A 71,883-nucleotide genomic window follows, 5' to 3' on the forward strand; every position below is an offset into this window, starting at 1 on the left:
GGTGACAGTCTGGCCCCCCAACTTTTCCAGCTGCCCTTGTGTTTGCGTGACACTGCCTTGTCCCTGGCTGGAACCTGCACGGAAGGAAAGAGAAAAAGTTCACTCTAATTAAGCATGTAAAACTATTGCACATCTTCAGCCAGTCTCGTGTGAGGAGAACAGAAGCCTTTTAGGACTCAGGGCCTCCCAGAAATGGAAAGATTGTTTTTACGCATCTTGTACAAAGAGAATGATGCCGGCACAGAATGCGGGATGGGGTTTGCCCCACGCACTAGGTAAGGCAGCAGTGAAGTTAGGAATGGAACCTCGGAATCCTGAGTCCTAATCGTCCATGCTCTACCCACTACAGCATGATCCCCACTCAGGGCTGGATATAGGACCCAGGAGTCCTGATGCTCAGTCTAACTGCTCTCAACCACTAGACTCTCCTCCTCTCCCAGAAGTGGGACGAAAAGCTCAGACCCTTTCTTTTAACCTGCTAAACCGCTGCTCTCCTCCCTGGGCTATGAACAGAACCCAGGAATCCTGGCTTCCAGTTTCCCCCTTTTCAAACCCATTAGGTAACAGAAGTTCTAACTTTCGTTTCCCTTTTTAGCGGACACTTACTCAAAGATAGAAATGCTGTTGCTGTCCAAAGCAGGATTTCTGGAGCCTTCGTGGTTAAATATATTGTTTCTAGATCTTCAGGGGGCGAAAGTCACCACGATGATGGGTGAATACAGGAACCTGGATAGAATAGAATCTTATGGTGAAGTTTCTCACAGAATCAAACCAGAGAAATTAAATCTGTGGCAAGACCATTTCGTCCTCCCCTATAGACCCCAGTTGAAGGCTGTTTCCCTCACCATGTAACAGCTAATACCCTCCGGTAGCGTTTACGCTGCTCATGGTGGATTTGGCTTGTTCCTGTCACGTGGCACCTTTCTGGCCTCCAGATCGCTTCAGTAACTCAGTAGAAGCAATTTAGTTCTGTCTCATCTTCGAAGACAAGAGCTCAGCAAGAATCACAAGGTCCACCAGGGTTTTACTTTTTAAAAAAGCTAACACTAAAAAAAAAAATTCTAGTCAGGACCCTCACTGCTCACAGCCCAGCGAAATATTGTGTGCGGGGATCTTTCTCCAGAGTGAAGCAAAATTAAGCTAATTGACTCAAGACCTGGGGATTTGGGCCATTGACTCCAATGGCGAGACAGCTGATTTATGCCAGTTGGGGTCTGGCCCATTGAATCCAATGGAGCAACCTTGATTTGCACCAGCTGATACTTTGCCCCATTTACGCTACTGGAGCGAGATCTGATTCCTACCTGCTGGGGTCTGGCCCCAAAAGCAGACGGAGCTATTCATGGGAATTGCGGTGTGACAGGTACTGACATCGGGCTCATGAGATTCTGGGTGTTTTGGGAGAAGTAGGGGGATGGTTCCTGGGAAAGTGTAACATTTCCACACAGTTAGTGCCCGTGTGGTTTCAGTCACACCCTGCACCGTTTGATTCAAACCCCTGCTTGTGGCTTGCGGTGTCTCTTTACACTGATTTCTATCTGCGCAGGTTTTGTCTCCGAGTCAAGAGAAAACTGAGCACTGGATTTTGTAAAAGCCCCTCTATTAACCCACCCGCCGTGGTAATCTAAGGCCCTCTCAGAAACACATCGACTAATTTGTCAGTTCTAACACCGCAATTCTCAGACCCACGTATTTTTCGACTCGCCTGAAATCCCGTAACAACCGACTCCCAGCTCCGTTGTGTTCGGTTCCAGCAGACCTTGGGAAGAGGTACTTCGTCTGCCCGCTGCTGTCCTGTTTATACCAGTATATGTCATAACCTGCATCTTCAGTCGAGAAAGTACAGCCCGGTGTGACAGAGTCACTTTGTACCCCGGTCAGCTGTCCTTGTCTCTGGGTGACACTGTTCTTCTCGGTACTTGATCCTGCAAAAAACAGTAGATGCAAATTCACTATAAAATTAGCACAGTTGCGTCTGCTGTCAACTGAGAATCTCAAAGGGTTTTCCAATAGATGTGATCTATCTGTCTATCTATCTATCCTTCCCCGTTCTGGAATATATAATTATTTGTCTATCTCTGTATTTTTTCTCCATCATTTTTAGAAAGGCTCAAGCGGAGATTTTCAAAGCTGCCCAAGAGATGCAGATGTTTTAAAATTAATGGGATCTGGCTGTCCAAATCCGATAGACAGCTTTGTAAATCCCAGCCCTAATACAGAATGGCATTTTTTCTTCATATTAAACGGCGTGTCTCTTTGTAAAAGGAGGATAAATTTCTTCCCTAAATACCACGATATTCAATTTCATAGTTCAGGGATTTTCGTTTTCACCCTAAATATGTTGAGAGCTGAAGCTGCGTGGCCTTTAAAAACACATTTCGACTTTCATACTTGTATTCATTCATAAAGAAAAACACAAACATTGACCTCACCTGATAACAAAAGTAGAATATAGAGCTGTACAACTAAACACAGCATGCTGCAACTTCAAATTAACCTCGTGGTTACTCTGTGTCTGTAGCAAGCAAGAGAAGATTTCTTCCGCTTGTGTTAGTTTGTTTGTTTTTTCTATTTTTAATTATTCTGCTTGAGGTAAAGAGGAGCCCTGCTTTTCCTGTAAGCCCATCTTCTATTTCTTTCCTGCCCTGGGATAGGGGAGAAGGATGGTTTGGTGGTTTGCGCATTGACTTATTAAACCTAGCGTTGTGAGTTCAATCCTTGAGGGTTCCATTTAGGGAACTGCAATTAAAAAGAAAAACAGTGCGTGGTCCTGCTAGTGAAGGCAGGGGGCTGGACTCAATGACCTTTCAAAGTCCTTTCCAGTTCTAGGAGATTGGAATATTTTCATTTATAAATAAAAAAAGTATCAGAGAAATCAACAAAATACAAAGTCAAATATAATTAATGGAGTAGGTCTGGAAAGCCCTCTAGTAGATAGCCATAGCAATCTATATAACTACCAGAGATCAGTCAGGAAGGGGAAATGCACATGGAATTTCAGGTGTGATGTTTCTCCAGCAGAGACTTTTTGGAAACCTGTGATTATTCATACTCGTTTTTTTTCGGAGCTGTGGAAAGCGATAGCTTAGCTCATTTTAAAAAACTTCTTTTCACTATCTTTGTCCAGTCATTATTCAATATCCTTCTGGTGTACACATTTCAGGCTTGTTTGAATACTCTGTGTTTGTTATGTTTCTTGGTTGGTGATTAGGGCTGGGATATTCAAAAGGGCCTAAGGGAGCTGAATTTCACTGGAATTTTCCAAGGAAACTGAGTGCTTAACTCATTTGAAAATCCTAGCCCTAATTACAAGTGGCTCATTAAAGGACACAGTATTAGGAGAAATACTGATGTGAGGAGTAGGTATTTTTTAACCTACAGCCAGGTATTGCTACTCTAGCAGCAGCTGCTCCTGCCCTCCCCTCTCCCACCTCTCAGCTGGGCTTTGGAGGGTGGGGGAAAAGTTGCTCCTCTGCACATATTGTAACTCAAAGATAAGTTCGATAAGAAGTTTTGAGAGGAAAGATGGGCCAGTGGTTAGGCCAGGAGCCTAGAATCTGGGAGATCTAGTTCCTGCTCTACCCAACACTGTCTGTGTCACCTTGAGTGGGTGACTTGTTAGCCTCTCTGTGCTTCAGGTCCTCATCCCTAAAATGGAGATAGTGGCCCTGCCCTATATCACATAAGTGATGTGAAAATAAATACATTAAAGGTTGTGAGGTGCTAAAATGATGGGGCCCATATAAGTAACTTAGAAATTGTGGCCAATTTTTCAAAAGCACCGAAGTGACTAAGTCCCATTTTTAAAAGGCATTTTTGAAAATGTTATCCTTAAAGTTGGAATTATGGAATTACATTATCTGACCTATGCTATGCAGGAGTCAGCCTAGATAATCAGACAGGTGCCTTCTGGTTTAAAAATCTGTTATATCAGTCTGTGCTCATTTTAATGGGAATCTGGTGTCCAAACCCCGAAATCATCTTAAAACTCTGAGACCAAGTATTTCTTATATAGCACACAGTTGGGACTTGATGATGATGATGACACTGGCACCCAGAAGATAAAAACTGAGATCTAGTCAGCCTGTGGAACTCCTTGCCAGAGGATGTTTTTGAAGGCCAAGATTATAACAGGGTTCAAAAAAAGAACTAGATAAGTTCATGGAGGATAGGTCCAACAATGGCTATTAGCCAGGATGGGCAGGGATGGTGTCCCTAGCCTCTGCCAGTATCTGGGAATGGGGACAAGGAATGGATCATGTGATGATCACCTGTTCTGTTCATTCCCTCTGCAGCACATGGCATGGGCATTTTCAGAAGACAAGACACTGATCTAAATGGACCTTTGATGTAACCAGATATGGCAGTTTTTATTTTCTTCTTGCACTTTAGGGCTTCAGTAATTCAAACGTATTTTTATTTAAATCAAAAGAGCAAAAAAAATTCCAGTGCAACTAGACAAGATCCACCTATAGGCGAACCACCAGAATGGAATCAAATTTAGACCCAAAAAAATTGTCAAGTGGAAAAACAGAATGCCTTCCACTCTATGTTGCCCTGAGCAATCTTCACTTTTTGTACAGGTACAGCTATTACCCTACTCCACAGTGGGTCTGATAACACGGTAGTTCAGGGAGGACTCCTGGAGAGACACCTCTTCAATTTTCAAGGTCAGACGCATCTTATTAATAAAATAATCATTATCCTCCCAAGTACAAAACTGCTGAGAATTTCCCAAGAGCAAACTTGTTCCCATCAGCAGACATGAAAGCAGTCAGTCCGGGGGGGTGGGGGTGGAAGATAGTTAAAGGCAAAGGTTTCTGTGTTAGAGAGAGACCAGAAGGTTTATTTAGCAATGACACAAGCTGCTTGAACACAATCACAATCACCTGGGCACAGAGTCACTATAGAAAAGCTTAGAATCAAACAGGGGCCCATGATTTCAGCAAAGCGGTCCCCATTTTGAGATTCACAAGGCGGCAGTGCAGGGCCGTCGGGGGGCGGGCGGGGGAGGCAAGTCGGGCAATTTGCCCCTGGCCCCGCAGGGGCCCCACCCTTGAGAATTTCGGAGGCTCCCCCCCTCCGCCTTCCCCCATCCCCCTGGCGCCTCAACGCGCCGCATGCAGGAGTGGCCCTGGACAGAGCTAAAGCGGCGCGGCTCCTCTGGGGCCTGAGCGCCTCCCTCTCGGAGCCAGGTGGAAAGGGGGCAGGGCTGCGAGCTGCGGGCTGAGGGGCTGGAGCTCAAGTCCGGTGGAGCCAGGCAGCTGCCGCTCTGTCCAGGGCTGCTTCTAGATGCGCTGCGCTGAGCCTCCGGGAGACGGGGGAGGTGGGAGTAAGCAGCATGGTCAGCCCCTCTGAGCCGGGCACCCCCCTGATTCCCCACTCCGAGCCCAGCCCCTCTGAGCCGGGCACCCCCCTGATTCCCCACTCCAAGCCCAGCCCCTCTGAGCCGGGCACCCCCCTGATTCCCCACTCCGAGCCCAGCCCCTCTGAGCCGGGCACCCCCCTGACCCTCCCCCACAGCCCTGACCCCCAGCTCTGAGCCCAGCCCCTCTGAGCCGGGCACCCCCCTGACCCTCCCCCACAGCCCTGAGCCCCAGCTCTGAGCCCAGCCCCTCTGAGCCGGGCACCCCCCTGACCCTCCCCCACAGCCCTGACCCCCAGCTCCAAGCCCAGCCCCTCTGAGCCTGACACTCCCCTGATTCCCCACTCGGAGCCCAGCCCCTCTGAGCCGGGGACCCCCTGACCCTCTCCCCCAGCCCTGACCCCCAGCTCTGAGCCCAGCCCCTCTGAGCCGGGAACCCCCCTGACCCTCCCCCTCAGCCCTGACCCCCAGCTCCGAGCCCAGCCCCTCTGAGCCGGGCTCCCCCCTGACCCCCAGCTCTGAGCCCAGCCCCTCTGAGATGGGAACCCCCCTGACCCTCCCCCACAGCCCTGACCCCCATCTCCGAGACCAGCCCCTCTGAGCCGGGCACCCTGTGACGGAGCGATTCTGGCGGGACCCAACTGAGAGTGCCAAATCAGGACCAATTGCTTAAACAGGGCAGTCACAGCCCTAGGCTGGGGTTTTTCCACCTCTAAGGCAAACCAAACCAGCCAGACAAAAAGGACTTTGGTCTCACCCCACTGGCTAACCACAAGTCACACAAGCAATTTCCTTAGACACTCCAGTCTCCCAGCATCACCACCATTGCACTCGTCCTGGGGATGAATGGTTATGAAAACCAACACCCCGATAAAAGAAAAAGGTTCCCTCGATCCCAAAGGACCAAGCCTCAGACCCAGGCCAATATACACATCAGATCTTACCCACAAATCACGCTGTTGCCAATCCTTTAGAATCTAAAATCTAAAGGTTTATTCATAAAGGGAAAAAGGTAGAGATGAGAGGTAGAATTGGTTAAATGGAATCAATTACATACAGTAATGGCAAAGTTCTTAGTTCAGGCTTGCAGCAGAGATGGAGTAAACTGCAGGTTCAAATTGAGTCTCTGGAATACACCCCCGCTGGGATGGGTCAGTCAGTCCTTTGTGCCGAGCTTCAGCTTGTAGCAAAATCCCTCCAGAGGTCAGAAGCAGGATTGAAGACAAGATGGAGATGAGGCATTAGCCTTATATAGACTTTTCCAGGTGTAAGAATCCCTTTGTCTTCACTGTGGAAATTTACAGCAAAATGGAGCCTGGAGTCACATGGGCCAGTCCCTGCATACTTTGCTGAGTCACAAGGCGTGTCTGCCTTCTCTCCATGGGTCAATTGTGTAGCCGATGGCCCTTTAATGGGCCATCAAGCCAGCTATGCCGGGCTAACATCAGCTTTGTCTGGGACACTTCCCAGAGGCAGAGCATAATACAGAATACAGACATTACAGAGCCAATACTTATAACTTCAACTACAAAATGATACGCAGACATACAGACAGCATAATCATAACCAGCAACCCAGAACCTGGTCTTAGACACCTTAGATGACCCCCTTTACCCAAGGTTTGGTGCCACTACAGGACCTTGGTTGCAACCCATGTTCTATATGGTCCCCATTTATATCAATAACGTCACACACCCCCTGACCCTCCCCCACAGCCCTGACCCCCAGCTCTGAGACCAGCCCCTCTGAGCCAGGAACCCCCCTGACCCTCCCCCACAGCCCTGACCCCCAGCTCTGAGACCAGCCCCTCTGAGCCGGGAACCCCCCTGATTCCCCACTCGGAGCCCAGCCCCTCTGAGCCGGGAACCCCCCTGACCCTCCCCCACAGCCCTGACCCCCAGCTCTGAGCACAGCCCCTCTGAGCCGGGCCCTCCCCTGACCCCATCCCCCACAGCCCTGACCCCCAGCTCCAAGCCCAGCCCCTCTGAGCCAAGCACCCCCGACCCCATCCCCCACAGCCCTGATCCCCAGCTCCGAGCCCAGCCCCTCTGAGCCGGGCACCCCTGACCCAAAGCCCAGATCCCCACCCAGCCCTGGGCAACAGCAGCATGACCCTCAGACAGCAACAGCCCATTGGCACCAACCATCACCATCACCCAGTGAAAGCCCATTATGTAATTGAAAATGTATTAAAACATTTAATGTTTTTAAATAATGTATTTTGTGTATTTTCAAATTATTAAAAAATAATTGTTGAATGTATTTCACTGGTTATTTTTTACATTTCCAAATACATGTTACTATAGTATTGCAACTTTTTTTATGGAAGGGGCCCCCGAAATTGCTTTGCCCCAGGAATCCTCTGGGCGGCCCTGCTGCTAGAAACACCATAATGTGGTCTCATTTCTGGAGTGTTCCTGTCGGTGCCACAGCGCCCTCTGTCGGGCTCTTGTCTGAGCTGCACAGGGGTACGGGGGAGCAGAAGTTCTGGCTTCCATAGAGGAGTTGCGGTTTCTAAAGGAAGGAGAGTGGGGGAGGGGCTAGGTTAGTTTTGTTTGTTTATTGTTGCTATTGAAACACGGGTGATCTTACACCTGAAGACAGAGATATTTTGCATTCGGCTCCCCTAAGGGAAGATGGTTTCCCACTGGAAATGTTTGGTGTCACGGACTCACAGATCGTGCCCACTCATGGCCCAGTGCGGTTCGTGGGGGGTGCCCCTTTCAGTGCGACAGCCCTTCTCGGGGGTCCACTCTCTCTCTGGGTCAGGCCCCTCCACCTCCTGGAGCCGCACCTCTCTGAGCCTCAGCACATCTGTTTCTCACCGTGGGCCCCCTCAGGGAGTCCACTAGCTCTGGAACCCCTGGGCCTCCTCACCCCCGAAGGGGTTGATGCCCCCTGTTCTCTAGCCCGGAGTGACTCTCAGCCAGCGTAACACAGGAGGGTTTATTGAGAGTTGAACACAACACAGGAAACTCTCAGGGCCTCAGGCCTGGCCTCCCTCAGCACAGCACATCCCAGTCCCCCTGCATCCAGGTGGGCTCTGCCTGCTTCCCCTCTCCAGCCCCCAAGCCCCCCTGCCTCCCAGCTGGGCCTCCGATATCCCCAGTCCCAAGCCCCCTCTGTCCATTGGCTTCTCTCCAGGTAAACTGGGTCATAAACAGGAAGGCCTGGGTCTCCTGTCCTCTCAGCTCTCCTCTGGCTGGAACCGGCTGGTCAGGTCACCGGGGTCCTCTCTCTGCATCCCATTGTCCTCCCACTGGCCAGAACCGGCTGTGTCTCCTGAGCTGGGTCTCCAGGTCACCAGTCACCAGGGTCTCCATCCTCCAGGCCATCTGCTGGGTCCCGAGTCCCTCTCCGGTCCTCTGTAACAACAAACTCCCTCTCCCCTCACCTTGTTAAACCAGTAACACCCAGGGGCATTGAGTCCCACCCGCTGTGCATGCAAACCACTGGAAAACACAGAAACCCCCCCCCCCATTTAGTCACATTTGGTAATGAACTTTCCTTTAGAAGAAAGAACAGGAGTACTTGTGGCACCTTAGAGACTAACAAATTTATTTGAGCATAAACTTTCGTGGGCTCAAAGACACCATAATAGAGGCACAACTTAAATGTATAACCCAAATTAAAGAAAAACAGTAAAAGAACTAAAAAAGAGCCATCATGGCTTAACAACCATGTAAAAGAAGCAATGAAAGATAAAAAGACATCTTTTAAAAAGTGGAAGTCATTTCCTAGTGAGGTAAATAGAAAGGAGCATAAACATTGCCTAATTAAGAGTAAAAATGTAATACGAAAAGCCAAAAAGGAGTTTGAAGAAATGCTAGCCAAAAACTCCAAAGGTAATCACAAAATGTTTTTTCAGCACATCAGAAGCAGGCAGCCTGCTAAACAACCAGTGGGGCACCTGGACTATTGAGATACAAAAGGAGTGCTTAAAGACCATAAAGTCATTGTGGAGAAACTAAATGGATTCTTTGCTTCAGTCTTCACGGCTGAAGATGTTAGGGAGATTCCCAAACCTGAGCCAGCTTTTGTAGGTGACAAATCTGAGGAATTGTCACAGACTGAAGTGTCACTAGAGAAGATTTTGGAATGAATTCATAAACTTAACAGTAACAAGTCACTGGGACCAGATGGCATTCACCTAAGAGTTTTGAAAGAACTCAAATGTGAAGTTGCAGAACTATTAACTATGGTTTGTGACCTATCCTTTAAATTGGCTTATGTACCCAATGACTGGAAGTTAGCTAATGTTAAGCCAATATTTAAAAAGGGCTCTAGAGGTGATCCCGGCAATTACAGACCGGTAAGTCTAACTTTAGTACCAGGCAAATTAGTTGAAACAATTGTAAAGAATAAAATTGTCAGACACATAGAAGAACATAAATTGTTGGGCAAAAGTCAACATGATTTCTCTAAAGGGAAATCATGTTTTACTAATCTATTAGAGTTCTTTGAAGGGGTCAACAAACATGCGGATAAGGGGAATCCAGTGGACACAGTGTACTTAGATTTCCAGAAAGCCTTTGACAAGGTCCCTCACCAAAGGCTGTTATGTAAATTAAGTTGTCATGGGATAAGAGGGAAGATCTTTTCACGGGTTGAGAACTGGTTAAAGGACAGGCAACAAAGGGTAGGAATAAATGGTAAATTCTCAGAACGGAGAGGGGTAACTAGTGGTGTTCCCCAAGGGTCAGTCCTAGGACCAATCCTATTCAATTTATTCATACATGATCTGGAGAAAGGGGTAAACAGTGAGGTGGCAAAGTTTGCAGATGATACTAAACTGCTCAAGATAGTTAAGACCAAAGCAGAACATGAAGAACTTCAAAAAGATCTCACAAAACTAAGTAATTGGGCAACTGTAGCGATGCGAGGACTCACCCATGCAGTACATCCTGCTGGTCATCCGGGGAATTAGCTCAATTTCCAGCCCAGAGCGCCTTCTGCAGGCCAGTGTCTCACCTGCCCTTGTCCCTTCTGTCCCTCCTGGATCCCAGTGTGCCTCTATGCAGGGCTGGCTCCAGACCCCAGCGGGCCAAGCGCGCGCGTGGGGCGGCATTTTAACGGGAGGGTGGCAGGCGGGTCCGGCGGACCCGCCACAGCCATGCCTGCAGGAGGTCCAACGGAGCCGCGGGACGACCGGACCTCCCGCAGGCATGACTGCGGCGGGTGCGCTGGTCCGGCGGCTCGTGTGGACCTCCCACAGGCATGCCTGTGGAAGCTCCACCGTAGGCGCAGGACCAGCGGCACATCTGCGGAAGGTCCCGCGGAGGCGCGGGACCGGTGCCCGGCAGCGCGAATGGTGCTATGCGCCGCCCTGCTTGGGGCGGCGGAATTCGTAGAGCCGCCCCTGCCTCTATGTCAGAGTTCTGCCCCCACCAGTAACCCACAATCTGGGTCTCCCCACCCAAGGGAACCCCCAACCCTCTATACCCACCTTGCCTCAGTGTCTACTGCCAATCACCATCTAGCCCCAGCTCACTGGGGCAGACAGCAGTTGTTAAACCACTCATCATCATCAAGGGGGGGTTGAACCAGCTGCCTCTGCCCTGGTGCAGCTCTAGGCATTTCGCTGGCCCAAGCACAGCAGGCAGGCTGCGTTCGGCGGCTTGCCTGCAGAGGGTCCGCTGGTCCCACGGCTTCGGTGGACCTCCCGCAGCCATGCCTGTGGGAGGTCCGCCGATGCCGCGGGACCAGCGGACCTCCCACAGGCATGCTGCCGAAGGCACCCTGCCTGCCGCCCCAGCGGCGACCGGCAGAGCGCCCCCCACGGCTTGCTGCCCCAAGCACACGCTTGACGTGCTGGGGCCTGGAGCCGCCCCTGCCTCTGCCTATTCCCAGGCTACACTTCTGTAGTCCCAGTACCTTTCCTGGCCTTTAGCACAGCCTGCAGCCTGGGTGTTTTTCAGGCTGGAGGTCTCTAGCTCCTCTGGCCTGCCCCTAGCCCTGCTCCTCTCTAGGTACCCTGCTCTGCTTCCCAGCAGCCAGGTCCTTCTCTCTCCACAGTTAAAGAGAGACTCTTACAGCCTCTGGCCCTCAGTCCTTTATAGGGTCAGGTGTGGTCTGATTGGGGTGTGGCCCCAGCTGTGGCTGCTTCCCCCAATCAGCCTCGCTTTTCCCTGCCACATCCCTCTCCCAGGGCTGTTTTAAGTCCTTCAGGGTAGGAGCAGGTGACCACCCTGCTACAGCAACAAAATGGCAAATGAAATTTAATGTGGATAAACGTAAAGTAACGCGCATTGGAAGAAATAACCACAACTATACATACAATATGATGGGGGCTAATTTAGCTACGACTAATCAGGAAAAAGATCTTGGAGTCATCATGGATAGCTCTCTGAAGACGTCCACGCAGTGTGCAGCGGTGGTCAAAAAGGCAAACAGGATGTTAGGAATCATTAAAAAGGGGATAGAAAATAAGATGGAGAGTATCTTGTTGCCCTTATATAAATCCATGGTACACCTACATCTTGAATACTGCGTAGAGATGTGGTCTCCTCATCTCAAAAAAGATATACTGGCATTAGAAAAGGTTCAGAAAAGGGCAACTAAAATGATTAGGGGTTTGGAATGGGTCCCATATGAGGAAAGATTAAAGAGGCTAGGACTCTTCAACTTGGAAAAGAGGAGACTAAGGGGGGATATGATAGCAGTATATAAAATCATGAGTGATGTGAAGAACGTGGATAAGGAAAAATTATTTACTTGTTCCCATAATACAAGAACTAGGGGCCACCAAATGAAATTAATGGGCAGCAGGTTTAAAACAAATACAAGGAAGTTCTTCTTCACACAGCGCACAGTCAACTTGTGGAACTCCTTACCTGAGGAAGTTGTGAAGGCTGGGACTATAACAGTGTTTAAAAAAGAACTGGATAAATTCATGGTGGTTAAGTCCTTTAATGGATATTATCCAGGATGGGTAAGGAATGGTGTCCCTAGCCTCTGTTTGTCAGAGGATGGAGATGGATGGCAGGAGAGAGATCACTTGATCATTGCCTGTTGGGTTCATTCCCTCTGGGGCACCTGGCATTGGCCACTGTCGGTAGACAGGATACTGGGCTAGATGGACCTTTGGTCTGACCAAGTATGGCTGTTCTTATGTTATGTTGCTGTAAAATGCAGTTTCCATCTCTCTCTCTCTTTGCTCTTCTGAAGTCTTGAAAAAAGGAGGTAAGAAATGCCTATTAATACTATCACTACAAGTACTGAAATACAGCAGAGCCGTGTCCAGTTGGCAGCACCCTCTCTTTTTATGTGTGTAGTACCTTTTACTCAAACAGAGCTATACACTGAATCAAATGCTGCTTCAGTCATTATGGTCCAACATCCCACAAGCAAAGTAGCTGAGTTGGAAGAGAGCGGAGTATTCTGAATAGAGACTTACAGTAGAAGTGAAGAAAGACCCAAGGGCATTTTCAGCCTCGTGGCTCTGAGTTGAGTGGTGTTAATTTATTGGTACCTCAGACATTCAAGGCATTGAGATACACTAGCTCCCTGTCTCATCTCCTCCTGAGTTTTTGCGCCTCAGGCTCATCACATGACACATAACCCAGGTTGCGGTTTCATATCTGCCTCTGCTTGCTAGGCACCAAGATAAACTACCTTCTTGCGGCTCTGAAACCCCAGCCATAGGGACTCTTCCAGCAGCCTCATCCAAGAGAGTGGGAGTAAATTTAATGTGTGTAAATTTGACTGTATAAGTTAATTTTGTGTGGATGAGTCACGTGGTGTGTGGTTGTGTCTAGAATATACTGGATTATATGTCTAATTTACAGGTCAAATGTCCAGGATGACATGAGCATTTATGATGATACTTGACATCAATTTAGTAGAAAAGTGCTGGAAAACTTCAGGACAATTTTGTACCATTTTTTGGTAGATGTGAACGCTGAATGAAACGGCCATTAGGAGGCAGCACTTCATTATGAACTTGCTATTTCCTTCCAGACGAGGACAGGTCACACTTTTATTACATTTTCTGTACAAATAAACACACTGGGTCCTCAAACAGTTCTATTAATTCATTTTTGTTTTGGGATTATGGAGACCCTGCTACTTTCAATCCAGTTTATATTTCCCTGTGATTTGCAATTTCCCACTGCAACTGTAAAGCCTGCCTAAGGGTAGGCAGGGTAATTAATCGCTAAAATTAATGGGGTTTGGGCATTCAGGATGGGATTTCCAAAGCAGACTAAGAGAGTTAGGTGCCCAAATCCCTTTTAATTTCAATGGGATTTGATTATCCTTTGAAAATTCTAGTATCAATATAACTCTGGGAGTTATTATTTTCAGTTCTGCTTAAACTCTTATTCAGAGGGGCCAGCACAGATTAAATACATGCACTGAGGGCTGAAGTAAGACTTAAAGGTTGCATAGTCCTTTTTGCTGATCAAATGAACAATTGCAGCTGTGATTTTCAAATGATCCCTGGGAAGTTAGGCATTTAAATCCCTTTAGAGTTTCAATAGAATTTGGGTGCCTAACACCATGAGGAGCCTGTGACAATTCCAGCCTTCAAAACTAGGAATTTATTCAGCAGACTCATAGATTTGTAAGGCCAGAAAGGACCATTATGAACATGTAATCTGCTCTCCTGTATCACACAGGCCAGAGAATTTCAGCAGATGCTCCCTGAACCAATCCCATAATGTATGGCTCAGCTGTAGTATATTTTTAGAAAGAGAAATCTAATCTCTGTTTGAACCATCCAAGTGATGAAGAATTGACCACATTGTTAGATAAATTGAATTTTTTTGCCTGTGTGATATATGAGGGGGGTTAGGTTGTGTAACTCCTGAGCCACTCAGTTAGCTACAGAATCCTCCTTAGCAGATGTACCCTAACTGCTTTACCTGTAAAGGGTTAAAAGGTAAACTTAAAATGAGTTGGCACCTGACCAGGGAAACCAATAGGGAATCTGTAGCCTTTCAAATAACTGTTGGGTGTGGGGGTCTTTGCTTCTCTCGAGCAGAAGCAGACAGGGTAGCAACATTCTGTAAAGTTTGGGCCAGGTATAAAAATCATCAGCATCATACCTAGAAACTACTCATTTGAAACCACAGGTACGTAAGTAGATCAGGAATGTCTAGTTAGATGTGATTAGATTTAATTTGTCATTTTGGGTTTTTGGATTCCTCTGTGCTAACCCCAGGAGCTTTTGTTTTGTTTTTGTTTGCTTGTAACCTTGAAGATGGACCTCAAGAAAGTCATTTTTGGTGTTCAATCCCTAACAGCCTGAGTTTTCAGATATGTTGTATTTCTTTTTTCAATAAAATTTACTTTTTTAAATAACATGATTAGGTTTCTGTGTCTCAGGAGGTAAAGGTTTGTGCATATGTTAATCAGGCGATACAACAGCTGAGCTTCCCTTTTCTTTTGTTTTCTTCTCAGCTGCCCTGAGGGGGGAGTGGAAAAGCCGAGGGCCTCAGAAAAATCTTCCCACTTGAGGTTTTTCTGGATTGGTAAAAAGGCAGTTTTCACTTGGGTGGTGGCAGCATTACCAGCCTGGAGTGGCCAGTATTAATTTGTGGAGTCCTTGCAGGCCCCCACCTTCTGTACTTGAAGTGCCAGAGTGGGGAATCAGCCTTGACAGTCTGAGTTTGTCCTGCCTCAGTTTCCAGCCACTGGATCTCTTTCTGATTTTCTCTGCTAGATTAAAAAACCCTCTGCTACCAGAAATCTTCTCCCCATAAAAGTCCTTCCGGCTCTTGGCTCTCATTCTGCTTTGTCTCCTTTCAGCTCTCCCCTTTGTGGTGAATTTCTGAGCACAGTTGTGGTGCTGATTCCCAGAAGTCAGTTAGAGGTCTTCATCTCCAGGAACCCATCTGCAGCACTTCCCACTCCCCCCACATACACACACACACACACACACACACACACCTTTCCTGTCTATGGTCTCCTTCTAATTTCGCATGTAGGAGTCAGTTTCTCAGGGAAGAAGAAAGCTGTAAAATGTTTGTGCAGGGCTTCCTGTTGATCACATCACCGTGTGTGTCTGTGGAAAGCACAGAAGTACACTGCTGGGTCCCTCAGCTCCAAACCCGTGATCCTCAAACTGATGGAGCTTTCAGATTTCTGGAAGTCCGCAGAGCATCTCTCCCCAGTCTCATTCTTCTTTGATCCTGTGGAATATTCAAAAAGTAGGAAAACAAGCTCTTCCGCCCCATATTGTTTGTACCAATACACAGAATAATAGCTAGCGTCAGTTTCCTAAACGCAGTCCAAAGTCACAGACCCTTGGCCGGCTCTAGGCACCAGCAAACCAAGCACATGCTTGGAATGGCACATTTTCAGGGGCGGCATTCCAGCCATCCCCCCCCCTTGTTTTTCGTGCTTACGGCGGCAAAAGCCTAGATCCGGCCCTGGCAGCAGCAGCGCATCAAGCGAGGGCGGTGCCTTGGCGCTGCTGAGGTTCAGCAAGGAGGAGCATCCGCATCTTGTGGCTGGGCCGAGCAGGCTCCCAGCGGGGGACACTGGGACTGGGGGCTGCCCCATGGGGCACACGGAGCTGCCTGCAGGTGCCGCAGGGTGGCCGGCCCCCAGCGCCGCAGCTGGGCTGAGCAAAGCAGATCGAGCCGCCCAGGAACTGGGGCAGGGTGGCCAGCAGCAGCAGCAGGGCCATAGACGGCCGGGCGCTGCCATGAGGGGCCCACGTCCCACTCTCTGTGGCTCGACTCCCTTTGGGGCTACCCTGCTCCGCGTCCTCAGCCACCTGCCAGGGTGATCCCCTGGCTCTGCCCTCCCACGTCCCATCCACTCCTGGAGGTGGGAGCCCTGGCTGAAGGGACCCTGGGCTGAGGCCTGGCCCAGGAGCCCCATTGCTTACCCCAACCCTGCCAGCACCAGACCAACTGGAGGTGAGGGGGGAGTGGGCAGAGTCAGCACTGGTGGGAGACAGCCCAGGGCTGGGGTGGCAGGGTATGTGGGTGGGGGAGGGCACTGCTGGGGGGGGTGAGAGCCCAGGTCTCAGGTGGGGGGCAGCCAAAATTTTTTTTGCTTGGGGCGGCAAAAAACCTAGAGCCAACCCTGCACAGACCCACCCTCCATGCCTGCCACTGCCAGCTGGGTCTGCGTTACAGCATCTTCCATGCTGGAGCCTGTTACAAAGTTGGGGTGAAGGAGAGGTTAGTTGTACAATGTTGCCATTGATTATCCTGATAATCTTCGTCACTGTTACCTTGGATCAGGCATGATCCCTTATTGTTCTTTGCACAGCACCTACCTCTAGGTGGAAATTATAAGAATCAGCTGCACATGGGATGTTGCAGCTGATTATTGCAAATATCTATTAGTAATTATTATTATTTATTTATTCCAACCCCATCATCAGTTTTACTCAGATTCCCAGTGATTTCCACTGGAAATTTTTATCCAGGGAAATAATGGTCCAAGGACTGTGCAGCATTGTTCATGGCTGATAGGTCCATCAATGGCTATTAGCCAGGCTGGGCAGGGGTGGGGTCTCTGGCCTCTGTTTGCCAGGAGCTGGGAATGGGCGACAGGGGATGGATCACTTGATGATTCCCTGTTCTGTTCATTCCCTCTGGGGCACCTGGCATTGGCCACTGTCAGAAGACAGGACACTGGGCTAGATGGACCTTTGATCTGACCCAGTGTGGCCATTCTTATGGCTCTCAACCTTTCCAGATTACCTGTACCCCTGTCAGGAATCTGATTTGTCCTGCATACCCCAAGTTACAACTCACCTAGTTGCTTAATAAATCAGAAATCAAAATACAAACGTTTCACAGCCACCCTATTACTGAAAAAAATCTTACTTTGTATTTTTACAATTAATGATAAAATAAATCAATTGGAATATAAATATCATATTTACATTTCAGTGTATAGTATATACAGCAGTATATACAGCAATAGTAATAAGTCATTGTCCCTATGAAATTGTTTGTACTGACTTTGCTAGTGCTTTTATGTAGCCTGCCCTGTTGTAAAACTAAGTGAATATCTAGATGAGTTGATGTATCCACTGGAAGACCTGTGGGTTATAACTGCCTCTGATCCAGAACCAGAATAATCCAGACTTTCCTTCATATAGCTTGGGCCTTTCATCTTGTCTGCATATAATAGGGGGTAAGAACATAAGAGTGGCCACAATGGGTCAGACCAAAGGTCCACCTAGTTCCTTTTTTAACCCTGCAATAGTCTTGGCCTTTGCAACACCCTCTGGCAAGGAGTTCCACAGGTTGACTGTGTGAAGAAATACTTCTGTTTGTCTTAAACCTGCTGCCTATTCATTTCACTGGGTGTCCCCTGGTTCTTGTTTTATGAGAAGGAGTAAATAACACTTCCTTAGAATCATAGAAGATTAGGGTTGGAAGGGGCCTCATAAGGTCATCTACTCCAACTTCCTGCTCAAAGCAGGACCAATCCCCAGACAGATTTTTACCCCAGTTCTCTAGATGGTCCCCTCAAGGATTGAACACACAGCCCTGGATTTAGCAAGGCACTGCTCAAACCACTGAGCTATCCCTCGCCTCATAGTAGTTATGATTTTATAGCCCTCAATCATATCCAACCGTAGTCATCTCTTTTCCCAGCTGAAAAGTCACAGTCTTATTCATCTTTCCTCATCTGGAAACCACTATTTTAATGCAGGTGGTTTGGAGAGATCAGGAAGGAGTAATCTGACAGCACAACATCCGAGCCAGAATAGTGTTTTTAACAGTGCAGCAATACTCCGAGGGGCTCCGCTTCCAACCTCAATGTGCACAACATTATCTGCAGCTGGGAAGGGAGGGTTTTTGTACAGCTCTGCTATGTGGCTCTGTCACTGTGCTCTCCATAGGGCGCAGTAATAAACTGCGCTGTCTGCCAGCTCCAGGGCTGCGATGTTCAGAACCGTGGAGCTGTCATTAGCCTGTGAAGAAAACCTCTGCTGGGCGAAATTTGCGGTATCACTGAACTCGCTGTAGGACTTCGCTCCTCTATAGAGAATGTACTGCGGCGCTTGGTTCGGATACTGACGGTACCAATAGAGATAGACATAGGTATCGCTGGTGGTGTAAGAACAGCTGAGTGTCACAGAACCTCCAACTGATCCAGACATTTCGGGTTCGTTGGATTTGACCGAGTCGCCCAGCGCAGAGCCTGAAAAAAGACAAACACATTCAAGAACAACATTTCCCCTGGAGCTAACCCGTGGAAAAGATTCCACCTGCATTACAGTTTCAGGGAATTGCAAAGGCGTCTAAGGGATTTAGGCGCCAAACGCAATAGGCATTAATGTTATGAGCAGGGGAAGGGTTGGGGTTTAGCGTTAGGATTAAGGCGAAGGTGTGAACAAGGGTTTAGGGTTACGGTGAAGGTGAACTGTCAGGTTGTAGCATTCGCGTTTTGGTTACATAGTAGGGAAGGGTTACAGTTCAGGGTTCCGGTTCGGTATAGGGTTAGGTGGTTGATGGTTATTGAGTGTCTCGTTTCCTTAGGTTTCTTTGAAATCCCGGCCCAGTTACCTAGGAGACTGAATATCCAAATGCTGAGAAGAAAACACGTCTCCATAGTATCTTCTCTAGCGACCCAGTTTCAAACGCGCAGCTACTGCCGCTGCCTTAGAGGAGTATAAACGACCCGTCTGCCAGGGCAACAACAACAGTGGAAGATTAATTAGAAACCAGCGCAGAGGAAGAGGGAGGAGTTATCGGAGATCCAGGAAACGCAGTGGGTTCAGGTCAGCCTGCAGCTGACATATCAGTGTGCTTCGCGGGGGACGGGTTTGTAGGCAAGGGTCTGCTCTGGGACTCAGTGCGACGGTGGGTAATCCTCTATGCCTCAGTTTCCCTAGTTGTAAAAAAAGTAGGGGTTCCCATCTCCTGTAGGGACTGCTGAGATTTCTTGAGACTCGTATCACTGGGATTGGACATGAATGTGTTTATCAGAAATCAGTGTCTGGGGCTCTCATAAATGTAATGGGATGAGGCACCCAACTCCGTTAACCTCCTTTGAAATGCCCAGCCAGAACTCCTGAAATAATTATTTTAAATTATTTTCGTCTTTCCTCTACTGCCTTTGCCGGTTAGTTGAAGCGGAGACCTAAGGAGCACGGAAGGGTTTCAAAAGACAATCTGCGTTTATATTTTCCTCCAGCAGATGCCGACGCTTTGTCATGTTAAGAGTTCGTGGTTCTCAGCATTTAGTCTCCGGCATAGCGTCTTGCAATTAAATAGTTTCCAAGCAAATTTATCCCAAAATACATCTGCCTCTGCAACAGGAGCATTGATTTGACTCTGGGAGAGTAACTTCAGCTTTACCCCCACCACTCAAAAATAGGTATTTCCAACAATTTCCCCCTCGTTTTAACTCGCCTATTTTACCCCCATCTAACCATAAATGAGCAATTTAAAAGTCTATTGTCCGTTTTTAAAGGAATTTTTTTTTTGCATTTTATCTCAATTTGTATTTTCAGCAATAGGTCACTTTATCTACATTTGTACTCACCTTTAACCTTTGTTTTAGTACAGATGATTCCCACATACACACTACACCGATATAGATCATCCCAGGAAAAGAGGTGTTAATAGTTTCCTAATTAAAGATCAGGCCCATTATCTTATCCAAGGGCGATGTTTAAAACATCTCTTTAAATAAACATTTAACTTTTAAGGGGAGTTGTGTAGTTAAGCAGCGCGAATACTCTCTTTCAAGGCGCTGGTGCCCGTTTTAATGCCTGTACCACCCCCTGCAGCAGGGCTGGGAGGGTTTTTGTGCAGCTCTGCTCCGTGGCTCTGTCACTGTGCCAGACGCAGGGCGCAGAGATACACCGCTGTGTCTGCCAGCTCCAGGGCTGTGATGTTCAGAACTGTGGAGGTGTCGTTCGCCTGCGAAGAAAACCTCTCCTGGGCGAAATCTGCAGTATCACTGAACGTGCTTCCTTTTGCTTCTCTCCGCAGGATGTACTGCGGGGCTCGGTTCGGGTACTGGCGGTACCAGTAGAGATAGACACCAGCAGTGAAGCTGGTTTCATAAGAACAGCTGAGGGTCACGGTGTCACCTTGTGATCTGGACACCTCGGGTTCACTGGACCGGATCGAGTCACCCAGCACCGCACCTGAAACAACACACTCACAGTCAAGGACATCCAGGTGCATTGGCAGGTCTGGCTGGGAATTTTTAAATAACCCAAGGGGGTTATACGCCTAATTTCAAACAAATTAAGGTTAGCACAAAAATTAAGTTTAAGGATAGTAGGGGCGTTCGGATCTGGGTCAGGGTGAGGATCAGAGTTCGGGTTCTGGGTAGGATGGGAGTTGGGAGCCGAATTCCATGATGCTTTTTCCAAAAACCCAGAGCCCAGTTACCTAGTTGGTTAAAGACCCAAAGGCTGAGAATGAAACGTGTCTCCATGGTGCTCAGACAGCTGGAGCCCGGGACAAGCTGAGAGGTCGATGGGAGAAGAATTGTAAAGGCAACTTCTCGGAAGGACTGGGAGAGGCTAATGCGAGACCAGCTTAGCAGAGGAGGGCGGTGTTCGGGAAATGCATAACAGACACAGGAAACGGACTGGGTTCTGCAACTGAAGCTCAGGTGAGAACTCATGGGACAAATTCCTTCCACTGCACTTCCTGGAACGTCGGTTTCTGGCTTTCTGACGTTTTTTTTCTAATTCATTTTCCTTTTTATTGTCCTTCTTCTTGCTACGTGGTGAGAAGTTAATTAAAGACATTGTGAGAAGACTTAAAAGCTCTGTATTGTGTGTGCCGGTTTTGTGGGGGTAGGTGTCTTTCTGTTTGTCTCTATGTTTGTGTTGCACATGCGTGTGTGTCTGCATGCTTCTGTGAGTTGTGTCTTTGTGTATCTCTCCCATTGGCCCCATGCTGGTTTACTCTAGCTGGGTGAATCCAGCCCCAATGGAAGTACAGCTGATTGAGACCTGTGGTGGACCTGGTCCAGTTGACTCCATCTGCCACACAGTGACTCACCGCAGCTGAGGAGCAGACCCAGAGTGGGTAAACTGACATTAATCTGGGGTAACACACGATGAATTAGACCCAGAAGGCTTCATAGGTGTCGGTCGTGTGGTTTATACCAGCCCCATCATCTGGTTTAACCATCTGTCTGTGCCTGCAGTTGTGTTTTTCATGGTGAGAAAGCCCAGGAGGTGGGTTTTTGTACAGGGCTCCCTATTAAACGCCTCACAGTGTCTTCCCACAGAGCACAGAAATACATCGCCGAGTCCGTCGGCTCTAGCTCTTTAATGGTTAAAGTGAAGAATTTTGAGGATTTCCTGAATTCTGCAGAAAATCGTTTCCCGGCTCCGTTCTGTTCAGTGTTACTCTGAGATATTCGGAAGAGGAAATCCATTGTCCCTGATCGTTGCTGTCTGTACCAAAATAAATAATAGTTCTGGTATCCAGTGGAGAAAGTACACTCCAGGGTGACAGTCTGACCCCCCAACTTTTCCAGCTTTCCATGTGTTTGCGTGACACTGCCTTGTCCCTGGCTGGAACCTGCACGGAAGGAAAGAAATGCAGGAAAAGTTCACTTTAAATAAGCGTGTAAACTGTCGCACATTTACAGCAGTTCTCGTGTGAGGAGAACAGAGTCGCTTTAGGACTCAGGGCCTCCCAGAAATGGAAAGATTGTTTTTACGCATCTTGTACAAAGAGAATGATGCCGGCACAGACTGAGGGATGGGTTTGCCCCACGCTCTAGGTAAGGCAGCAGTGAAGTTGGGAATGGAACCTCGGAATCCTGAGTCCTAATCGTCCATGCTCTACCGACTACAGCATGATCCCCACTCAGGGCTGGATATAGGACCCAGGAGTCCTGATGCTCAGGAGTCTAACTGCTCTCAGCCACTAGACTCTCCTCCTCTCCCAGAAGTGGAACTAGAAAGCAGGAGGCCAGACCCTCTCCTTTAACCCGCTAGACCCCTGCTCCCCTCCCTGAGCTGTGAGCAGAACCCAGACATCCTGGCTTCTAATTCCACCCCCTGCTCAAACCCATTAGGTAACAGAAGTTCTAACTTTCGTTTCCCCTTTTAGCGGACACTTACTCAAAGATAGAAATGCTGTTGCTGTCCAAAGCAGGATTTCTGGCGCCTTCATGTTTAAATATATTGTTTCTAGATCTTCAGGGGCTCAAGCCACCACGATGATGGGTGAATACAGGAAGCTGGATAGAATAGAATCTTATGGTGAAATTTCTCTCACAGAATCAAATCAGAGAGATTACATCTGTGGCAAGACCATTTCGTCCTCTCCTATAGACCCCAGTTGAAGGCTGTTTCCCTCACCATGTAACAGCTAATACCCTCCGGTAGCGTTTACCCCACCCGCTGGGGCTTTGGCTTGTTCCTGTCACGTGGCACCTTTCTGGCCTCCAGATCTCTTTAGCAGCTCAGTAGGAGCAACTTAGTTCTGTCTCATCTTCGGAAACGGGAGCTCAGCAAGAAACACAGGGTCGAGCGGCTTTTACTTTTTTTCAAAGGCTAAAGGACACACACACACACACACACACACACACACACACACACACACACACACACACACACACACACACACACACACACACACACACACACACACACACACACTCTATTGCCACAGATTTGGTCAGGACCCTTCCTGCTCACAGCCCAGAGAAAATTGTGCGCGGGGTTCTTTCTCCAGAGTGAGGCAAAGTTAAGCTCATTGATTCACGGCGTGGGGATCTGGGCCATTGACACCAATGACCCTAGGGTGATTTACAGCATCTGGGGTCGGGCCCATTGAATTCAACGGGGCAACCTTGATTTGCACCAGCTGATACTTTGCCCCATTTACGCTACTGGAGCGAGATCTGATTCCTACCTGCTGAGGTCTGGCCCAAAAGCAGACGGAGCTATTCATGGGAATTGCGGTGTGACAGGTACTGACATCTGGCTCATGAGGTTCTGGGTATTTGGAGGAGGTGGGGGGACGGTTCCTGGAAAAGGGTAACATTTCCACACAGTTAGTGCCCGTGCGGTTTCCGTCACACCCTGCATCGTTTGATTCAAACCCCTGCTTGTGGCTTGCGGTGTCTCTTTACACTGATTTCTATCTGTGCAGGTTTTGTCTCCGAGTCAAGAGAAAACTGAGCTCTGGATTTTGTAAAAGCCCCTCTATTAACCCACCCGCAGTGGTAACCCCACGTATTTCTAGGCTCGCCTGAAGTCCAGTGAGAACCGGCTCCCAGCCCCGTTGTGCTCGCTTCCGACAGACCTTAGGAAGAGGTACTTCGTCTGGCCGCTGCTGTCCTGTTTGTACCAGTGTATGTCATAACCTGCATCTTCAGTCGAGAAAGTACAGCCCGGTGTGACAGAGTCACTTTGTACCCGGGTCAGCTGTCCTTGTCTCTGGGTGACACTGTTCTTCTCGGTACTTAGTCCTGAAAAACAGTAGATGCAAATTGACGATAAAAAATTAGCACAGCTGTGTCTGCTGTCAGCTTAGGATCCCAGAAGGGTTCCAATAGATGTGACCTACCTGTCCCCACACACCCCTTCTATCTATCTATCCCCACACACGAGCTATCTATCCCTAGCTAGCTCGTTGTCCCACCACACGCCCTCTATCTACTATCCGCATATACCCTCTCTATTTATTTGTCCTTCCCCGCTCTGCAAGACATATCTATTTGCTTATCTCTGTGTTTTTTTCTCATTTATTTCCAGCTGAGATCTTCAAAGCCGACTAAGAGAAGCAGATCAGATGTCAGAAAATGGATGGGAACTGGCTGCCCAAATCCGATAGGCAGCTCTGTTAATCTCAGCCCGAATACAGAATGACATATTTTCTTTATAAAAGGAGAATGATTTTCTTCCCTAAATACCATGCGATATTCAATGTCACCGTTTAGGGAATTTCTTTTTCTCCCGGAACATGTTAACAGCAGGACCTGCCTGGCCCTTACAAACACATTTCGACTTCCATACTTTTACATGTTCATAATGAACATCACAAAAATTGACCTCACCTGACAACAAAAGTAGACTGCAGAGCTGTACTCCTAGACACAGCATGCTGGCTACAGCTTCAAACTAACCTCGTGGTTACTCCGTGTCTGTAGCGAGCAAGAGAATATTTCTTCCGCTTCTGTTAATTTGTTTGTTGTTTCCTTTATTTATTTTAATGATTGTGCACGATGTAAAAATGAGCCCTGCTTTTTCTGTAAGCCCCTCTTCATTTCCTTCCCGCCTTGCGACGTTAAAGGTATCGTACTGTACATATCAACAAAATACAAAGTCAAAGGTTAAATATGCAGGTCTGGAGCGCCCTCTAGTAGATATTGACAGCAACCAATACAAACTATTAGAGACCTCCCAGGAGGGGAAAATTCGCATGGAATTTCAGGTGCGATGTTTCTCCAGAGGAGAATTTTTGGAAACCGGTAATTATTCATTATTAATTTCTGAGCTGTGAAAATAAAATAAGGAAGGCGATACCTTAGCACGTGTTAAAAACAACTTCTTACTATGCCCAGTCATTATTCAAATTTCCCCTGGCCTACAAACTTTAGACTTGCAGGAAAATTCTGTGTTTGTTGTTGTTGGCTGGCGATTGGGACTGGGATATTCAAAAGGGCCCAAGACTAGAGTTGAATTTCACTGGCATTTTCAAAGGAAACTGGGTGCTTAACTCTCTTGAAAATCCTAACCATAATTACAAGTGACTCATTAAGGGATTCAGTGTTAGGAGAAATACTGATATGAGGAGTAGGTATTTTTAACCTACAGCCAGGTATTGCTGCTCTAGCAGCAGCAGCTGCTGCCCTCCCCTCTCCCATCTCTCAGCTGTGCCGCGGAAGGGAGGGGCGGGGGGGGGGGAATAACTAGCTTCTCTGTTTGTAAGGAAGGTTTGAGAGGAAAGCCGGGTCTGTGATTAGGCCAGGAGCCTAGGATTTGGGACTCTAGTCCCTCCTCTACCAAACACTCTGTGACCTTGGATGGATGACTTGTTAATTCTCTGCGGGCTTGAAGACCTCATCCCTAAAATGGAGACCGTGACCCTGCCCTATAACACAGAAGTGTTGTGAAAATTAAATAAATTCAAGGCTGTGAGGAGCTCATGTAATGGGGCCCATAAAAGAAACTTAGATAGAAGTTATGGGCTTCTAGTAAATTTTTCAAAAGTACCTAAGTGAGGTAGGACACTAAGTCCCATTTTCAAAAGAGCCTTTTGAAAATGTTCTTCTTAATGCAGGGAATTATGGGATGATGTTCTATGCCATGCAGGAGTCAAACAGATAATAATGCAGCTTCCTCCTGGTTTTTAAAATCTGTCAATCTATTATATCAGTCCCTGTTCATTTTTAATGAGAATCTGGTGTTCAAAACCCAAAATCAGTTTAAAACGCTGAGACCAAGTATTTCCTAGCACACAGTTGGGAAAATTGACGGCCATGGTGATGGCACCTAGATCAGGGTTTCTTAAAATGGCGGCCAGTAAGTCCCTCGGCCCGCACCACTTCCAACAGCTCCCATTGGCCCGGAGCAGCGATCCGTGGCCAGTGTGAGCTGCGATCACCTGGACCTGCGGACGGGGCAGGTAAACACACTGGCCCAGCCCACCAGGGGCTTTCCCTACACAAGCGGCGACCGCTGTTTGAGAAACCCTGTTTTAAGCATTTTAAACTAAGATCCCTGACATAGCAAAGCTCTTAAACACGTTTAACTTTAAGGAATGTTTGTACTCATTCATTTTAACAAGAGTGAAGCAAGTTCCTACGTGTTTTCCTGGATTGGGCCCTTTGAGTCTAGGAGCATTTATAGTAGTAAACAACATATGAAGCAACGTATGAAGTGATAGCAGGAAGAAATATGATTGAAAGTGAAAATACAATTGCATACTGTGGAACTCTTTGACAGAGGATGTTGTGAAATCCAAGACTAGAAGAGGGAGAATAATTTATTTTCTGGTGGCATTTCTCATGGATGGTGTTCTTCTAGGGAGTCAATATATACAGCCTTTAGCTGTTCTATGAAAGCCATTGCAGAGCTAAGGGGCTTGGATGAAATTGACAATGTAGCACTTTTAAAAACATTCTTCTTACCATATTTTCCATGTATCTTTCAAAACCTGCCTGCTGTAAAATCTTCAATGGAACACCAGTGCTTAACTCCCTTGGGCCCCCTTGTGAATCCTAAGCTATATTTCTAAGCAAAGAAGGATGGTCGAGTGGGTCACAGATCTGGGCAACTGCACCTATATTCTCCCTCCATGTTCCAGGCACACCTCTCAGGCTTCTGGCTCCACAGCTGTCACCTCTGGTGGGCAAAGAAAAATATCTCTCTCTCTCCCCCCTAACCAGGGTATTTCCAGGCTGAACAGACCCCTGTCTATGCTGTGATATCCCCTGTTAGACAGACTGCCGAAAAAGGCCAGCACCTCTGCTTTGCATTCTCTTGGAAGGTAATTGACCATAGTCTTAAATTACGATGCAGCCTTTTTACTCAGCAAGCATGTTTTATTCTTAAGGTAAAAGCATTACAGGGGGAATAATAAAACTGGAAGGGACCTCGAGAGGTCATCAAGTCCAGTCCCCTGCCCTCATGGCAGGACCAGCACCATCTAGAGCATCCCTGGCAGGTGTTGGTCTAACCTGCTCTTAAAAATTTCCAATGATGGAGATTCCACAACCTCACTAGGCAATTTATTCCAGTGCCTAACCACCCTGACAGTTAGTAAGTTTTTCCAACCTAAACCTCCCTTGCTGCAATTTAAGCCCATTGCTTCTTGTACTATCATCAGAGGTTAAGGAGAATAATTTTTCTCCCTCCTCCTTGTAACAACCTTTAAGGTACTTGAAAACTATCATGTCCCCTCTCAGTCCTCTCTTCTCCAGACTAAACAAACCCAATTCTCTCAATCTTCCTTCTTGGTCAGGTTTTCTAGACCTTTAATCATTTTTGTTGCTCTTCTCTGGAATTTCTCCAATTTGTCCACATCTTTTCTGAAATGTGGCACCCAGAACTGGACACAAGACTCTAGTTGAGGCCTAATCAGTGCGGAGTAGAGCAGAAGAATTACTTCTCGTGTCTTACTTACAACACTCCTGCTAATACATCCCAGAACGATGTTTGCTTTTTTTGCAACAGTGTTACACTGTGGTCTACTATGACCCCCAGATCCCTTTCTGCAGAATTCCTACCTAGGCAGTCATTACCCATTTTGTATGTGTGCAACTGATTGTTCCTTCCTAAGTGGAGCACTTTGCATTTGTCCTTATTGAATTTCATCCTATTTACCTCAGATCATTTCTCCAGTTTGTTCAGATCATTTTGAATTTTCATCCTATCCTCCAAAGCTCTTGGCAACCCTTCCCAGCTTCATGTCATCCACAGACTTTATAACTCTACTCTCTATGCCATTATGTAAATCATTGATGAATATATTGAAAAGAGCCAGAGCCAGAACTGATCCCTGCGGGACCCCACTCATTATGCCTTTCCAGCCTGACTGTGAACCACTGATTACTATGCTCTGGGAACAGTTTTCCAACCAGTTTTGCACCAACCTTATAGTAGCTCCATCTAGGTTGCATTTCTCTAGTTTCTTAATGAGAAGATCATGGGAGACTGTATTAAAAGCCTTACTAAAGTCTAGACACTAAAGTCTAGACACATCTACCACTTCCCCCATATCCACAAGGCTTGTTACCCTGTCAAAGAAAGCTATCAGATTGGTCTGACATGACTTGTTCTTGACAAATCCATGCTGACTATTACGTATCACCTTGTTATCTTCTAGATGTTTCCAAATTGATTCCTTAATTATTTGCTCCATTATCTTTCTGGGTACAGAAGTTAAGCTAAATGGTCTGTAATTCCCTGGGTTGTCCTTATTTCCCTTTTTATGGATGGGCACTAGATTTGCCCTTTTCCAGTCTTCTGGAATCTCCCCTGTCTTCCATGACTTTTCTAACATAATAGCTAAAGGGTCAGCTATCTCCTCAGTCAGTTCCTTGAGGATTCTGGGATGCATTTCATCAGGCCCTGGTGACTTGAAGACACTTAAGTTCTCCAATAATTTTTTTTAAAAGGGCCCTGAGTCAGTTTAAACTCAGGCTGTTTATTAAAAAAATCCATTCTCCGGGTGGTGGTCTGCACAGCATCCAGCTTGAATCAGTACATGCAAGTCTCTCTAGGAGTTGGTGCCTACTGGGATGTGTTAGAAGCAGAAGGAATTTTCCTCATCCACCCCCCTCCCCATTGTTCTCGGGTCCTGGGGGAGCTGTGGTCTCCCTCCCCCATGGAATTGCATACAACCCCTGGCTCACAGTGATGCATACATTTAATACAGTAAGCTCCCCAGAAATGCATGAAATTGCCATCTCTCACTGAGTGCACTAGAGTGGGATGTTGGAGATCTGGGTTAAGTTCCCTGTTCTACCACAGATTTCCCATTTTACATTGGACAAGTCATTTAGGGTCAGACTTTCCAAGACTTTTGGGCACCTAAAGATACAAACAGGTTCCTAGTTCGATTTTAAAAGGTGCCTAACACCCATTGACTCAGTCTCCCTTTTGCCACAATTACTTCAGTGTGAGGATCACAATGGCTAGGGGCAGGGTCTGCTTCTCCATGAGGGCTTATAATTTTCTTGCAGGGTTCTCTTCTTCGGGTGTCTTTCAAGCTTCATCCAAGCTGGGAGATATTTTAACTTTCTCACTCCTTTGGCACAGACAGTTTGCCAAAGTGGCTTTTCCAGCATTTCCCCTCCTTACCTGTTCCTTGCTTCTGGTAAGTGAGAGATCTGCTGACAACTCTTCTCTGTAAAACAGAGTGGCCTCCCCTGCCCCCAGTGAAGGGTTCTATTACTTAGCAGGAGGATGTGTAGAACCCTCCAGTCCATGGTGCCAGGTGCTGTACAAATACAAAACAAAAAAATCCCTGCCCCCAAGATCTCACAATCTGAGTATAAGACAAGGACAACAGGAGGAGACAGACGCAGGGGAGAGTGGGGCCCCATTGTACTAGGTCCCAGGCTATGCAACCTATTAATGCCACCTCTGCCTCAAAGAGTTTGAAGAGGAGAGAGAAAAGATACAGGGGACAATCTAATGTGAAGGAAGGGAGGGTTTTTGCACAGCTCTGGGATGAGGCTCTGTCACTGTGCCCTCTGCAGGGCGCAGTAATACACCGCTGTGTCCGCCAGCTCCAGGGCTGTGACAGTCACAACTGTAGAGGTATCATTAGCCTGGGGAGTAAATCTCTTCTTGGCAAACTCTGCAAAATCACGGACAGAGCTGTAGGCCTTGGCACCTATTCGGAGAACGTACTGTGGGCCTTGGTCAGGAAACTGTCGGTACCAGTAGAGATAGACATCAGAATAACTGGTATTGTAAGAACAGCTGAGTGTCACATTGTCCCCTGCTCCTGCAGACGCTTCGGGTTTGTTGGACTGGATCGAGTCACCCAGCACAGCACCTGCAACAAGAAATATACCAGTTCTGTACAGTCAGAGTGTCCAACTTAAACACAGAGAGAGAGAGAGATAGACAGACAGACAGACAAAGAGAAAAGGAAGAGAATTGCAGAGGAAAAGGCAGGCGGGGGGCGGGGGCGGATAGTTAAAAGCAATGGTTCCTATTGTAGGGAGAAACTATTTAGCAACGGGACGGGCTGCCTGAACAAAACCAAAAATCACAATTACCTGGGCACAGAGTAACGATAAAAAAGCTCAGTATCAAACTCGTGCTCATGGTTTGAGCAAAGCGGATCCTGGTTTGAGAGTCACAAAGGGGCAGTGAAAACACAACAGTGAAGCAACAGAACCATTGGCTAAATGTGTTAAAATGACCCAGATTCCTCCCGGAAAAGTCGAGGGGGCGGGGCGAATCTGACCCCAACGCCCAAACCCAGAGGAAATGAGGGGAGGGGAGTGGTGTTTGCTTATGATTCCTCTGTGAAACCGTCTGCTACCTGGCTCGTCTACCCACTCGAGTTTTCAAACAGTTTTGTTTGTAGCTGTGACTATGCAATGGATATAATGTTTAGGTATGAAATTGAATTCTTTGCCTCATCGGGAAATCAGAGGGACTTACTTGCATAAGAAGCTGGTTAAACAGAAAGCCTGACGGACAGAGAGAGCTGGCTGGATGGATGCTGATTTCAGTGGAACTGAAACGCTTTAACGCATCTGAGAACCCGGCCAGAGTTGCGGTGTTGGGACAGAAATCAGAACCTCGCTCAGTGTCTTCTACAGCATGTTTCCAGCTTCAGGAAATCCTGTTACGATTTTCCAGGATTTGTGGCGTGATTTCTTTTATTTACAACAAATATTTTTATTTAAAGGTTGTAAATTAATGCATGTATTAACTCACATATATATAATTAAGATTATAACGCATCGGGCTTGGTTTGCACAGCAGGGTGGATAAAACACTACACAGGGGTAGAAACGGAAAGATCCTCCTAGATATGGGAAGAGCAGTAGGAACTGAACTTGGCAGAGAAGTGTCATAAAAAGGGTCGTGTAGAAAAACAGTCTCTGATCACTTCTTGTAACGCCGGAGATACAACTCTGCCCCAGTGTGGGACTCAGAGCACAGTAATACACGGCTTTGTCTTGGAGGGAAACAGCCTCAATCTTCAAGGGCACCGTCTTATTAGCGTCGAACAGAACTGTTGAGAATTTTCCAGAGATGAACGTGTTCTTCCCAGCAGGAGATTTATAGGCTGTCAGTATATGCTGGGGTGGTTGGTTCGGATACTGGCGGTACCAGAAGAGATTCGGGCTGTTAGAAATAGTGGTGAAATTACAGTGTAATAATATATCGTGTCCCTCTGAGACTGTCACCTCCAGAGGAGACTGAAACACAGAATCACTTTGAACAAAACCTGTAAAGGCAATAAAGAGTCATTAAAGAACTTTCCTTTTCCTTTTCCTTTCTACCATGTCTGTAATTTCAATAATATCTTATACAGAAACTGGTTTTCATTGTTAAATCAAGTATTGTGTTTTAAGAGGGCAAGGATTTCCTACAGATAATTTGGATGGATTTTGTTGTGCTAGTTCAAATATTCTGTTTTTCTTAAATATTTTGTGTGCCCATAAGGAAGCTGGGTGCTTCACTCTCTTTAGGTCTTTTGAAATCCTGTAACAACAGGAATTCTGTAGGTCTTACGTTTTATAAAACCTTAACTACATATAAACTCAGTCAAACTAAACATTTCTCACCTGAGTAATCAAGCAGAAAACAGAGCTGTAGAGCCAAGCAGTAAAACATTTTGCAGCATAAGGTTATCTTCGTTCCTTTTCTGGGAGTCTTTGGTTAATTATAAAGTTATTCCTCTTCGTTTTTATTAAATGTTAATTCCGGTTTTCAAACTTAGATCTGCTCTTTCTGTGACCTCCTCCTCTCATCCTCGCCCGTCTAATGATGCTGAAGTCACAAGGAAACGTCTCAGTTTCTGACTCAGATATTGTTATAGAAAGAAATATCTAATGTAATGTGAAATGTCACCATCTGTAAGCCAGGGGCGCCCACTAGTGGATGTAAGAAACCCTGCAATAAAATACCAAAAGCCAGCAGGAAAGCCATTTCAGAGACCTTTCTGAGACCGCAAAGTCTTATTTTTAAATGGAATTTCTCACGTTGCTCTAGTTCAACCACAAAGGATGGGCTTCAAGTAAGAATCGTTGGGTGACATTTTCTCTCCTGTGTTATACAGGACAGCAGACTCCAAGGTCACAATGGTCCGTCCCCCCCGCTCTTAAAATCAGTGTGTTTATCGATGCAGCAAAGAATCCTGTGGCACCTTATAGACTAACAGACGTTTTGCAGCATGAGCTTTCGTGGGTGAATACCCACTTCTTCGGATGCAAGTGGTGGAAATTTCCAGGGGCAGGTATATATAAGCAAGCAAGAAGCAAGCTAGAGATAACGAGGTTAGATCAATCAGGGTGGATGAGGCCCTGTTCTAGCAGCTGAGGTGTGAAAACCAAGGGAGGAGAAACTGGTTCTGTAATTGGCAAGCCATTCACAGTCTTTGTTTAGTCCTGAGCTGATGGCATCAAATTTGCAGATGAACTGGAGCTCAGCAGTTTCTCTTTGAAGTCTGGTCCTAAAGTTTTTTTGCTGTAGGATGGCCACCTTAAGATCTGCTATTGTGTGGCCAGGGAGGTTGAAGTGTTCTCCTACAGGTTTTTGTATATTGCCATTCCTAATATCTGATTTGTGTCCATTTATCCTTTTCCTTAGAGACTGTCCAGTTTGGCCGATGTACATAGCAGAGGGGCATTGCTGGCATATGATGGCATATATTACATTGGTGGAAGTGCAGGTGAATGAACCGGTGATGTTGTGGCTGATCTGGTTTGGTCCTGTGATGGTGTTGCTGGTGTAGATATGTGGGCAGAGTTGGCATCGAGGTTTGTTGCATGGATTGGTTCCTGAGCTAGAGTTACTATGGTGCGGTGTGCAGTTGCTGGTGAGAATATGCTTCAGGTTGGCAGGTTGTCTGTGGGCGAGGACTGGTCTGCCACCCAAGGCCTGTGAAAGTGTGGGATCATTGTCCAGGATGGGTTGTAGATCCCTGATGATGCGTTGTAGGGGTTTTAGCTGGGGACTGTATGTGATGGCCAGTGGAGTCCTGTTGGTTTCTTTCTTGGGTTTGTCTTCCAGTAGGAGGCTTCTGGGTACACGTCTGGCTCTGTTGATCTGTTTCCTTATTTCCTCGTGTGGGTACTGTAGTCTTGAGAATGCTTGGTGGAGATTTTCTAGGTGTTGGTCTCTGTCTGCGGGGTTAGAGCAGATACGGTTGTACCTCAGTGCTTGGCTGTAGACAATGGATCTTGTGGTGTGTCCGGGATGGAAGCTGGAGGCATGAAGGTAGGCATAGCGGTCAGTAGGTTTTCGGCATAGGGTGGTGTTGATGTGACCATCACTTATTTGCACCGTGGTATCTAGGAAGTGGACCTCCCGTGTAGATTGGTCCAGGCTGAGGTTGATGGAGGGGTGGAAGCTGTTGAAATCGTGGTGGAATTTTTCCAGAGTCTCCTTCCCATGGGTCCAGATGATGAAGATGTCATCGATGTAGCGTAGGTAGAGAAGGGGCGTGAGTGGACGGGAGCTGAGGAAGCGTTGTTCCAGGTCGGCCATAAAAATATTGTCATATTGTGGGGCCATACGGGTGCCCATAGCGGTGCCAGTGATCTGAAGATATATATTGTCAGCAAATTTGAAATAGTTGTGTGTGAGGATAAAGCCACAGAGCTCAGCAACCAGGTGTGCTGTGGCATCATCAGGGATACTGTTCCTGACAGCTTGTATTCCATCAGTATGTGGGATGTTTGTGTAGAGAGCCTCTACATCCATGGTGGCCAGGATGGTGTTTTCTGGAAGGTCACCAATGCATTGTAGTTTCGTCAGGAAATCAGTGGTGTCACGGAGATAGCTGGGAGTGCTGGTAGCATAGGGTCTGAGTAGAGAGTCTACATATCCAGACAGTCCTTCAGTGAGAGTTCCAATGCCCGAGATGATGGGGCGTCCAGGATTTCCGGGTTTGTGGATCTTGGGTAGTAGATAGAATAACCCTGGTCGGGGCTCTAAGGGTATGTTGATTAGTTCTGGTGTTAGTGTAGGGAGTGTCCTGAGTAGATGGTGCAGTTTCTTAGTGTATTCCTCAGTGGGATCTGAGGGAATTGGCCTGTAGAATTTGGTGTTGGAGAGTTGTCTGGCGGCCTCCTTTTGGTAGTCAGACCTGTTCATGATGACAACAGCACCTCCTTTATCAGCCTCTTTGATTATAATGTCAGGATGGTTTCTGAGGCTGTGGATGGCATTGCGTTCTGCACCACTTAGGTTGTGAGGCAAGCGATGTTGTTTTTCCACAATTTCTGCCTGTGCACGTCGGCGGAAGCATTCAATGTATAGGTCCAGACTGTCATTTCGACCCTCAGGAGGAGTCCATGTGGAGTTCTTCTTCTTGTGCTGTTGGTGGGAGGGTAACTGTGTATCAGTGCGCTGTTCAGTGTTGTCCTGAAAGAATTCTTTGAGTCGGAGACGGCGAAAGTAGGCTTCCAGATCACCGCAGAACTGTATCATATTGGTGGGGGTGGCAGGGCAGAAAGAGAGTCCCCGAGATAGGACAGACTGTTCTTCTGGGCTGAGTGTGTGGTTGGATAGATTGACAATATTGCTGGGTGGGTTAGGGGTACCACGGTTGTGGCCCCATGTGGCAGGTAGGAGTTTAGACAGCTTACAGTCCTTTTTCCTTTGTAGAGAGGTGAAGTGAGTAATGTAGATCTCCTGTCTTATTTTAGTGAAGTCCGTTTGTATGGAAGTTTGGTTATCGATGTGGTATTTAGCTGCTTTAGGCATCTGCTTTAAATAGATGATTCCTAACAGCCAGGCCTGATTACGCGCTTTGAACAAAGTGTTGGTTTATCGCTTCTTTACAAACAATCATCTCACTGGTCCTCTCCACACAGAACGCGCCTTCTGTAAGCTCAGGGTTATGATTGATTATTGTCAACACAGCCCCTGTCCTGGGCCGGACCCGGTTATGCTAAGAATTCTGAGTTATTTAAGTGTCTTCTAGGAGGGCTGGGCTTAGAGCAGGACCTCATTGTGACAGGCACCGTACAAACACAGAATTATAAAAGGGTCACCCCTGTCCTAAAGACTTCTCACCTGTCTGGATGAATTGTTACTGCTGTGTTCGTTGGCAGGTAATTGTAATCACCTTGACATAAGTACACGCTCTGCAGTTAATTATCAGTCACCTTCATTCAGGGAGCATTATAATTCACTCCCTGCGACTTCACCACTATCTTAGGGGATTTCCTTATTATTGGGGCAGAAGGGATTCCTCAGTGTTTGTGGTGGGTGCTGATAAACAAGCTATTGTTATAACTCACTATAGCACTTAGACACGCCAATGAAAAGCCGAGAGGAATTAGGCACCTAACCTGGTAAAGAAATTTTGAAAATCCCACCAAAGAGCAGATTTTGGTGGTATTTGGATGTATAGCGATGTAGATAGCAACTGCAGCAAAGAATCCTGTGGCACCTTATAGACTAACAGACGTTTTGCAGCATGAGCTTTCGTGGGTGAATACCCACTTCTTCGGATGCAAGTGGTGGAAATTTCCAGGGGCAGGTTTATATATGCAAGCAAGAAGCAAGCTAGAGATAACGAGGTTAGTTCAATCAGGGAGGATGAGGCCCTGTTCTAGCAGTTGAGTGAAAACCAAGAGAGGAGAAACTGGTTCTGTAGTTGACAAGCCATTCACAGTCTTTGTTTAATCCTGAGCTGATGGTGTCAAATTTGTAGATGAACTGGAGCTCAGCAGTTTCTCTTTGAAGTCTGGTCCTGAAGTTTTTTTGCTGCAGGATGGCCACCTTAAGATCTGCTATTGTGTGGCCAGGGAGGTTGAAGTGTTCTCCTACAGGTTTTTGTATATTGCCATTCCTAATATCTGATTTGTGTCCATTTATCCTTTTCCTTAGAGACTGTCCAGTTTGGCCGATGTACATAGCAGAGGGGCATTGCTGGCATATGATGGCATATATTACATTGGTGGACGTGCAGGTGAATGAACCGGTGATGGTGTGGCTGATCTGGTTAGGTCCTGTGATGGTGTCGCTGGTGTAGATATGTGGGCAGAGTTGGCATCGAGGTTTGTTGCATGGATTGGTTCCTGAGTTAGAGTTACTATGGTGCAGTGTGCAGTTACTGGTGAGAATATGCTTCAGGTTGGCAGGTTGTCTGTGGGCGAGGACTGGTCTGCCACCCAAGGCCTGTGAAAGTGTGGGATCATTGTCCAGGATGGGTTGTAGATCCCTGATGATGCGTTGTAGGGGTTTTAGCTGGGGACTGTATGTGATGGCCAGTGGAGTCCTGTTGATTTCTTTCTTGGGTTTTTCTTGCAGCAGGAGGCTTCTGGGTACACGTCTGGCTCTGTTGATCTGTTTCCTTATTTCCTCGTGCGGGTACTGTAGTTTTGAGAATGCTTGGTGGAGATTTTGTAGGTGTTGGTCTCTGTCTGTGGGGTTAGAGCAGATGCGGTTGTACCTCAGTGCTTGGCTGTAGACAATGGATCTTCTGGTGTGCCCGGGATGGAAGCTGGAGGCATGAAGGTAGGCATAGCGGTCGGTAGGTTTTCGGTATAGGGTGGTGTTAATGTGACCATCACTTATTTGCACCGTAGTGTCTAGGAAGTGGACCTCCCGTGTAGATTGGTCCAGGCTGAGGTTGATGGTGGGGTGGAAGCTGTTGAAATTGTGGTGGAATTTTTCCAGAGTCTCCTTCCCATGGGTCCAGATGATGAAGATGTCATCAATGTAGCGTAGGTGGAGAAGGGGCGTGAGTGGACGGGAGCTGAGGAAGCGTTGTTCCAGGTCAGCCATAAAAATATTGGCATATTGTGGGGCCATGCGGGTGCCCATAGCGGTGCCACTGAAAATAGCAGATAGCAACTGTCTGCCTGTTAACGTGCTTAAAAACCTTTTATAAATCTACCGTAGGTCCTTTCAAAACTCCCCTTGGGGCAGTGGGTCTCAACCAGGTGGGCACAGAGACCTTCCAGGGGATACATCAACTCATCTAGATATTTGCCTAGTTTTACAACAGGCTACATCAAAAGCACTAGCCAAGTCAGTAGAAGCTAAAACTTCACACAGACAAAGGGAGAAAGTGAAACAATTTTTTCAGTAATAGTGTGGCTGTGACACCTTTGTGTTTTTATGTCTGAGTTTGTAAGCAAGTAGTTTTTAAGTGAAGTGAAATTTGGAGGTCCACAAGACGAATCAGACTCCTGAAAGGGGTTCTGTAGTCTGGAAAGGGTGAAAGCCATTGCTCTAGGGGTGCCGGTATTAAAGACATTTAGGCACCTAGTGGAATTTTCAAAAGCAAATAGGTGTCTCAATTGCATTGATTTCAATGGGTGTTAGGTGACTAGATACTTTTGAAAATCCCAGGAGGCACTTAAATACCTTTTTAAAATCCATCCCTAGGTGCTTCTCTGCATTGTTAAGCAGCTAAAACCTTTAAAATCTCTTCACTAGTCATTTCCCCAAGTCTCAATGGGTGAAACAGAATTTAACGGGGGGAAGGGAGGGATAGCTCAGTGGTTTGAGCATTGGCCTGCTAAACCCAGGGTTGTGAGCTCAATCCTTGAGGGGGCCACTTAGAGATCTCGGGCAAAATTCAGTACTTGGTCCTGCTAGCGAAGGCAGGGGACTAGACTCAAGGACCTTTCAAGGTCCCTTCCAGGTCTAGGTGATTGGTATATCTCCAATTATTATAACCACATTCCAGCAGGATGTGGGGCTGGGACAGGCCCTGCCTGTCATGCAGAGCTGTATCTGTACCTCTGACTGGGGGGAGACCCCGGGGCTTTGGGGACGCCTGTCTCTGGTCTCTCCCCAGGGCAGGGCCGGTGAATGGGAAGGAAGAGAGGGTTTTTGTACAGCTCTGCTCCGTGGCTCTGTCACTGTGCCCGCTGCAAGGCGCAGAGATACACCCCTGTGTCCGCCAGCTCCAGGGCTGTGATGTTCAGACCTGTGGAGCTCTCTTCAGCCTGGGAAGAAAACCTCTCCTGGGCGAAATCCGCAGTATCTCTATTGGCAGAGTACAGCTTCGTCCCTCTCCGCAGAATGTGCTGCGGGGCTCGGGTAGGAGACTGTCGGTACCAGTAGAGATAGACGCCCGTAGAATCGGTGGTATTGTAGGAACAGCTGAGTGTCACCGAGCCTCCTTCTACTCCAGACACTTGGGGTTCCTCGGACTGGACCGAGTCACCCAGCGCAGCACCTGCGACAAGAAATAAATAAATAAATAAATACAATGTATCAGTTCCAGACAAGCGGAGTCCCGAACCGAGAGAGGGAACGAGACTGGAAGAGAGAGAATAGAACTAGGTACGTAGATAGGTAGACTGAAAAGGAGGGACTGGGAGCGCTGCCGAGAAACGGAGACAGCTGGTGGATTGGTTCTGTTTTTGGGAGCAGAAGAGAGGGGGTTTAATTAGCAGTGAGCCAGGCTGCATGAACAAAGCTAGCAGCTCAATTACCTGGATACAGAGTGAATATAAAAAGGGTTAGAAGAAAACTCATTTCCATTGTTCAGAGGACTCTGCGCTTAGAGTCACAAAGAGGCGGCGAAGCAAGGGGATTGTTGGCTGAATGTTATAAACCGACCCACATGACATGCCGCCCTGAAAAGTGCAGAGGGGCGAATCTGAACCAAACGCCCAAACCCAGAGGAAATGAGGGAAGGGGAGTGGTGTTTGCTTCTGAGTCCTCTGTGAAACCGTCTGCTACCTGGCTCGTCTACCCACTCGAGTTTTCAAACAGTTTTGTTTGAAGCTGACACTATGCAATAGATACAATGTTTAGACATTAACTTGAATTCTTTGCCTCATCAGGAAATCAGAGGGACTTACTTGCATAAGACGCTGGTTAAACGGAAAGCCTGATGGACAGAAAGAGAGAGCTGGATGGATGGATGCTGATTTCAGTGAAACTGAAACACTTCACACAGCAGCTGAGAGCCCGGCCAGAGTTGCGGTGATGGGACAGAGATCGGAACCTCGACCAATGTCTTCTACAGCATGTTTCCAGCTTCAGGAAATCCTGTTACGATTTTCCAGGATTTGTCGGGTGATTTGTTTTATTGACAACAAATATTTTTTATTAAAAGGTTGTAAATTCATACCTGTATTAACTCACATGTACATAACTGAGATAATGACGCATCCGGCGTGGTTTGCACAGCATGGTGGGTATAACACTACACAGGGAAAGAAACGGAAAGATTCTCCCAGACGTGGGAAGAGCAGAAGGAACTGAACTTGGCGGAGCAGTGTCACAAAGATAACGGCTAGTCCCTTTATCCAATTATGACAATAATTCTTCCTCCTCTTTTGTTTATTAAAATAAAGTGTATGATGTAAAAGAGCCCTCTCTGTGATTTCCCTCCTTCCTTCTCTGTATGACACGAGAGTCCCGAAAGACTCTCCAGGGGAGTGTTGGATTCAAAATAAAACACAGCGTAAAATGTAATTCCCAGAACGGCAGGCGCGCCCCCTTGTAGAGATAATAAATCATGCAAGTCATTTTGACAAAGCAGCAAGAAAACATAAGAATGATCTGGCTCAGTAAGGCCAATGGTCCATCCAGCCTAGCGGCCTCTCTTCCAACAGTGGCCAGTGCCAGGTGCTTCAGAACAGGACAATTATCGAGTGATCCGTCCCCTGTCGTCCAGTCCCAGCTTCTGGCAGTCAGAGGCTTAGGGACTCAAAGAGCATGGGGCTGCATCCCTGCCCATCCTGGCTACTAGCTATCGATGGACCTCTCCTCCACGAGCCATTCAGATGTTTCTCTAGACCAGGGGAGGGTTATTTACACATGGAATTTCTCGCGTTTCTCCAGAGGAATCATCAGTTATTGGTTTGGAGCAGGAGTCATTGAGAGAAATGTTCTGGCCTCTGTTATGCAGGAGGTCAAACTGCATGTGCATATTTCTTCCTTTTGACCTTGAAAATCTGTGTAACTCTGTTACTTGTCTCCAGAAGAGGTTATTGTAAGAACTCGGTTATTCCTACAAGCCATTCCTTGGTTACAAGAGTCTGCGGAAAGTGTTTCTTTGCTTCCTAAGGAAAAAAAATCTTCTCAGTAGATTTCACCATTTAAAACCTGCTTAGTGTAAAGTACTGTCAGTATTAGTGGTTGTAACTCTGCCATAGCCAGTCCCAAGCCGGGTTGGAAAAGCAGGAGAGTTGGCATCAGGCTGGCAGCCAGCCATAAACCTTTGCCAAATAAATCCATGAAATCAATCCTCTACAAGCCTTATATGTAGGCTAGGAAGGATTTGATTTTAGCAGTAGAAGTAAAAAATGTGGATTTCACCATATGCCAGACAAGCCCGGGTACAAGTACTTCCCTTGATAATCCTTTGCCTCGCTGTAAAATTCAGTTAAGAAAAATTCTGCTTGGGAACATTTTGGAGTTTGTTGTAAGGTGCCACCAGACTATTCCTTGGTTTTGGGTTTTTTTGCTTGTTTGGTTTTTAGATATTCAGGAAATCCTTTGAAGCCTTTGTGCATTAACCCAGACTTTCCCTGAATTAGCTCCGTGTGCGCACGCAAAAGTAATTTATCCTGGCGGGGGGGAAGGGGGGTCTTTGGTGAGTGATTTAATTTGAATCTTTAAATGTGATGTTTGTGGAAGCGGGGATTTTCTGAGGCGAGAAAGCTAGAAGTGCAATTTCTTCTGGGAAAAAAATCCATGGGACTCTCTCCTCACTGTGCACCAATAACCAAGAATTGTTGAGAAATTGGTTGTAGGGAGGTGGGGTCCTAGATTTCTCCGACATGTAATTTACTCTATGTACAACCAGTCACTGTGCTTCCAACTTAATGTAACCGCCTGCAAAGAGTTGCACTTACCAGCAAATCAAGACACGTTAAAGGAGGGTTGAGGAAGGCGAGGATGCCGTTCACAAGCAAAACCAACCACGGTTCGTTCCGAGGGCTCTGAGTTCCACATATGCCCCTCATTAGGCCAGTAGCTGCAGAAATTGGGCGAGTCTGTCACATTCAGGAAGGACGCTGTCTCTTCAGGGCTGAAGGGTTCAGGATGGAACTGAAATCGGAACCACTTTGCTTAAAACTATGAGCAAACGTTTGATGTTCAGACTTTTTGTTTTCACTCTATAGCCAGGTAGTTGGTCGTAGAGCTTGTCCCATTGAGCCGGAATCTCTTTCTCTCTCTCTCTTTGTACACACACAAACACACACCGCCTCCCTATTCCCATCTTTCTCTCCCTCTCTGTGCAGTTTCTCTTTCTGTCCCCCTATCGCCTCTCTCTCAATCTACTTGTCTAAGGTTATAGTGGTGAGCGCGCAGACTACATAAAACTAGTATATTTTATTTCTCGTTGCAGGTGCAGTGCTGGGTGACTCGGTCCTGCCCAGGGAACCAGGGCCGCCCAGAGGATTCAGGGGGCCTGGGGCCAGGGCCCGCTTTAGGCCTATTCGCTTCATTCCCCTGAATGGGGCCTCGGGCCTAAGAGGGCCCCAAACCTTAGGCGCCTTTTTAATTTGTTTTACTTACCTCGGCTGCCGGGGGAGGCTCCGGGCCCCAGCGCGCCAAGCGCGTGCTTGGGGTGGCATGCTGCGGGGGGGGGGCGCTCTGCCGGTCACCGGGAGGGCGGCAGGCGGCTCCGGTGGACCTCCCGCAGACGTGCCTGTGGAGGGTCCGCTGGTCCCGCGGCTTTGGTGGAACATCCGCAGGCACGTCCGCGGGACTGGCGACCAACAGAGCGCCCCCCGCGGTGTGCCGCCGTGCTTGGGGCAGCGAAATGGCTAGAGCCACCCCTGCCGGCTGCGGACCCCTGGGGTCTCCCGTGGCCCCGCTCCCCTGGCCAGAGCGCCGACTGGAGCGAGGCAGCCTTGTGGTCCCGGGATCCCGGCGGGAGCTCCGGCTGAGAGCGCGGCAAGTCCCGTGGCCCCGGCTGGAGCTCCGGCCAAAGCTCGGGAAGCCCCGCCATTCCGCAGCTCCGGCCGAAGCGCGGCAAGCCCCGCGGCCCCGGCCACAGCTCCGGCTGAGAGCGCAGCAAGCCCTGCAGCCCCGGCCGCAGATCCGGCTGAAGCCCGGCAAGCCCCGTGGCCCCGCAGCTCCGGCCGAAGTGCTGCAGGACTTGTGGCCCCACAACCCCATCCAGAGCATGGCAAGCCCTTGCCCTGTGGCCCAGCTCTCCCGGCTGGAGCTCCTGGCCCTTTAAATAGTCCCCAGAACCCTGGAGTGTGTGTGTGGGGGGGGGTTCCGGGGGATATTTAAAGAGCTGGGGCTCCAGCTGCCTCTGCCACCCTGGTCCTTTAAATAGCCCCCAGAGCCCAGCCGCTTCCCCAGGGCTCCTCCAGATATTTAAAAGGTCAGGGGCAGGGTAGAAGCAGGGGAGCCCTGGGCCCTTTAAATAGTCCCCAGAGCCCTGGGATACTGGGGGGCTTGGGGGCTATTTAAAGGGCTGGGGTTCCATCTACCTCTGCTGCACCCCCTTCCCTGCTCGCACCAGCCCTGTACCCCCTGCCCTGCCCACACCAGCCCTGCATCCTCCTACCCTGCCTGCAGCCAGCCCCGCACCCCCTTCCCTGTCTCCAGCCAACCCCTGCGGCACCCCCCTGCCTGACACGAGCTAGTCCCGCACTCCTCTGTCTCCAGCCCTGCCAACCCCTGCTGCACCCCCCTGCAGCCTTGCCTGAAGCCAGCCCATCCTACACACCCCTGTCTCCAGCCAGCCCTGCACCCCTTGCCCTGCCTGCAGCCAGACCCTACCTCCAGTCAGCCCCTGCCCTGCCTCAAAGTAGCCCCATGTCCACTGGTGCCCTGCAGTTCCCAGGGCAGTAACCCTGCACACCTGCTTCAATGAGGGGGAGAGAGAGCAGCTGGGACCCACACATGTGCACACCCCTAGGGAGTGGTGGAGACCCACACATGTGAAACAGAGGTCATTAATAACCAGTCTATGAGTATTGGCTCTATATCTGTATTTCAAATATTTGCTCCTGGAGTAACTAACAAGGTAATCAGCCTGCACATCTTCATGGAACCATTCAAATTGAGTGGCCCATCCAAAGGATACTTAACCCGCAATGGACCATGGGAGACGCCCATCACACTGAGTGGACTGTCATGTAAATATTCAAACTGGAATGTGGGTAATGGTTTGTCAAGGTTCCTTCCCCACTCTGAACTTTAGGGTACAGATGTGGGGGACCTGCATGAGAAACTCTAAGCTCAATTACCAGCTTAGATCTGGTCTTGCTGCCACCACCCAGATTCCTCAGTGTCTGGAACACCCTGTTTCTCCCCAAAACCTTCCCCTCCCTGGGTAGCCTTGAGAGACTTCCTCACCAAGTCCCTGGTGAACACCGATGCAACCCCTTGGATCTTAACACAAGGAGAATTTAACCATCCCCCCTCCTTTCCCCCACCAATTCCTGGTGAGTCCAGATCCAATCCCCTTGGATCTTAAAACAAGGAAAGATCAATCAGGTTCTTAAAAAGAAGGCTTTTAATTAAAGAAAAGAAAGGTAAAAGAAAAAAAACCTCTGGGAGACGGCATACAGCTGACCTCACAGACAACAGATAGAAAACACAGAGGATGTTCCCCTGGGCAAAAATCTTAATACACACAAGAATACCCAAATTTGATAATTCCCTTAATGGTACCAAGACAAGTTACAAAGAAAATAAACATCAACCTATTTATTCCTTTCTAATACTCACTACTCTGATAAGAGGCTGGTTCCTTGATCTTTTCCACTCAGGCCAAAACTGAAAATGAACTAAGACAAAGGGAACTTCCCTCCTTCCTTTTGAAACGTCCTGTCCCCCCATTGGTTCCTCTGGTCAGGTGTCAGCTAGGCTAGGTGAACTTCTTAACCCTTTACAGGTAAAAGAGGCATTAACCCTTAACTCTCTGTGTATGACATGGTTTCTGCTATACTTTTCCACAATAAGAATAATGGGATTCCCTCCACATGGGAGAAGAAATAAAAGGCCCTGGGAACATGTCCATTTTGTCTTCAATCCTGCTTCTTTCCTCTGGAGGAACTGGACTACAAACCTGAAGCTTCAAACAAAGGATTGTGGATGTACTCCAGAGACCTGACTTAAGCCAGCAGTTTATACTATCTCTGCTAGAAGCCTGAACCAAGAACTTTGCAATTATTGTCTGTAGTTGATCCCTTCAACTAATTTTATGTCTCACTTTTATTTCTTTCTTTTTATGAATAAAACTTTAGATTTTAGATACAAAAGGGTTCGCATTAGTGCGATTTTTTGGTAAGATCTTAGTTGTACATTTACTTGGGTGCATGGCTGGTCCTTTGAGATCAGAAGAACCTTTTATTTGATGAGACTGGTTGTGAAGAACCACTCATCTCTGAACCCAGTGTTTTTGGTGGGGATATAGAAACTGGAATGCTTTAAGGAAACTGCTCTTATTTCTTCTTTTTAGCTAGTGGGGTGAAACAGTTTACTTTTGTTGCTGGTTTGGTATCTGCTATGAGGGAGTAGCCACCAGTCTTGGAGTGTATCTGCCCTATTTGTCAGCAGTTCATCCTGAGTTTGGCATCCTCAGTTGTGACCCACAAAGACACCAAGTTATAGTAGGTATATGCCCCGAAGCAGGGGTATTTCTGACCCTTCCAAACTTCTACCATATGTGCTAAGTAAGAGGGGATAAAAAGAAATTAGATCCATATTCTCAGCTGCATCCGACGAAGTGGATATTCACCCACGAAAGCTCATGCTCCCAACCGTCTGTTAGTATATAAGGTGCCACAAGACTCTTTGCTGCTCTTATGAGCAATGTCTTACATATCTGTACAGCTTCTTTAGTGGCAGGAAACTCTAGGACAGTGATCCTAATCATAAAGCAATCTGATCTCACCCTTCAATCTGACTGTCTGGCTTCTACACCATGTCTGAGAGAAAGAGGAAGGAGAAATTTGGGGGGTAAGGGGAACCACATTAAACACCAGGCTCTGAAATGACAGCCCTGCCTGAAAGGTGATTCATTGATAAAACATTGCCACACACACATACCCGCCCCATGTTTTAAAAAGAGGAAGTTTTTCTAAAGCAGCTTAAAGTGTTTCTCTTTGTGATGGGTCAGTTGCCCTGCACTGGTGAACAAGGGGTTAAACAGCCCTTGAAGAGGCCTGTGGCAGCAGCCAATCGGGGGCCAGGGGGGAGGTTGAAGGCAGCCAACCAGGGCCAACTTTGGAGAGAGACGGACTGGCTGCCTAGACAGGGTACCTTGGCCAGAGCAGTGCTGGGGAAGGTAGGGGCAGCCAGGGGAGCTCTGGCCTGACCAACTCCAGGCCGAGGGCCTGAAACAGGGCCTTGAGGAGGTACTAGATCTGCGGAGGGGCAGCCAGGGGAAGAATAGGCAACAGGTCCACCCCCCCCCCCATGCCAGTGATGAGTGGCCAGTTCAGACTGCTCTTTGCCCCTGAGCGAAGCGGCTAGAGGAAGAATGGCAATGGGTCACTGAGGTGAGTCGTGGGATTAGGGGTAGCTGGTTCCCTGGAGGGGAGGCACTGCCAGAGAGCAGTAACCCGGGGAAGGGCACCGTGGTCTGGGTGGGACACGGGGCCTAACCTGGTGGAGACTTGGAAAGGACAGGTAACGGCAGGTGAGACACTGCCAGAAGAGGGCGCTCCTGGACTGTGAGAACTAATTCCCCAGGAAGGCCAGCAGGAGGCACTGCCACTGTGAGTCTGAGCCTCTGTCACACTCTTCTACCTATTCTCATGTCTAATAGCTGCAAAACCTGACTCGTGTTACGGAAAGGGATTCATGGGGGCAGTTCTTTGGCTAGTGGCCTCTGTTGTTAAACGCCTTAAGTCCCCCCCCCCCAAAGTAGTGATCAAAAAAAGAATTATTTTGGTCAGTTCTTTTTACGAGTTACTTCATGCAAGCTCCAGCTTCATTATTCACTCATGCCCCAGACATTTCCATCTTTTCTGGTATCTTGGGAGATAAGAACATGTTCAGCTTCCTTACCAATCTAGTCATTTATTACAAATAGTACCTAGTAGTTCCCTGAGGAATAACCTTTTCAAAGCATTTAGATGTCTGTCTAACTGCAGTAGATTTTCAGATTTCAATGTTAAGGTAGAAATAACATTTGAGTAGAACGTTCATAGTTTGGCCCTTAAATTGTAGCTTTCCAATGAGCAAGTCTTGTTTAAACTGGTAAATGGTTGGTGGAAATTCATTATCATGTTAGCCAATGACCCTTTGGAACTCATAAAATATATAAGTGATGTCAACAGTTTACCAGGCCTTTAAAAAAAAGTGAGATGATTTTATGGATAAATTCAAGAGTTTCCCTAATGAAGACTTAAAAATTGAAAGATGGATAAACTTTACATCTCAGACAAACTGATATTTGTCCAGGTTTAGGGGAGAAACACCCCTATCAGAGATAATCCCATAACAACTACCCATTGGAAGGTGTCTTATCCCTTCCTCTGAAACAGCTGGTAGTAGATAGTCAAAGAGTGAACACTGAACTGAATGGCCCTCTGTCCTGATCCAGTATGGTAAATGCAGTGTTTCTATCTTCCCAATTTCTACCTTATTCCATTTTTGAAGCCTTCACATAGGAGACACCAGGGGAGTTGCAGGAGGAATGAATTGCAATTCATTCACAATGTCATATAATTTAATGGGTCAGAGCCTCCATTGTTGCGAACTGGAGTAGCTCAACTGTTTCCTCTGAAGGGCACTGCTTCAAAACAAATGAGAAACTGGACCAGTTAAAACCAGCTTGGGCTTTGCCCCTTCACTCCAGGGTAGATAGGCAGGCAGATTTCCACCACCAGGAATCTGGCACATTCACTCCATAGTTGCCATAAAAATGTATATCATTTGGTCAGCTAGGCCACAAAAATCTGTGTCCAGTCATCTTCCCCCAGTGGGTTTTTTCTGCAGCGACCCTGCTGGGTGCAATCACTGTGTCGCTCATGCCACAGTAGTAGATGGCAGAGTCGCTCAGTTCACTGGAGTTTTTTTTCAGGTGGAAGTTCTCCTGTTCATTGGGTGTGGTGGAGAACCCTCGCCTGATCTTTCTCTCTTCCTCATCCGATGCTTCATATTGCATCAGCAAGAGGCGAGGGGCTTCATTTGGGTACAGCTCGTACCACCAGAGCTTGGGATTCAGGGTGTTGTCATAGATGGAGTAAAACGTTCCTGGAAATAAGGCACAAAGCAATTCTTTGCCATTGCTTTCAAGGAGGGAGGGAGGGAGAGAAGCAGCAGAGACTGACGACATGTACCCAAAACCACCCCTGACAACGTTTTTGCCCCATCAGATATTGGGAACTTAACCCAGAATTCCAAAGGGCAGCAGGAACTGTGGGATAGCTACCCACAGTGCACCACTCCGTGACTTGATGCTACCCACAGTATTAAGGAGGCACTCTGCCTACCTAATGCACTTACTGGGGACATGCACCATCGACTGTATAAAAATCGGTTGCTAAAGATCGACTTCTATAAAATTGATTAGGGGTTTGGAACGGGTCCCATATGAGGAGAGATTAAAGAGGCTAGGATTCTTCAGCTTGGAAAAAAGGAGACTATGGGGGCGATATGATAGAGGTATATAAAATCATGAGTGTTGTGGAGAAAGTGTATATGGAGCAGGGATAGCTCAGTGGTTTGAGCATTGGCCTGCTAAACCCAGGGTTGTGAGTTCAACCCTTGAGGAGGCCACTTAGGGATCTGGGGCAAAAATTGGTCCTGCTAGTGAAGGCAGGGGGCTGGACTCAATGACCTTTCAAGGTCCCTTCCAGTTCTAGGAGATTGGTATATCTCCAATTATTACCTATAAATTATTACCTAAAAGTTATTTACTTATTCCCATAATACAAGAACTAGGTGTCACCAAATGAAATTAATGGGCAGCAGGTTTAAAACACATAAAAGGAAGTTCTTCTTCATGCAGCGCACTGTCAACTTGTGGAACTCCTTGCCTGAGGAGGTTGTGAAGGCTAGGACTATAACAGCGTTTAAAAGAGAACTGGATAAATTCATGGTGGCTAAGCCCATAAATGGCTATTAGCCAGGATGGGTAAGGAATGGTGTCCCTAGCCTCTGTTTGTCAGAGGGTGGAGATGGATGGCAGGAGAGAGATCACTTGATCATTGCCTGTTAGGTTCACTCCCTCTGGGGCACCTGGCATTGGCCACTGTCGGTAGACAGGATACTGGGCTAGATGGATCTTTGGTCTGACCTGGTATGGCCATTCTGTTGTTCTTATGAACTTCTCCACCGTGATCATGGCAGAGTGCATGTGTTTATCTGTTTAGTTTCAGTGATATTGAACTATCTGGTTGCACTTTCCTTCGAGAACGGGGCTGGGGGCAGCTTTCACCAGAGCTGCTCATGAGACGGGGATGTGTTCTGGTCTTTCCTGATTTTCCCTTACTTGGTGACTCGTGACATTCACCATCATTTCTGAGATCGTGACACTCCGGATTAGGGCAAAGTAGGAAAACACCGAGAGCTAAAGAGTGAATGTGTGTGGGACAGAGATTTCTGTTTCAACTTCAGTGTTTGCAGTTCTCCAGTTTCTGCCACCGAGTCCCCCCCAGGGCCGTCTCCCGGCTGCTCCGCACAGACCCTGCGCGGTTTTTGCTCAGCGCCCCTGCCGGCCCGTGTCACTGTGTCGCTCGCGGCGCAGTAATAGGTCCCGGAGTCGCTCAGGTCGCTGGCCGGTTTCCACAGGTGGAAGGATTTGTTCTTTTTATCATGGGTGGCATTGAACCCTGTTCTGATCCCTTCATCCGAGTCCTCCCATCCCAGGTCCCTCAGGAAGAGCCGGGGGGGCTGGCTGGGGAACTGCACGTACCAGAAGGGGTAAGGAAACCCAGAAATCTGATAGGTGCAGTTCAGACGCACCGGGTCCCCTTGGCGGGTGATAACGCTGCCTTCAGTTTGGGTCACTGAGTCTGCTCCATAGATACCTTCTGTGGGAGGAACAGAGCAGAACAGACACACTCAGATAGAACCGAAGCTGAGACACTCAGAAATAACATGCAGGTAACAGATACAAACAAGGCAGCAAAAACGCGAGATAGACTATAAACATAATAGATACAATCAGATATAAGCACTTCCTGATCTTCGGCATCTAAAATAAATTATGAAGACACAATACAGACAACATGGCTCGATAGAATGTAACACATTTGAGAACACTGAATGTTACTCACTTAGAATAGCTGTGACTATGACAGCGGAGAGCCAAGTTGGAGCCGTCCTTGGGTTCATGATTCTTTGACTAAACAAAACCAATTTACTAACCCCGAAAGAATTTATTTGTCTTCTTGTCTAGTAGCTCCAGTTTAGGGAAGGCAAGAATTCTGTCCTATAAAAGGTGCCTTTAAAATGAATGTTGTCTCTCTCAGCAGGAGCTCTCAGAACAGCATGAACCCAACTTCACACGAGTGATTCTCTCTGCTCTGTAAATCCTCATCAGTGGTACCGTATCTAAAAGGAAACGGGGGCTAGACTGGCGCCAGGGGCGGCAGAGAGCAGGGGACAGAAGAACGGGCTGTTACTTGTATTATTTATCTTCTAGGAACACACCGCCTCCAAGCGGCAACATGTGTTCACAATAGGAATTCGCTTCAGCGGTTTTTCTGATGCAAAGATGGGATGTTCCGGTAAAGACTCACTGTTTATCAATGTATCCTGGGCAAGTGAAGATTCTTCAACTGCTCAGTTCCAGTTTTCCTCTAGCATATGAACTTCTACACCATGATAATGGCAGAGTTCGTGTTTTTTTATCTGTTTAGTTTCAGTGATATTGAACTGTCTGGTTGCACTTCCCTTCGAGAACAGGGCTGGGGGCAGCTTTCACCAGAGTTGCTCACGAGAGGGGGGATGTGTCCTGATCTTTCCTGATTTTATCTTATTTAGTGATTCGTGAAATTCAGCATCATTTCTGAGCTGGCAAAATTCTGGATTAGGGCAAAGAAGGAAATCGGAGAGAGCTAAACTGTGTGTGCGTGAGAGAGATTTTAGTTCCAAGTTCATTGTTTGCAGACTCCCCGCTTTCGGCCCCTGAGTCACCCCAGACCCAGGTGCCCCGCACATCCCCTCCCTGAGCGGTTTTTGCTCAGCGCCCCTGCCGGCCCGTGTCACTGTGTCTCTCGCGGCGCAGTAATAGGTCCCGGAGTCGCTCAGGTCGCTGGCCGGTTTCCACAGGTGGAAGGATTTGTGCTTTTCATCGTGGGTGGCATTGAATCCTTTTCTGATCCCTTCTTCCGAGTCGTCCCGTCCCAGGTCCCTCAGGAAGAGCCTGGGGGGCTGGCTGGGGAACTGCACGTACCAGAAGGGATAAACCGTAACACCGGAAGAAAATTGATAGGTGCAATTCAGACGCACCGTGTCCCCTTGGGAGATGATAACGCTGCCTTCAGTTTGGGTCACTGAATCTGCTCCATATATACCTTCTGTGGGGGGAACAGAGCAGAACAGACACACTCAGATATTACAGAACAGAACTGATATACTCCGAGACAACATGCATGTAACCGGTACAAACAGCGCAGCAAAAACATGGTAGATAAACGCGGTAGAGTCACTATAGAAGCACAAAGTGTGCCCTGAGAGACCACACAAGAAAAAATAAATCTAGGCTCAGATATAATAAATAATATTGGCGTGCTCAGAGACAACACACACACAGAAGACATTCCTCTATAACAGAAATATAATATTTATACTCGGAAACAACAGGAAACATTAACCCTCATAGACAATATAAACACACTAGGTACAATCGGATGTAATGTGAGCGCTTCGTGATCTCCGGCGTTCAGACAAACTAGAGGGTGGAGGCAGGATGAAGACACGGCTCGATAGAATGTAACAAAGCTGAGAACACCGAATGTTACTCACTTAGCGCAGCTGTGACTATAACAGCGGGGAGCAAAGTCAGAAACATCCTTCGGTTGAAGGATACTGTGACTGAAGAGAGCTAATTCTCCTAGTCAGCAAAAACTAATTCCTCTGGGTGTCTATGAGCGCCAATTTAGGAAAGGCGAGAAGTTTGTCCTGTAAAAGGTGCCTTAGAATGAATGTTGTGTCTGTGAACCGAAGATGCCCATGGAACAGCATGAACCCAGCCTCACAGGAGTGAGTCTCTCCATGTAAATCCTCCTCCACGTACTGTCAGCAACGGGGGCGCGTGAAGGACAGAGGGGGCAGGTTGGTGTCAGGGGCTGGCAGAGAACACCGGACCTGGTTACTTGTGTTATTCACCTAGCACCACAGCGCCCCCCAGCGGCAAAATGTGATCACACACATGGGAAATGGTTTCCGCAGATTTTTTTTACACCTTTGCCATAAAACAGCCTTCCCGATACAGATGGTGAGTACTTTTCTGATGCAGCAGGTGAGGAAGGTCTGCTAAAGACTCTGTCTGTCTGCCTATGTACACTGGGCTGGAGAAGATTCCTCAGCTGCACAGGGCCAGCCAGTTTTCCTATCGAATGTGAACCTCTCACCTGTGATCAGGCTCGAGTTCCTGTGTTAATTGGTTTAGTTTTAGTGACATTAACTGTCTGGTTGCACTTCTCTTCAAAAAGGGACCTGGGGGCAGCTTTCACCAGAGTAGCTCATGGGGGGTGGGGCGGCTTGATGTGTTCTGGTCTTTCGTGATTTTACCTTATTTAGTGATTCATGACATTCACCACCATTTCTGAGATGGTAACACTCCGGGTTAGGGCAAAGAAGCAAAACACAGAGAGTTAAAGTAAATGTGTGTGTGTGTGTGAAAGAGAGCAAAACAGCTGTTTCCCAGCGTAATAAGCTGTGGGAGGGAGGGAGGAGGAGCAGGAACGCAGCACGCTTAGGGGTGGAGGCGGGGAAGGGGCAGGGATTTGGGGAAGGAGTCCAACAGGGGCAGGGAGGGGGCGGTATTAGGGCGGGAACAATGAGGAAGGGGTTGGAATGGGGGCGGGGCAGGGCGGGGACAGGGTGGGGCGGGCCGAGCACCCACCGGCGCCAGAAGAAGTTGGCGCCTATGAGTAGGAGGACAACGGTACTGCTGTGCCATTTAATAGGCTATTGTTTTTGGAACACACTGGTGCCCCTCATGGCAAAACTAGTTGCCAGACGTTCGTTGACGTGAAAATGCAGTATGGTGACCAGATCCCGCCTCTAATTCCCCTAGACTCCTCTGAAAATCCCTGTCACCGGGGCGTTTCTCTGTCCTTGGGCCTCCCTCCACTCCCCTCTCTGCAGCCAAATGGCAGCCAGACAATGGGCTGGTTATTATACGGAGGCAGCCCCTGACTGTCACACTGTGTCGCTCTGAGCACAGTAATACACAACAGCATCTGCCATCCTCGCCCTGCACAGGGCCAGTGCGCTGGACTCTCTGTCTGGGGAGAGAACATAAGAACATAGGGATATAAGAATGGCCGTACTGGGTCAGACCAAAGGTCCATCCAGCCCAGTATCCTGTCTTCCAACAGTGGCTAATGCCAGATGTCCCAGAAGGAATGAATAGACAGGTTATTATCAAGTGATTCATGCCCTGTCACCCAATCCCGGCTTCCGGCAAACAGAGGCTAGGGACATCATTCCTGCCCATCCTGGCTAATAGCCATTGATGGACCTGTCATCCATGAACTTATCAAATTCTTTCTTGAACACTGTTATAGTCTTGGCCTTCACAACATCCTCTGGCAAGGATTTCCAGAGGTTGACAGTGTATTGCATGAAAAAATACTTCCCTGGTTTGTTTTAAACCTGCTACCAATTAATTTCATTTGGTGTCCCCTTGTTTTTTTATTATGAGAAAATATAGCATTTCGTTATTTACTTTCGCTATACCACTCATGATTTTATAGACCTCTATCATATCCCCCCTTAGTCACCTCTTTTCCAAGCTGAAAAGTCCCAGTCTTATTAATCTTGCCTCATATGAAAGCTGTTCCATATCCCTAATCATTTTTGTTGCCCTTTTCTGAACATTTCCCAATTCCAATATATCTTTTTTTGAGATGGAGCAATCACATCTGCACGCAGAATTCAAGCTCAGGCTAAAGATAAGACACTGGCCCCATTCAAGGACACTGCTCACAGCTAAGACTTGGCTGACAACCAAGAAAAATGGGGGGGGGGCTTGAATGTGCCCAAGCAGCTATGAGATCTGCAAAACACTGCCAGGCATTAATGAAATGTGTTAGGTTTCTTTTCTCACAGGTAAAGAAGTGCTACCCAAAGACCCTAGTAGCCCTGCCACTCCTTGGAACCAGGAGACTGGATCTATGTAAAGGTCCACCAACGAAAGACTGCTTTAGCTCCATGCTGGAAAGGCCCTTATTAAGTCCTGCTGACTACCAACACCACCATGAAGTGCCAAAGACTGACTGCTTGGACCCATGATTCTCACTGCAAAAAGACACCTCCACCTCGGGAGGATTCTCCTACTGATGATTAGCCTATTTCTCCTTCTAGCTCTACTGTGACTTCTGGACAGCAGGGAAAAAGGACAAGGTGAAGTGCTAGTAACCTCTCCCTTGTCCACTGACAGACCTACCGTGCCTTTGGATTTTTCTAGAAGAATCAAAACAGGGTGATGTGTTGGTAACCTCTCCTCTGTAGGATGCTGAACCATGACTGTTTCGAGAAAGAAGAAGGAACACTCACTCCACTGAAATTGCCAAAGTCCAGGAATTCCTGACTAAAAAGGACATTAAGAACTGACCCTGGTGAAGAAACAAAGAATTATACACTGGCAGAAAGAAATTTGTGCGACCCATGCCTGGGAATGTGGTATTGATTGGATTTTGGGGGTTATTCTACAGGCTGTGCCCTGTGTTCTGGATAAATCCTTCAGCATGTATTGCTCTCTCTACTTGGATTTTAAATGATAAGTACCAAAGGCACTTTGCCACTGCCTCTGCCGTCTCCTCCATTACACTATTACCCATGTAATACGTCCAAATACAGACAATGCCATATAGCTGATAAAACCAATGGCCAAGGCCCTCACACTTTAGTGATTTATTTAAAGATTGTTTGGAAAATAATATGTTTAAAGTTCAGGATATCCCATATAAGTGAACAATTGAGTGGGGAATAAATGGATCAGTGGAAATAGAAATCTATGATATCACTACAAATGAACCCCAAGAATCTGTAATTGAAATTGATGGGTTCCATAGTGAAGTAGATATGATGGCTATTCCTGGAATTTGTACTGTGTTACAAGAAAGAGGGCCTGGGTTATTTCCTCTGGAAGAAGAGGGACTTGACCAGATCCCTATGGGATGGGACGAATAGTGCAGCAGCCATTTGGAATATTCTTAAAAGCCAAGAACATGATGAGAAATTGTTCCAACTAGAAAAGGCCACTAGCCTTATTGCTGGAGCTCAGCTAACCCAAGTACAGGCTGGAGTTGGTGAGTTACATGTCATTTCCACCCTTAGTTCTATGACCCAGAAGTTACTGACAGAGATGGTATTGAATATCACTGAGGCTGGGAAGGCATTGCAGTGGGATCTAGCTTGTTCGGGAATTCAGGATTTCCTGGTGACCAGCTGATGGCCATTCGGAGTGATCTTGAGCACCAGACTTGGCCCACTGCCCTTACAGACACATCAGGAACCATCTGATCTGTGATCATGGAGACATACTTGGACACTTTCTGGGTGGAAGTGTGAACATTTACAGTGCTCCTTCCAAGCATATGGACCGGTTATGGGGGTGTGGGCTCCCACAAACCAAATCCTGCCGGGTCCATGGGGAGGATGCATGTGGGACTGGATTATTCACCGTGACATCTGGGAGATTAGACCACCTGGTATACCTAACTGATTTATAGTCAGTGCCCCTAGAATAACACCTGGCATTTTGGATAGGAATAGGGAGTCAATGGACATTTTGGCTGTTAGAACCCCTACAGCTTCAGTGTATCCGTAACTGAAGTCAGAAGAAGTTGTCACTGTTCAAGACTGCATTATCTGGGAGGGTAGAGGACAAGGAACTATCCTGACAGGACACCTACTTTTTTCAAGTTAATGATAGCTGTGTGTATGTTAAAACCACCGCATTGCAAGATATACATTTTAATCTCATTACCACTGCAGGCAATCATATTGTTTACTGGCCTGCAGATAGAATTTTGCAAGTAGCTTTAGGTTCCAGATACCCTTTAATTGGACCAGTTTAGTACCTGATCGATTTCAAGATTTGCTTCATTGTTACCAGAGGTTCAAAGAATCTCTGAAATACAAGGGCAAATTCATATGCTTCAGAATATATATCAAGATGTATTGTGCTTTGTGACCAAAACTGTACAACAACCCCATCATATTATTGCTATGGGAATGTTATTGCTTGTATTGCTATTAGTTATCTTAGGATTATGTTGTTGTTGTTGTTGTAAAGGATGTACTAAAAGTAATACCTTTCATGTCCATGCTAATCATGCATTGTCATTACATCCAATGAAAACCCCTAAGGTTGAAACATTTGATATAGAATCTGAGATCCATGGCTTAATGCAAATAGAGGTTTGAAAATATTTGTTGTACTAGAAGTACAAAATGGGGGAGTATGGAAGTACAGAAAGAACTGACAGGGATTTGTAGGGGATCTTAATGCATGACAGTCTCTGTTAGCCAGAGTTAGGCTAGCTGTAACCCTAATAACGTGAGATTTGTAGAAGCGAGGATGGTGTGAGGCGAGCAGAAAAGAACTGTGTGAGACGTTGTTTTGACCTTGTGTAGATAATGTGTAGATAGACTGGCATCTCTCAGAAGTGAGAAAAACAAGATATCAGGATGACCTATGTATAAACAAAATGCAGCTGTTGCTTATTATTGTCTGTAACAAAAGTATAAATGCTGCTGTTGTAGTTCATGCTGTATCTCTTGATCACACTTTTAGTTTTGAGGACCTCCTCCCAGACCTTGGGTCATGGTTTACGGGGCTCTTCCGAACAATTGTTAAGTGGATTATTTTCCTTCTTTTCTTTCTATGTGTTATTTGAATAATGATACAATGTGCCAAATGTCTGTGTAATGCTATGACCAGAAGCTCTGCTGTCCAAAAGAAAACCCAGTATCTGTCCCTCCAGCTTGATTGCAAATTGCGTAACGAGCCTGACAATCTGGGCTTGTCAGGCCCGAAGGGGGGACTGTGAAAGTTACTGGTGGCCCCCCCTTAATAGCTTACAAGCGGCCAGTAGGGGGAAGCAGAAGCCTCACGTACACAGTAACCTGAACTTTTGAACTATCTTTTCTCTTCTGCCTCAAAGTAGAGAAATCTTGCTCCAAATCAGTTTTCCCTGACCAGATAACAGAAGCACGGGGTTTGACACCCACCAATGAAGTGTTAACACAGCATGGTCTTTGTCTGAAAGTGTATAAAAAGTTTGTGAAACTTGTGTGCAGCACAGTTCTTTGTACCTGAGTACAAGGCTCTCCTTTTTTCTGCAGAATAAAGCAATCTTTCCTTATCCCTGTCAGGCTGTTATTGGCTCTCAGCTAGACGGACCCGATATTTCGGTAACAAGTTGAACCAGGTTTTGTTGGGTTTTTATTGGGTTGTTTGGGATGTAAGCCCCTGAGCTGGCTTTGGGGTTAAGTTTAATTGAATTGAGTTAGGTTGCACTGGTTTGGGCTGGGTTTGATTGGATTGTGTTGGGATCGGTTCAGCTGGATACAGGGTTCAGCCAGGTTAGCTTGATTTCGGTAGGGTTGGTTTGGATTACACTGGGCTCAGGTGGACTGGATTTCATGGGGTGGAGGGAGGAGGAATGAACGCATGCCCACGTGTCTTGTTGCCACATAAGATGCTAAAATTTGTCTGTATTTACAGCGTGTCAGTTACACCTTTATTGACAGAGTTCTTCTCCTCCTCTCTAGAAGGGTCAGACTTGTTATCGATATGTAGCATAAGACTGGGAGGAAAATCCTGATTCTACTTTTCATATGAAATTAGAGTAGTGACAAAATATTATTAAAAGTTAAACTAAATGTGTACCTTCGGTCTAACACTTGTCCTTTGTGGCTTACCTTTCTTATCGAAAAATCTATTTTAATCCAAAGCATATTCATTGATAATAATAAAAAAAACCAGAGGAATATACTGTAGGGCAAAATGCAGGAACTAAATTGTGTTGGAGAGGATTAACAGACTATCAGATAGGAAAAAAAATCTTTTAAAGAATAGATTTTACAAACACCTGTCAAGGATGATCCAAGTACATTTGGTCCTGCCTCATCACAGGGGGCTGGACTAGATGGTCTTCCAGCCCCGTGTTTATACGATTCTGTCATATTGCCATGAACAGCCCCCTGCTCACTTTTTGTAGGAGCGGAGATGCAGTTCTCCCCCACTGTGGGTCTCAGAGCACAGTAATACACAGCGCTCTCCTGGTGAGAAACAGCCTCAATCTTGAAGGGAACCGTCCTATTAGCCATGTACAAAGATGCTGAGAATTTTCCCTGGACAAGCGTCTGATCCAGAGCATCAAACTTCGCTTTAGTCAGTATATGCTGGGGAGGCTGGTTCGGATACTGCCGGTACCAAAACAGATACGGGTTTGTGCCAGCGGTGGTGAAGTTACAGTGTAAAGTTACACTTTGCCCCTCTGAGACTCTCACTTCTGGAGGAGACTGGTCCACGGAGTCACTTTGTGCAAGACCTGTGGGGGAAAGAAAAGCTTTAAACATCGATCTATGCGTGTCTGGAACTTTTAAACTCAGCGCTACTTGGACCCCTCACTCCCTTGTGCTCCTGTGAAAATTTCAGCCTGTATGAAAATTTCAGCCTGTATATGTGTAGGTCTGAGTCACTCCTTGAAAACATCTCTGTATTCCCAGCACACTGATGACTTAGTTCGTGATGCTACCCTGGCTGTCTCTTGGCAAAGGAAAACAAAATTCCTCCTACGATTTCTTTGTTCAGAGACCTTTATTTTTTTTCTTTGTAAATGCCTTTACTTCAAATGAAAGTTTTTAGTCTCACCTGACTGAGGAAGCAGAAGCCAGAGCTGTACAGCCACGTACAAGAGCATTTTGCAGCTTCAGGTTATCCTGGTGTTGTTACTGAGATCTGCCGCTAGTTATAGAATATCTCCTCCTCCTCTGTTTCTGTAAATGACCATTCATGTCCTAAAGATGAAACCTGCTTCCTCCGTGACCTTTGTCTCCTCCCTCTCAGCTTGTGACGCTACACAACGAGGCAAACTAATTCAGCTTCCGATTCCAAATTACCTTAATACACACACGCAAAATATAATGTAAATTAAAATATGGATGAGAATGTATGGCGCGCCCCCTTGTGGATATCAAATAAAACAACAAGAAAACCATGCGCTCATCTCTTGCGAAAATCTTCTGTCTCATAGGATACTTCATCTGGGGTCTCTCTCCAGAGGATTTTTGAAAATGAGGCTATTGTTTTGTCTGAATTATGGGAGAGTTACCGGTTTTTTTAAATTACTCCCCCAAAATAATCCATCTTTGATTCCTTGCTGTGCCACAAATTTCCTGGGTGACTTTTTGGGCAAGTCATTTAGGCTCTGATTATTATGGGTACTAAAGTGCCTAATGAAGCAAAATAGAGACTTAGTGTTATTTTAAAATCTACTAAATGCATAACTCTCACTGAATCCCTCTAGGCGCCTATCTTCATCTTAACACGCTTAAGAGTTAGAGTCACAAAGGGATTTAGCACCTAAAGTGGCAAGTAGGTGCCTAAATCCCAGAATCAGGCCCCTATGCTCCAATAGACTTTTTAAAATTATTTATCCACTGCGGAACAGCTTCAGTAGAAGACACTGAGGTTCCCCCTCCGCCCCACCCAGAACGTCCCATAACCCAGTGAGTACCTTAACTATTGGGCTAAATGTTACAAGGGATCCCCTCCTTCCTCCCCCGCAGCTTAATGGAAAGAGGGTTTGCAAGTGAGACTCTAGACTAGAGAGGTCTTTCCCTACAGCCCAGACTTAGGCACCCATCTCCCCGAGAGAGGCGGGGCTTAGCACACACCACTCAGCTTGGTATCTCCCTGTAGGCTAGTTTAGGGGAGAAGTCGCCTGCCTGCTGGCTTTTGTGGATCCCATTCGGAGGTGTCCGTCTGTCCCAGCTCATGGTATAGGGAACCTGGGCCCCCAGCTTGAGTTTTGTGACTCCCAGAGATTTCGTAGGCACCTAAAAGCATGTTCAGCTTCACCGCACCCAAGTTCTTTTGTGAGCTCGCCAGACAAACCTAGAAACCTCACTCGGTACCTCACTTTCCCCGTGTATGATAAAATGGGTGTAGTGACACTTCCCAGCATCCCAGTGGTGTTTGTGAGACAAGTGCAGTAATGTTTGTGCAGTGCTGAGATTACACTGGGATATGGACCCGGCACAGAGACCCCAGAAGCAGGGAGAGGTGGTCAGTGCAGTTTAGGGCAGTGCAAAGGTAATAAAAAACTGATTTTAATATTAATCTGAACCCAAAATCTCAGTCATAAAGCCTAACTCAGAATCCTAATGCTCTCCATAACGCCTCACTGTGACCATAACCGACACTAGAATCCTCACCCCAAACCCTAACATCTCCCTAACCGTAACTGAAAGCCTAAACATAACTGAAGGACATAAATCCACACTGTGTAGAGGCCAAACATAGGAGTTTATTACGCACAGCACTGGCGGAGTGTCACCTCGCTTATTAGGCTCAGAGACACTGTCAATCAATTGATTACAATCGAATATATAGATTTTCCATGGGCGGGAGAAAGTGATGGGATAGGCAGTTCCACACCCCGGGATAGGTTTTGTAGCAAGACAAGATAGCACATTAGCCAATGGTTAAAAGGTTACATAATGTCTCTGCCCATGGTCTCAAGTTAGCAAGTTAACATTTAATTAATACTTTGATAAAATGTTTTTAGTATAATATATATATATATATATATATATATATATATATGTTGAATTCTGATTTGGTGGCCATAGGAATGGAGCAACTTCTTTGATTGTCCAACAGGTACATTCCTAAGGGTTAAAGCAAAGAAACAGTGAAAGTATATGGCAATAAAGATTGTCTCCTTAAGGCAGGGCATTGGTCCCTGGGAAGGGAGGTGGAAGGATGCCATATCTTATACTGACATGTGCCAACTTTTCATAAACTCAAGGTTGGATCTGTGGGAAGAACGTTCCCTACAGAAGAGACTGACACAATAGGAACAGGGATCCTTTGTTCAATTTGCAATTCTGAATAAGACACAATTATTTAGTTCTTAGTTCCAACACTTGGCAATTTGCTGACCAGGCCTATTTTAGCAAAACAAGATTATCTGTTTACCCAGCTTTCTCTTAGCTAATCACTATTCGCTAGGCCTCTGGTCTCTTGACCAAACTCTGGACTTTAGGTCTGAGTAAGAGCTGGCACAATTCATATACCAGGTTGTTATATAAAATGCATATGGATTTTAACCCTTCAATAACCCTCACCCTAAACATAACTTCAGCCCCAGCCTTCAATCTAACCTAACCCTAAACAATAATCCTGAAACTAACTCCTTCACCCTAATTTTCTTCTAATCTTAATTTTAAATCTTACCCTGTCCCTAATCTTAAACATAGCCCGTCCTAAACAGAACCCTGAACATTAACTTCTACCCCTACTCTGACACTAAGATTTATTTACCCCAACCATAACAAACTATATACATACCCCGAACCTAATGCTAATCCTACACACTAATCTTAAATACTAACCCTTAATCCAGCGCTGGGCAAACTACGACCTGCGGGCCAGATCGTCCTGCCCCACCCAGCCGTGGACAGGGAGCAGGGGGGAAGTTGGTTGGGGCGGAGGTTGGGGGGACAGTAAGGGGATGGGGAACAGGGGGGGTTGGATAGGTGTGGGAGTCCTGGGGCCTGTCAGGGAGCGGGGGTGTGGATAGGGGTCGGGGCAGTCAGGGGACAGGGAGAAGGAGGGTTGGATAGGGGATGGGGTCCCTGGGGGCAGTTAGGGGTGGGGGTCCCTGGAGGTCTTGGTCAGGGGACAAGGACGGGGGGTTGGATGGGTCAGGGATTCTGAGCTGGGCAGTCAGGGGGCAGGAAGTGGGAGGGGCCGATAGGGGGCGAGGGCCAGGCTGTTTGGGGTGGCACAGCCTTCCCTACCCGGCCCTCCATACAGTTTTGGAACCCCAGTGTGGGCCTCAGGACACAAAGTTTGCCCCCCATCCCCCTTAATCGGTGTAACTCTAATCTCCACCCCTCTAGCTCCCGGCTGTGCCCCAACCCAAAGCGTTAACTCTAACCCTAATCCTTAAACTGACTGGTATTCCAACCCTAATCCTTAACCTCAATGATACACATACATTTAACCTACGTTAGATAAAACCGTAATAACCTTTAATCCCTGACTCCTAATTGTAATCCAAATGCTACCCAGGGCTAGGGTAAAAAAAAAGAGCGAGGGGCGGGAAGAAGGTGAAGAATAAAACAAAGATATGAAGGAATAGAGATTGCATTCTGAGGTCTTGACACGCGAAATCTCGGCTATTTCAGCCCTTTGTGTTTCTGTCAGTCAGGGAGGTTTTTGTTCGGCTCCCAGGTGGCTTTGCTCACTGTGTCTCTCATGGCACAGTAGTAGACAGCAGAGTCGCTCACTTCGCTGGAGTTTTTCTCCAGGTGGAAGGATTTGGAGTCTTTCTCCAGTTTAGCAGAGAACCCTCGCCTGCGTCTCTTCTCCTCCTCGTCCGAGGCTCCATATTGTGTCAGCAACAGGCGAGGGGCTTCATGGGGATACTGCTCGTACCAGTAGAGTACAGGAGACCCAGAGTAATCATAGGTGCAATAAAGAAGCACAGGTTTTCCTTCATGGATGGGAACGGTGCCTTCTGGCTGAGTTACTGAGTCTGCATCTGTCCTTTCTGCAAAAGAAAAAATAAAATTGGTAATTGATCAGGGCTGGAAGTTTCATAGAATCTTAAGGCACTTGGGGTCCCAAACTGAACTGTAGATCGGCTCCTCGCTTTCTTAAAATCCTTCCAAAATCTCAGCCAAACATAACATGAAACATCCTCTCACATGTGCCTTACTTCCAAAGCTCTCCTTCAATTTACTCCTACAATTACCTATCTTAAGAACGTAAAACCGGCCATACTGGGTCAGATCAAAAGTCCATCCAATCCAGTATCCTGAATGCCGACGGTGGCCAATGCCAGGTGCCCCAGAGGGAGTGAACCTAACAGGTAAAGATCAAATGATCTACCCCTCTTAAAAATGGTGTCCAGATTCCTTTTACTCTTAAGCAATTTACAGCAGAAATAAATAACCATTTACACAAAAGGAAGGAATCCATCTCTTTTTCACACGAATAATTTTCTATGTCCTTCTGTTGTGTCTCTCTCAGCTAATAGTTTCATATTTAGGCACTGAAAGATTGGAAGGTAAGAAAAATAGAATAGAATGTCTTGGCCACTGGAAAAATGCAATTTAGAAAATGGAAAACAATAAAATAGTTCAAAACAAATTATACTCACTTGAACAAAAAAATATCAAAACCACGAAGGAGAAAGAGAGCGGCATGGCCGTTTTAACAATTTGTTGTTTAATAATTTTGCAAAATCTGCCCTTTTCCCACATCCACAGCTGTGTCCTTTTCTTTCCCTGATGCACAGAAGAGCAAAGACAAAAGTTTGCTTTGGATGCGATGCCTTTAAAAATATTATATTTCTGCTTTTGCAATAGCTTAGCAGCGGTGCTAGTTGTATGCTTGTGTCTCTTTTCTGTCTGCGAGAGACCTTGAACTTTTTCTGACCGTGCCTGAGGAGAAGAATTACAGGAAGCTGCGGATGAAAGGAAACAGGCTCTGTGCCGCAGACAAATGGAATAGGTCTTGCAGCGGTAACAGCGGCCCCTTGTGTGCAAATCTGTTAAGCAGTGGGGAATACGTCGCAGAGCAGATGGAAAGCTTCAGTCGGTCTGGGCTCCACATTTGACGTTGTAGAGAGGATGTTTTATTTGTTTGTTTGGGTTTTTTTAAGGTCACTTAGTTTTATCCAAAATAAAAACTGAGGGGGTCAATTAAAATATTATTTGAGTGAGTATAGGAGGTAAACTTCCTGCTCCAGGGTGTAAAATAATGTCGAATGAGGGGGACGTAGAAATACATTTTCTCTAAGGGCAGGTTCTCCCATATCGATCCAGCAAAGGGTTCCTTGTACCTTCCTCTGGGGCATCTTGTGCAGGCTCCTTCTGGAGACAGAATACTGGACAAGGTGGAGCCTGATCCACTATGAACCTGCGTTTCCTGGTAACTCTGAACCTTTATCCCAACCCCTTACCCTAATCCCCCCAGAGCTGTAACTTAATGCTGAAATCCTAAACAGGACACCAACCTTAACCTTAAACTTAACCTAAAAATTGCCAGAACCCTCACCCTAACCTAACCCTAACCTTAGCTGTACCACTACCCTTACCTAACCCTCACACCAGCTCCTAATTCTAATCCTAATTTCCTCTAATCCTGTCCCCAACCCTCATCAAAAATTTAACGCTGACCCTAACACTATATGGAAACCCAATCCTAATTCTAATCCTAGTCCTAACCCTAAATCCTAACCTGACACAAAAATTGCTCTAACCCTAAGAAAATGGTAACTAGAAATGCAATCTTACCCCTAAACTACTGCTAGCACTAACTGCTTAGCACTAATCCTAAACCCGAAATTAAAACACTAACCCCAATTTCCACCCTCTAGCTTCTAACCACGCTCCAATCCTAAAGCTTTAACCCAAATCTAAACTGAAACCTTAAAATAACCATAACCTTAATCCCTAACCCTTACCAATAACAATACATGTAACCCTAAATTCTAACTCCTTGCCATATACACAATACCCCAGCCCCTTACCCCTAACCTTTGACCCTACCCCTCACCTGGACCAGAGTAAAGAGTGGGGATTAGAACATGTCAGAGTTATTGAAAGTGTTAAAGAGAAAGGATTTGCATTCTTTGGGTCCGGTTATGAACATTCAAACACTTCTGAGTTCTTGAGACACCCACAACCTCAGCTATTTCAGTCCTTTGTGTTTCTCACTCAGGGAGGTTTTTGTTCACCTCCCCAGGTGGTTTTGTTCGCGGTGTCTCTCAAGGCGCAGTAATAGACAGCAGAGTCGCTCGCTTCGCTGGAGTTTTTCTCCAGGTGGAAGGATTTGGAGTCTTTCTCCAGTTTAGCAGAGAACCCTCGCCTGCGTCTCTTCTGCTCCTCGTCCGATGCTTCATATTGTGTAAGCAACGGGCGAGGGGCTTCATGGGGGTACTGCTCGTACCAGTAGAGATATGGAGCCCCAGAGTAGTCGAAAGTGCAGCGAATAAGCACAGGTTTTCCCTCGTGGACGGGAATGGTGCCTTTTGGCTGAGTTACTGGGTCTGCACGGGTCCTTCCTGCAATAGAAAACAAAATTGCTAGTTGATTAGGGCAGGGGTTTTCATAATTTCCTAAGGCAGGTGCGATCCCAAATGTAATTGTAGACGGGTTCCTCACCCTCATCTCATTCAGTTTACTCCCACAAGTATCTATCTTATGCCGTTTATCCCGTCCCCCAGAAAAAATGGTGTCCTTTTTCCTTTTATAGCTGAAAACTATTTACATCAGAGATAAAGAACCACTTTCACGAAAGGAAGGGAAGCCCATCTCTTTTTCATTTCCCCACATTAATACTTTTCTGTGTACGTCATATTGGATCTTTCTCAATTATCAGGTTTCACATTTGGGCGTTGGGAGGTTGAGAGGTATGGGGAACGGAATACAATATAGGATATGAGAATATAACTACAGATTATAAAATGAAAATTATATAATATTTAAAGTAGCAGAATTGAATCACACTCACTTAAAACAAAAACCACTACAACCCATAAAGCAAAAATCAGAGGCATTTTCATTGTAATAATTGTTAACATTACACCTCTTCTCGTCCCCTGATCGTCTGCACAAAGAAGAAGCTGTGTCCTCTTTCTTTGCCAGATTAAAAAAAAAAGCACAAAGCGAAAATATTGTCTTGGTGGTGATGCCTTTAAAATCTATATCGCATCCCTTGGACTTCTCCTCTCTCCTAGCACTATGCAGGTAGGCGTCTTCCTTTTGTGCCCTCCCCTTGCTCAAGAATTCTTTCCGAGTCTCTCCGAAAGGAAGGAGGAGGTGGGGACTGTAGAAGGCAGAGTTCCAGAGCGTACAGATTTGAGAAACTGTTACTGATAGATGGGATGTATCCTGCAAATGCAACACTGCCACCACGTGGGAGTTTTCTCTTCTCTATCACTGGTTATAAGGCTGTTTCCCAGTTGAAATTGTACCACCAAAATGAGGAGAGTATTGGTATGGTGTTATCTTTTTCTTTCTTTCCTGTTTTTGTGGGATTGTTATTTTTTGTTTTGGAATGAACTAAACTCTTATATTTCAGGGCATGAGCCAACTTCTAGCTAACAGGAGTTTGGGGGGGAAAGGCCCTGTGGACACCTTACTCAATGAGAGGGAAAGACAATAACAGAAAATGTGGAAATGGAAGAGGTGCTTAATAACGTCTTTGTTTCGTTTTTCACCAAAAAGGTTGGTGGTGATTGGACGTCTAACATAGAGAATGCCAGTCAAAATGAGGATCAGAGTCTAAAATAGAGAAAGAACAAGTCCAAAATTACTTAAACAAGCTAGATGTCTGCAAATCACCAGGGCCTGATGAAATGCATCTTAGAATACCCAAGGAGATGACTGAGGAGATATCTGAGCCATCAGCAATGATCTTTGAAAAGTCCTGGAAGACAAGAGACATTCCAGAAGACTGGAAAAGGGCAAATCTAGTGCCCATGTATAAAAAGGGAAATAAGGACAACCTGGGGAATTACAGACCAGTCATCTTAACTTCTGTACCGAGAAAGAAAATGGAGCAAATAATGAAGCAATCAGTTTGCAAACACCCAGAAGATAATGTGGTGATAAGTAACAGTCAGCATGGATTTATCAAGAACCAGTTGTGTCAAACCAACCTGATAGCTTTCTTTGATGGGGTAACAAGCTTTGTAGATGGTGGAGGAGCTGTAGATTTGGTATATCTTGAATTTAGTAAGGCTTTGGATACTGTCTCGCATGACCTTCTCATAAACAAACTAGGGAAATACAACCTAGATGGAGCTACTATAAGGTGGGTGCATAACTGGTTGGAAAATTGCTCCCAGAGAGTAGTTATCAGTGGTTCACAGTCAGGCTGGAAGGGCATAACAAGTGGGGTCCCTTGCGGATCAGTTCAGGGTCCAGTTCTGTTCAATATCTTCATCAATTATTTAGATAATGACATAGAGAGTAAAGTTATAAAGTTTGTGGCTGATACCAAGCTGGGAGGGGTTGCAAATGCTTTGGAGGATAGGATTAAAATTCAAAATGATCAGGACAAACTGGAGAAATGGTCTGAAGTAAGTAGGATGAAATTCAGTAAGGACAAATGCAACCTACTCCACTCAGGAAGGAACAATCAGTTGCATGCAAATTGAATGGAAAATTACTGCCTAGATAGGAATATTGCAGAAGGGGATCTGGAGGTCATAGTGGACCACAAGCTAAATATGAATCAACAGTGCAACACTGTTGCAAAAAAAGCAAATATCATTCTGGAATGTATTAGCAGGAGTGTTGTAAACAAGACACGAGAAGTGATTCTTCCGCTCTACTCCGCACTGATTAGGCCTCAACTGGATTATTGTGTCCAGTTCTGGATGCCACATTTCAGGATAGATGTGGACAACTTGGAGAAAGTCCAGGGAAGAGTGACACAAATGATTAAAGGTCTAGAAAATATGAACTATGAGGGAAGATTGAAAAAATTGTTTAGTGTGGAGAAGAGAAGACTGAGAGGGGATATGATAACAATTTTGAAGTACATAAAAGGTTGTTACAAGGAGGAGGGAGAAAATTATTGTTCTTAACCTCTGAGGACAGGACAAGAAGCAATGGACTTAAATTGCAGGAAGGGTTTTAGGTTGGACATTAGGAAAAACTTCCTAACTATCAAAGTTAAGCACTGGAATAAATTGCCTAGAAGGTTGTGGAATCTCCATCATTGGGGATTTTTCAGAGCAGGCTGGACAAACACCTGTCAGGGATAGTCGCTAGATAATACTCAAGTCCTGCTTTGAGTGCAGGGGACTGGACTAGACGACCTCGCAAGGTCCCTTCCAGTTCTATGATTCTATTATCCTACAACTGCTCATTTGAAGGTTTCCTGCAACTTCTTGACTAACAGATGTTTTGAAGCATGAGCTTTCGTGGGTGAATACCCACTTCTTCGGATGCAAGTAGTGGAAATTTCCAGGGGCAGGTTTATATAAGCAAGCAAGAAGCAAGCTAGAGATAACGAGGTTAGTTCAATCAGGGAGGATGAGGCCCTGTTCTAGCAGTTGAGGTGTGAAAACCAAGGGAGGAGAAACTGGTTCTGTAGTTGGCAAGCCATTCACAGTCTTTGTTTAATCCTGAGCTGATGGTGTCAAATTTGCAGATGAACTGGAGCTCAGCAGTTTCTCTTTGAAGTCTGGTCCTGAAGTTTTTTTGCTGCAGGATGGCCACCTTAAGATCTGCTATTGTGTGGCCAGGGAGGTTGAAGTGTTCTCCTACAGGTTTTTGTATATTGCCATTCCTAATATCTGATTTGTGTCCATTTATCCTTTTCCTTAGAGACTGTCCAGTTTGGCCGATGTACATAGCAGAGGGGCATTGCTGGCATATGATGGCATATATTACATTGGTGGACATGCAGGTGAATGAACCGGTGATGGTGTGGCTGATCTGGTTAGGTCCTGTGATGGTGTCGCTGGTGTAGATATGTGGGCAGAGTTGGCATCGAGGTTTGTTGCATGGATTGGTTCCTGAGTTAGAGTTACTATGGTGCGGTGTGCAGTTACTGGTGAGAATATGCTTCAGGTTGGTAGGTTGTCTGTGGGCGAGGACTGGTCTGCCACCCAAGGCCTGTGAAAGTGTGGGATCATTGTCCAGGATGGGTTGTAGTTCCCTGATGATGCGCTGGAGGGGTTTTAGCTGGGGACTGTATGTGATGGCCAGTGGAGTCCTGTTGGTTTCTTTCTTGGGTTTGTCTTGCAGCAGGAGGCTTCTGGGTACACGTCTGGCTCTGTTGATCTGTTTCCTTATTTCCTCGTGCGGGTACTGTAGTTTTGAGAATGCTTGGTGGAGATTTTGTAGGTGTTGGTCTCTGTCTGTGGGGTTAGAGCAGATGCGGTTGTACCTCAGTGCTTGGCTGTAGACAATGGATCTTGTGGTGTGCCCGGGATGGAAGCTGGAGGCATGAAGGTAGGCATAGCGGTCGGAAGGTTTTCGGTATAGGGTGGTGTTAATGTGACCATCAATTATTTCCACCGTAGTGTCTAGGAAGTGGACCTCCCGTGTAGATTGGTCCAGGCTGAGGCTGATGGTGGGGTGGAAGCTGTTGAAATCGTGGTGGAATTTTTCCAGAGTCTCCTTCCCATGGGTCCAGATGATGAAGATGTCATCAATGTAGCGTTGAGAAAGAGAGTCCCCGAGATAGGACAGACGTTTCTTCTGGGCTGAGTGTGTGGTTGGATAGATTGACGATATTGCTGGGTGGGTTAGGGGTACCACGGTTGTGGCCCCATGTAGCAGGTCGGAGTTTAGACAGCTTACAGTCCTTTTTCCTTTGTAGAGAGGTGAAGTGAGTAATGTAGATCTCCTGTCTTATTTTAGTGAAGTCTGTTTGTATGGAAGTTTGGTTATTGATGAGAGTCTCCAGGTTGGAGAGCTCTTTTTTGATGTTTTCCTGTTTGCTGTAAAGGATCACCATCAGAAACGTCTGTCCTATCTCGGGGACTCTATTTCTGCCCTGCCACCCCCACCAACATGATACAGTTCTGTGGCGATCTGGAAGCCTACTTTCGCCATCTCCGACTCAAAGAATACTTTCAGGACAACACTGAACAGCGCACGGATACACAGTTACCCTCCCACCAACAGCACAAAAAGAAGAACTCCACATGGACTCCTCCTGAGGGTCGAAATGGCAGTCTGGACCTATACATTGAATGCTTCCGCTGACGTGCAGAGGCAGAAATAGTGGAAAAACAACATCGCTTGCCTCATAACCTAAGTCGTGCAGAACGCAATGCCATCCACAGCCTCAGAAACCATCCTGACATTATAATCAAAGAGGCTGATAAAGGAGGTGCTGTTGTCATCATGAACAGGTCTGACTACCAAAAGGAGGCCGCCAGACAACTCTCCAACACCAAATTCTACAGGCCACTTCCCTCAGATCCCACTGAGGAATACACTAAGAAACTGCACCATCTACTCAGGACACTCCCTACACTAACACCGGAACAAATCAACATACCCTTAGAGCCCCGACCAGGGCTATTCTATCTACTGCCCAAAATCCACAAACCTGGAAATCCTGGACGCCCCATCATCTCGGGCATTGGAACTCTCACTGAAGGACTGTCTGGATATGTGGACTCTCTACTCAGACCCTATGCCACCAGCACTCCCAGCTATCTCCGTGACATCACTGATTTCCTGAGGAAACTACAATGCATTGGTGACCTTCCAGAAAACACCATCCTGGCCACCATGGATGTAGAGGCTCTCTACACAAACATCCCACACGCTGATGGAATACAAGCTGTCAGGAACAGTATCCCTGATGATGCCACAGCACAACTGGTTGCTGAGCTCTGTGCCTTTGTCCTCACACACAACTATTTCAAATTTGATGACAATATATATCTCCAGATCAGTGGCACCGCTATGGGCACCCGCATGGCCCCACAATATGCCAATATTTTTATGGCTGACCTGGAACAACGCTTCCTCAGCTCCCGTCCTCTCACGCCCCTTCTCTACCTACGCTACATTGATGACATCTTCATCATCTGGACCCATGGGAAGGAGACTCTGGAAAAATTCCACCACGATTTCAACAGCTTCCACCCCACCATCAACATCAGCCTGGACCAATCTACATGGGAGGTCCACTTCCTAGACACTACGGTGCAAATAATTGATGGTCACATTAACACCACCCTATACCGAAAACCTACCGACCGCTATGCCTACCTTCATGCCTCCAGCTTCCATCCCGGGCACACCACAAGATCCATTGTCTACAGCCAAGCACTGAGGTACAACCGCATCTGCTCTAACCCCACAGACAGAGACCAACACCTACAAAATCTCCACCAAGCATTCTCAAAACTACAGTACCCGCACGAGGAAATAAGGAAACAGATCAACAGAGCCAGACGTGTACCCAGAAGCCTCCTGCTGCAAGACAAACCCAAGAAAGAAACCAACAGGACTCCACTGGCCATCACATACAGTCCCCAGCTAAAACCCCTCCAGCGCATCATCAGGGAACTACAACCCATACTGGACAATGATCCCACACTTTCACAGGCCTTGGGTGGCAGGCCAGTCCTCACCCACAGACAACCTACCAACCTGAAGCATATTCTCACCAGTAACTACACACCGCACCATAGTAACTCTAACTCAGGAACCAATCCATGCAACAAACCTCGATGCCAACTCTGCCCACATATCTACACCAGCGACACCATCACAGGACCTAACCAGATCAGCCACACCATCACCGGTTCATTCACCTGCACGTCCACCAATGTAATATATGCCATCATATGCCAGCAATGCCCCTCTGCTATGTACATCGGCCAAACTGGACAGTCTCTAAGGAAAAGGATAAATGGACACAAATCAGATATTAGGAATGGCAATATACAAAAACCTGTAGGAGAACACTTCAACCTCCCTGGCCACACAATAGCAGATCTTAAGGTGGCCATCCTGCAGCAAAAAAACTTCAGGACCAGACTTCAAAGAGAAACTGCTGAGCTCCAGTTCATCTGCAAATTTGACACCATCAGCTCAGGATTAAACAAAGACTGTGAATGGCTTGCCAACTACAGAACCAGTTTCTCCTCCCTTGGTTTTCACTCAACTGCTAGAACAGGGTCTCATCCTCCCTGATTGAACTAACCTTGTTATCTCTAGCTTGCTTCTTGCTTGCTTATATAAACCTGCCCCTGGAAATTTCCACTACTTGCATCCGAAGAAGTGGGTATTCACCCACGAAAGCTCATGCTGCAAAACGTCTGTTAGTCTATAAGGTGCCACAGGATTCTTTGCTGCTTCTACAGAACCAGACTAACACAGCTACCTCTCTGATACCTGCAACTTCTTCTGCATCTTTCTTGGAGGTGGGAGACTGGGGTATATTAAACACCCTATATAGTATGGTCCTATGTCTCCTGACTTAATTAAAATTTGTGTACAATAATTGTTAATTCTTAACCCTAATCCCAATCACTAATGCTTTTTTGCCCAAACTTTACCACAAAACCACTAACACTTAATCGTAACCTTCATCACAAAGCCCGACCTAACCATAACACTAACCCTAAACCAGAACCATAAATCTTACTGTTAACTTTATCCATAAATTTGAACCATTACTCTGATCCTGATGCTAACTCTAATGATACATATACCCTAATTTGAACCACAATTATCAGCACTTACCTTAATGATAACCCCAATTATAACCCTATACCTCACTCTAATCTAAAACCTTGACCCCTTAAATGTTTACCCTAATGCTAACCTTTAGCCCTAACAGTAACCTGGCCTAGGATACACGAGGGAATTGGAGCATGGTAGAATTATTGAAAACATTAAAGAAAATGAAATTTTATTTTGTCTGTGTCCTGTTATGAAGTTGTTACATGATGAGTTATTGAGTGACCCAGACTTCAGAGGCATCAGTCCTTTGTTTTCCTAAACACTTGGATGGCAGGAAAAGCCTGTGTATTCTTAGCGCAGGGCTAAATCTGCTGTGGGATCCTTTATTATACTCATGGAGAGGCTGTCAGTCTTTAGGTAGCTCAGGGCGCTTCCCCCCCCCCGCTCGAGACTCTGTATATAC

General features: G+C 46.7%; 1 long non-coding RNA gene and 4 gene segments (V, D, J or C); 1 reads left to right on the forward strand and 4 right to left on the reverse strand.

The window, feature by feature from the left end:
* Positions 1 to 2,287, forward strand: part of LOC123348960 — a 4,008-nt gene extending 1,721 nt beyond the window's left edge. The window contains exon 3 of the long non-coding RNA XR_006573290.1: positions 1,547 to 2,287. This is a non-coding gene — a long non-coding RNA (uncharacterized LOC123348960). The remainder of the gene's footprint in view (positions 1 to 1,546) is intronic.
* A 15,434-nt stretch (positions 2,288 to 17,721) lies between these two features.
* Positions 17,722 to 20,081, reverse strand: LOC123348958. The segment is given in 3 exon segments: positions 17,722 to 18,484; positions 18,850 to 18,968; positions 19,832 to 20,081. Coding segments are annotated over 2 exon segments (366 nt in total).
* Positions 20,082 to 29,464: 9,383 nt separating this feature from the next.
* On the reverse strand, positions 29,465 to 30,059 carry LOC123347747. The segment is given in 2 exon segments: positions 29,465 to 29,784; positions 30,011 to 30,059. Coding segments are annotated over 2 exon segments (369 nt in total).
* Positions 30,060 to 60,973: 30,914 nt separating this feature from the next.
* LOC123348861 lies at positions 60,974 to 63,187 on the reverse strand. The segment is given in 2 exon segments: positions 60,974 to 61,792; positions 62,405 to 63,187. Coding segments are annotated over 2 exon segments (453 nt in total).
* Positions 63,188 to 63,939: 752 nt separating this feature from the next.
* LOC123348862 lies at positions 63,940 to 64,872 on the reverse strand. The segment is given in 2 exon segments: positions 63,940 to 64,312; positions 64,762 to 64,872. Coding segments are annotated over 2 exon segments (417 nt in total).
* Positions 64,873 to 71,883: the final 7,011 nt, after the last annotated feature.

Source organism: Mauremys mutica, chromosome 13, assembly GCF_020497125.1.
Source record: "Mauremys mutica isolate MM-2020 ecotype Southern chromosome 13, ASM2049712v1, whole genome shotgun sequence".
Lineage (NCBI taxonomy): Eukaryota > Metazoa > Chordata > Testudines > Geoemydidae > Mauremys > Mauremys mutica.